This window comes from Triticum urartu, chromosome 2A (genome assembly GCF_056163025.1).
Source record: "Triticum urartu cultivar PI428250 chromosome 2A, HENAU_Tu73, whole genome shotgun sequence".
Lineage (NCBI taxonomy): Eukaryota > Viridiplantae > Streptophyta > Magnoliopsida > Poales > Poaceae > Triticum > Triticum urartu.
This window is the reverse complement of record NC_141874.1, coordinates 38172088-38233035: the sequence shown is the minus strand read 5'-3', so window position 1 is coordinate 38233035 and position 60948 is coordinate 38172088. Positions and strand designations below refer to the sequence as shown.

The window sequence follows — 60948 nt, the reverse complement described above, 5'->3', positions numbered from 1 at the left end:
AATCATATAGTATGGCTATGCTCCATCTTCACCACACAAAGTATTTAAATCATGCACTACCCTGATGACAAGCCAAGAAGTTGTTTCATACTTTTGATGTTCTCAAACTTTTTCAATCTTCACGCAATATATGAGCGTGAGCCATGGATATAACACTATATGTGGAATAGAAGGGTGGTTGTGGAGAAGACAAAAAAGGAGAAGATGGTTTCACATCAACTAGGCGTATCAACGGGCTATGGAGATGCCCATCAATAGATATCAATGTGAGTGAGTAGGGATTGCCATGCAACTGATGCACTAGAGCTATAAGTGCACTAGTAGAAAAAGGGTCAAACGTGAAGCACATTAGTGCCGGTTTGAATTTGAGCCGGCACTAATGTGTACATTAGTGCCGGTTCCAATGGCTAGTCGGGCCGCTGTCCTTAGTACCGGTTTGTGGCGAACCTTTAGCACCGGTTCGTGCCACGAACCGGTACTAAAGTGAGTGGTGGCAGGATGTTGTTAGTCCGGGGCCCCTCCAGCACCTTTAGTACCGGGTCGTATCACAAACCGGTACTAAAGGTCGTCCTACATAGACCCTTCGTCCACCCGAGCTCGCTCTGTTCTTCCCCTTTCCCCTCTCCTCTCTTTGTTCTTTTCCCTCTTCCTCTCAAGCTCATCACACATTTTGCCCAAGATTTGAAGGCCCCCATCCATTCAAATGATCACAAAGGTTAGCAACTCTTTCCTTTCATCTCTCATTGCTAGATTAGCTCGTGCAATGCTTTATATAGTGATTGATTTTTGAGTTTAGTAATTTGGGAGGAATTATATATATGTGCTAGTATTTTATTTATATGCAATTTGAGGTCAAAAATAACACTTAGTTTTGCATATGTAGGTGTGGTTTACTTAGTACCTTCTAAATCTCCGTCGTAACCACCGTCGATCGCTCGCAACGTCCCGTCGTCGGCACCACCCTGTGGTGAGCCTCTTGTTCATGAAGTTTTATATAAAAAAAATGATGTTTGTGTGATTTGGATATATAGTTATTCGTATAATTATCTTACCCATACGTTGTTTGTTATGCATAGTGCCATGGTTTTGATATCCGTCCCCGTCGGCCCTCGTCCGGGTTATGATTCGGATGTGGTATATTCTCTTTTAAAACTATTCATTGCATTTCGTGTTTATGACAAATTATGCCCATCAAGTTGACATAGATATTTGTATGTAGGAGGTAGTTGAACCCGAAATTCCAACCGACCCTATTGTCGAGAGGTTAAATTTAGTTGAAAGAGAAAACGAGGATTTGAAGGAAAAGTTGAAAAGAATTGAGGGGGAGAAGATGGAATTGGAGTTGCATGTTGCCGGTGTCGTCGATGATCACAAGATTAAGATGGAGAAAATGCGCTTGAAGATTAGAAAGATTAGAAAATATGCCATTCATAGTGAGGCTTGCTTTCATTATGCTGTTGGATCAATTGTTACCTTAGTTGCGATCTTGATAGCATTTGTTGTTGCATTTAAATTCTTTAGCTAGAGAGTTATTTGTTTGTTGCATTGAAGTGTTGTATGCTCTTTATGTATGAACTTTATGTATTGTATTAATTTGATGTTTTCGGTGCTGTGTATTGAAGATGAGCCGGCAATGGATGTACGATGAACGATGCTCTCCCGAGTTCATTAATGGCATGCGTACTTTTCTGCTTGCGGCTGAGGCAAACAAGCGAGCGGATGGTTTTATGCATTGTCCATGTGCTGGCTATAAGAATGGTCGCAATTACTCTACGTCAAGAACCATTCACGTCCACCTGTTTGAGTCTGGTTTCATGCCCCACTATAATGTTTGGACCAAGCATGGAGAAAGAGGGGTTATGATGGAAGACAATGAAGAAGAAGAGGACGACGACAGCTATCCTGGCCATGGGTTCCCTGAATACAATGATACAACAATGAGGGAAGAAGCTGAGCCGGTAATGCGGGAAGAAGCTGAGCCGGCAATGCGGGAAGAAGCTGAAGAAGAGGCATCGGATGAACCCGTTGATGATCTAGGTCGGGCCATTGCCGATGCAAAGAGAAACTGCGCAAGTGATTTGGAGAAGAAGAAGTTGCAGCGCATATTAGAGGATCACAAAAAATTGGTGTACCCGAATTGCGAAGGTGACAAGAAAAAGCTGGGCACCACACTAGAATTGCTGCAATGGAAGGCAGAGAATGGTGTATCTGACAAGGGATTTGGAAAGTTGCTGGTAATGATAAAGGATATGCTTCCAAAGGACAACGAATTGCCCGAGAGTACGTACCAAGCAAAGAAGGTTGTCTGCCCTCTAGGGTTAGAGGTGCAGAAGATACATGCATGCCCTAATGATTGCATCCTCTACCGCGGTGAGTACGAGGATTTGAACGCTTGCCCGGTATGCGGTGCATTGCGCTATAAGATCAGCCGCGATGACCCTGGTGATGTCGAGGGCGAGCGCCCCAGGAAGAAGATTCCTACCAAGGTGATGTGGTATGCTCCTATAATACCACGGTTGAAACGTTTGTTCCAAAACAAAGAGCATGCCAAGTTGATGCGATGGCACAGAGAAGACCGTAAGAAAGACGGAAAGTTGAGAGTACCCGCTGACGGGTCGCAGTGGAGAAAAATCGAAATAAAGTACGGGAAAGAGTTTGCAGATGACGCAAGGAACGTATGGTTTGGTCTAAGCGCAGATGGCATTAATCCTTTTGGGGAGCAGAGCAGCAACCATAGCACCTGGCCTGTGACTCTATGTTTGTATAACCTTCCTCCTTGGTTGTGCATGAAGCGGAAGTTCATTATGATGTCAGTGCTCATCCAAGGCCCTAAGCAACCCGGCAACGACATTAATGTGTACCTAAGGCCATTAATTGAAGAACTCTTACAACTGTGGAATGGAACAGGTGTACGTGCGTGGGATGAGCACATGGGGGAAGAATTTGACCTAAAGGCGTTGCTGTTCGTGACCATCAATGATTGGCCTGCTCTCAGTAACCTTTCAGGACAGACAAACAAGGGATACCGCGCATGCACGCACTGTTTGGACGATACCAACAGTATATATTTGGCTAATTGTAAGAAGAATGTGTACCTCGGACATCGTCGATTTTTTCCGAGCAGGCATCCCGTAAGAAAGAAAGGCAAGCATTTCAAAGGTGAGGCGGATCATCGGACGAAGCCTCGCCACCGTACTGGTGCTGATGTATATGATATGGTCAAGGATTTGAAGGTGGTCTTTGGAAAGGGTCCTGGTGGACAACCTATTCCGAATGACGCTGACGGACGTGCACCCATGTGGAAGAAGAAATCTATATTTTGGGACCTGCCCTATTGGAAATACCTAGAGGTCCGCTCTGCAATCGACGTGATGCACGTGACGAAGAATCTTTGTGTGACCCTGCTTGGCTTCTTGGGCGTGTATGGGAAGACAAAAGATACACCTGAGGCACGGGAGGACCAGCAACGTATGCACGGAAAAGACGGCATACATCAGGGTCATGCAAGCTACGCTCTTACCAAAGAAGAGAAGGAAATCTTCTTTGAATGCCTGCTTAGTATTAAGGTACCGTCTGGCTTCTCGTCGAATATAAAGGGAATAATAAACATGGCAGAGAAAAAGTTCGAGAACCTAAAGTCTCATGACTGCCACGTGATTATGACGCAACTGCTTCCAGTTGCATTGAGGGGGCTTCTACCGGAAAACGTTCGATTAGCCATTGTGAAGCTATGTGCATTTCTCAATGCAATCTCTCAGAAGGTAATCGATCCAGAAATCATACCAAGGTTAGAGAATGATTTGGTGCAATGTCTTGTCAGTTTCGAGTTGGTGTTCCCACCATCCTTCTTCAACATCATGACGCACGTCCTAGTTCATCTATGCGAAGAGATTAACGTTTTGGGTCCTATATTTCTACACAATATGTTCCCCTTTGAGAGGTTCATGGGAGTCCTAAAGAAATATGTTCATAACCGTGCTAGGCCAGATGGAAGCATCTCCAAGGGCCATGAAAATGAGGAGGTCATTGAGTTTTGTATTGACTTTATTCCTGACCTTAAGCCGATTGATGTTCCTGAATCGCGGCATAAGGGCAGACTGGATGGAAAAGGCACGCTAGGAGGGGAACAAATAATATGTATGGACGGACATTCTCTCACTGAAGCACACTACACAGTTCTACAGAATTCCGCCTTGGTGGCTCCGTATATGGATGAACACAAGAATTTGCTACGCTCCAAACACCCGGAGCGGTCTGATGACTGGATTACACGTGAACAAACCAGGAGTTTCGCTAGCTGGTTGCAGACACGTACCATGCATGGCACCTCTATTGAAGATGACGTGTACTTGCTGTCCCAGTTACCATCTTCGAATATAATGACTTTCAAAGGGTACGAGATAAATGGTAATACATTTTACACGATCGCCCAAGATAAGAAGAGCACCAACCAAAACAGTGGTGTCCGCTTTGATGCAGAAACCAAGACAGGAAAGGAAACATATTATGGTTATATACAGGACATATGGGAACTTGACTATCGACGTGGTTTGAAGGTCCCTTTGTTTCGGTGCAAATGGGTCAATATGACACGAGGCGGGGTAACGGAAGACCCGCAGTACGGAATGACAACAGTGGATCTCAACAATCTTGCGTATGCAGACGAACCATTCGTCCTAGCCAATGATGTGGCACAGGTTTTCTATGTGAAGGACATGTCTACCAAGCCAAGAAAAAGAAAAGATAAGGAAGCGAATGCATCGTACGATGAGCCAAAGCGGCACATAGTTCTTTCTAGGAAGAGAAACATCGTGGGAGTGGATGACAAGACAGACATGTCAGAAGATTATGAAAAGTTTGATGAAATTGCTCCATTCACAGTGAATATTGACCCGAGCATCCCGTTAAATGATGAAGATTTTCCATGGTTACGGCGCAAAGGGACACACGCGAAGAAAAAGTTTCACACCCAAAGATCTAGGATGTGATCAGCTTCACTATCATCACTTTCTTCTGTGTTTCACACCCAGGAGGGAATCTCTGTAATAGTTAGGGTAGTTATGTGTTTTGGCATTTGAAACGCGAAGAAATTTTATGTGCAAACAAATTCTTTCATGCCTTTACTGATTTTTTTAAGCTAAATGACCCTGAAATTGAAAAGCATTTCAAATGAACTCAGAAAAGGTTGAAAGTTGGCATGGTATCATAATTTCACCCACATAGCATGTGCAAAAAAGTAGAGAGGGTTACCGCAAAAACTGGATGCACTTCGTGTACTAAATGGACAATCTCTTTCGAAGTATCAGGGTTTCGGACGAAAACTCATCCGTTACAAAAGGCATTTCATTTTTTTAAATAAGCTAAGCATTACCAAATTGAATATAATGATAAAACACACTAATATTAAACATAAAAAAAGAATCACTGAAAAATCTATTCTCAAAGTTAAGTTATTCACAAACTAGTGATTCACACAAATTTCAAATAAATCAAAATAAACTATTCAAATTTGTAAACTACCGGTACTAACTGAAAGTTTGTAATTTTTTGTACCTAAAGAAAAAATATTCACAAAGAAACTCTAAATACAGCAAAAAAAACTCAAACAAAAATAAATAAATCAAAAAAAAGCCCACCTACTGCGCCACAGCGGCCTGCATACGACTAGAAACCCAACCTGTTGTTGGGCCAGGATGCAGGCCCACAAAGGCCCAGTAGGCCCACAGGGCAGCACAGAACATTTAGGCCCAGTAGGCCTGCTTTGGAGAGGAGCTCGAGGGAGCTACCGCACTGGGGCTTATAAACCAGTGCGGACGCCCCTCGGCTAGCGAGGTGGGACTAAACATTTCGCACCGCACCTGCGCCAGCGCACCCCCTTTAGTGCCGGGTGGTAGCACCAACCGGTACTAAAGGGGGGCCTTTAGTACCGGTTGGAGCCACCACCCGGCACTAAAGGGGGTGCGGTTCCCGCCGCTTGGCCTGGCCAAAACAGGCTTTTAGTTCCGGTTGGTGGCTCCAACCGGTACTAAAGGTCCATCCTATATAACTAAACACTTCAAAAATTTCAGTTTCTCCTCTGCTTCTTCTCCTCTGCCCCGTCGCCCGCCGCCCCCGTCTCCATAACCCTCGTCGCCGCCCCCGTCCCCGTCGTCGCCGCCCCGTCGTCCCCGTCCCCGTCGTCACCGCCGCGCCGTCCCGGCCCGTCCCACGTCGTCCCCGTCCCCGTCATCGCCGCCCCGTCCCCGTCGTCGCCGCCCCGGACCGTCCCCGTCGTCGCCGCCCCGTCCCTGTCCCCGTCGTCGCCGCGCCCGTCGCCGTCGCCATCGCCGCCCCCCGTCGCCTCTCGCCTCGCCGGTGAGCACACACACACACATATAGCATTGTTAGAAATTTTTCTTTTTTTAGTTATAGAAATAGTTAGTTATATAGCATTGTTAGAAATGTTAGAATTGTTAGAAATTTTTCTGTTTTTTAGTTATAGAAATAGTTATAAAATAGTTAGAATCGTTAGAAATTTTTCTGTTTTTTAGTTATAGAAATAGTTATAAAGAAGTTAGAATTTTTTCTTTTTTTAGTTATAGAAATATTAGAAATGTTATACAAATGTTAGTTATATATATAGAAATGTTATAATTTTTTTTCTGTTTTTTAGTTATAGAAATATTAGAAATGTTATAGAAATGTTAGTTATATAGCATTGTTAGAAATGTTATAGGAATGTTAGTTATATAGAAATGTTAGAAATTTTAGTTATCAAAATCCAATCATTAAAAAAATGTTACTTTTTGCGGGCATATAGCTAGTATTTGTTCTCGACGATGCCCAGCCCGCATCCTCGCCGTCGACCTGTCCGCGACGACGTCCGGCTGACCCATGTCCGGGACTGGGCTCCGCCGGGCTGGCACTGGGAGGTGCTGCCTGGAGGGGCGCGCCACTTGATGAGGAACCCGGCCCCGGGTCCCGTCGTCGACCCTGATCTCGTTTGGTGGCGTTCGCGTGGGCTAGTGTCGGTGCGGAGGGAGCCGGCCCCGCCGGAGGTGGTACGTCGCCGTGTTAGGGAGGAGGACGAGCACGTCCATCGCTACATGGTTGCGTTAGAGGGCGGCAGGTTCTCCAATACCTGGCAGTTTCTTCAGGGATCTCACTCAGCTATGATCCTGTGAGGGTTCCTTCTCTTTGGGTGTCCACCGCCCGCGCCGTAGGAACCGTGAGTGTCCTAGATTCTTCTGCAGTATTCGATCTTTATTAGCTACCTAGCCAGTGATGTACTCGATATATAATATTCGAGACGATGTATTCGAGATTATATATTATTCAAGACGATGTATTCGAGATTATATCTATTATTCGAGACGATGTATTCGAGATTATATCTATTATTCGAGACGATGTATTCGAGATTATATCTATTGTTCGAGACGACGTATTTGAGATTATATTCGATGATGCTTATTATGTACTATGATTGATTCAGTTTTTCCTTATTAATTGATTGCATCCATGCATTGTAATTTGAATATATTCCTTTTGGATTAGTTAAACAAAACCTATGGCGGACAATACCGGCAGAGAGGGAGAAGAGGCCCTGTTCAATATCATACGCAATCCTCACGGGCCAGATGATGATCAGAATGAAGAAGATTATGACGGCTCCGAATATCTAAACAACATCGGGGAGGGTGATATGATATTCGATCGCGACGACCGAATTGATGAAGTCGTGAACTATGAACATGACGAAGAAAATGTTGATCTTGAAACAACAAAGACCGGCGAGGTATATATATTTATATAAGCAGGCATCTGGTGATCATCACATGTTTTAAATGACTTGAAGATATATTAACGAATCGGTCTTTCTTCTTTCAGCCATCCGGATCGAGTAAATCTTCAGGCAACAGGACGAAACGAGGCCCGAACAAAAAGTTGAAGGAGGGCGTAAAGTACAATATCGAGGCAATCAGACCTAATGGCGAACCATTCGTGCCTAAGAAGATTGCAGACAAGTTCGTTCGTCAGTGCGGAGTTCTTGTGAAGGACCAACTCCCGATCTCTCTTCAAGAATGGAGACAGCCATCAAAGCCACGTCCAGGAGTTACTTTTGTCGACGACAGACAAAAACAGTTGCTTTGGGAAACGCTCATGGAACATTTCACCCTACCAGATCATTTCACAAATGCAGATGTGGAGAAAGTCAAGGACGCTGCTCTTAGGAAGATGGCGGTTGCATTCAAGAACCACAAGATTCGTGAATGGTCCAAGTACGTCAACGGAGGAAGGAAGACTCCAGTATTCGAGGGAACACTAGAGAACCAAAGTGCTCATTGGGACGATTTCGTGAAATTCAAGGATTCGGAATTATGTAAGGAACGGTCGAGAATAAACAAGGCCAATGCCGCAAAAAAGGATAAGTTCCATAAGCTGGGGCCAGGTGGCTATGTAGTGGGATTGCCTAAGTGGGATAAGTCTGAGAAAGAGATGCTGGATGCAGGTGTCACTCCAGAAACATTGAGCTGGCCCCCCAGGTGCAGGACTTGGTTTTATGCGCATGGGGAGGAGTTGGACCCGAAGACAGGCAAAGTTTCCAAGAAGGCATGTCTGGACGGAGCCGAAGATAAGCTACTTGTTGCAATAGAAGAGGCTCGATCCGGGTTGTTCGAGCCCAACAGAGAGAATGACGAGCTTACGCGTGCCCTGGGAAATCCTGAACACCCGGGAAGAACACGAGGCATGGGCGCTATTCCGTGGTATGAGGGGTTTTTGGACTGGAACGCCGACTACAGAACCCGTGCGAGAAAGAAGATTGCAGAGGAGAAGAAGAGGAATATGGAGGAGGTGCAGAGGAAGCTAGACTATGAACGCCTTCAAGGCCTAGAATCAGCGCACGCGGACTTGGCAATCAAATTCCAGCGGCAGCAGGAGCAGATCGACTCACTTAGCCAGCAAAGGGGGTCTCAGCAGCTAGCGGATGATCCACCAATGGACAGCACCGTCCCATCCATGCCGAGAAGCAGCGTGGGTTCCGCCCCGGGCGAAGCATTGCTGGATAGCTACCCAGTGGATGACATCATGGAGAACACTAACTGCGAGCTACACTTCAAAATGAAGAACATATCCATGAAGGTGGCGGACGCCCTTGCTTTTACAAATCCCCCCGGGGCAACCTTCTATTGCAACCCGATTCCAGCGGGCTATGCTCGTGTCTTGGTTGATGAGGTGGTGGACCAATATTCGGGGTTAGAGCTTGACATTCCTGGAGGTGACGATGAGCACACACTAGGAGAGGCCAACCATCGTATCATCCTATGGAGAAAGGATTGCATCATTTTTCGAAGGCCACCGACACCGCGTCATCCGACTCCTCGTCGCAGTCCGCCACCGAGTCAGCAGACTCCCGCTCCTCCAAGTCCACCAACGCGTCAGGCCACTCCTCCTCCAAGTCTGGCACAACTTCAGGCCACTCCTCCTCCAAGTCCGGCAAAGCGTCAGGCCAGTCCTCCTCCAAGTCCGGCACAGCTTCAGGCCACTCCTCCTCCTCCAACTCAGCCACGTCAGCCGTCTTCGCCGCCTCAGCAATCACGGAAGAGAGCCGCCTCAGCTATGGTGCGTAGCGGTACAAGTCGAGGTAGTACTGCAGGTACAGGCGGAGGCAAGCGATTTCAATATGGTCCAAGCCTCGCGCCTCTTCCGCAGAGGCCTTACGACAAGTCCGAGGAGGAAAACATAGCCATATCGAAGGTCGAGGTGGAAGCCCATTTTGCACCGAAACCGCCACCGCCGCCAAGGGAGAAAGTGCCTGTGGAAAAGATTGACCACTTCATTCGTATGGCTAGAGCACCAGCTCCCAAGCCTGTTGACACAGACTATGAGCGCCACCTTAGGAAGTTAAATTGAGCACGTCTACAGAAAGAGGCGAGCTCGAGCTCGAGCAAATAAGCTGGCAAAAGGAGCGGTAAAACCGTTCCCCAGCTGGGAGAACAGGCTGCGCAATCAATCCCCCCGCTTGTTGTGCCAACAACACATGAGAGTAGGCGCACCCAATATTATTGTGGGCAAACCGTTAACGTTCCCGGGGCACGTCTACACATGAGAGTCGCAAGTCGGCGGTGAGGTTTTCGATGCGTTCACTCATTGCTTGTTGCTCTTGATGCAAAGCACGTTGTGCGCCAAAGAGGTGGCTCTTGGTGACGTAGGAGTTCATGTCGTCGTCGTGCTCAATGAAGAGCGGGTTGGTATAAGTACTTGGCCTATCCATCATTCCAAGATACACAATGTGAGTGGTAGAAAGAGAAGAACGAATACCAAATGTACCTTGACCGAAGTTGAAAGTGGATCAATGATCACTCCAATGTGGACAAGGAAATAGCACAATTGGTACCAATTCTTGTCGGTTTCTCACACTTACACAAGTAAAAGCTTATGGTGGAGCTTGGTTAGGATGGTGACACAAAATTTAATGCAATTGTAAGTGAGCTTCAATAATGTTGGAAAATATTTGCAAGATGCAATGTAAAAAGTAGACCAAGCATATAAGGTACACGGGAACACACACGCAAAAAGATAAGTAGGGTCGTGCAACCAAGGATGAGCCAAAATGTGGAATCCACAAAATGCTCTTGTTGCACAACACTAGAGAGACGCTAGCACGATTGCACAATAGGAGGATACGAGAACTTGTGCACAACCTATTTAGCAAAAATGCAACGACTTCTATCCCAAGTATGCTCTATGCAAGGTGTTTCTATGATATGATCCAAGATGATCTAGTATGACAATCTTAATGTTGTATGATGCTATGGTTCTTGCTTAAAAGCTCTTTGCTTATCTTTCCTTTTTGCTTAAAAGCTTGTTTGGCTCTTTGATGTTTGAGCTCTTTTCTCATGCAATGCTTGACGAACCAAGATAGCAATTGTGTATGCGATGACAACCTTGTGACACAAGAGATGAATACCAAGATATGCAACAATGATGTATGTATGCTATGGAAAGTATGATCACTAATGTGCACAAGTCTCGTTGCCGGCAATACTCAAAGGCTAGTCTCGATGGGTAAGCAACGCAAAGGAGTAAGGCTATGATGGCTATCAATGTAATGTCAAGAGTGATATGTCCAATACCAAGGCGAGGTTCCCGTTCTTGCTTACGGTATGGTGTCAAAATGGTGGAGCGAATACCAAGATGTAGTCGAGGTGGTCGTTGTTGATGACGCGTCCGTGGCGAATATGAGCGGCGGTGATGTTGATGTCGAACCGTACCTACATAGCCGAAACACAAAAGGATACGGAACCACAACTCAAATTCTCAAAGCTCAAAGTGGCAACACGTGTCGGAGTATGAAACCGGTAGCAATGGTGGTGGTATGCATAAGTAGTGATGGTGTATAGGTGGTAGGAGTGCGTATGCGGAAATGTGGGGAGGTGGTGGTGCAAAACTGAAAAAAATTCAGTTTCATCAGGGTTCGTCGGACGTCCGGGCTGGGCCGGTCGTCCGGTCGTCGGACGTCCGGTAGGGGTCGGACGTCCGGTGCCTGGGCGAACTTTGGGCACGGGATGAACAGCTAGGGTTCGTGGTGCAGATGTGGAAATTCATCGAATCCGTAGGATTTTGTGGATGGAAAAGGTGGAGGCAAGGGGGAAAAGCTAGGTCCACTCAAAACAAAGTAAATCCACGGATCAAATCCAACAAAATTTCAACACACCAACAAATCAAAAAAAAATTGGGGCTATTTTTGTGGGGAATTTCGAATTTGGGACAAAAACAACAAAAACTAGGCTAAGATGATGTAGGGTGGAACCCTAATCGGTCGATCTTTCACGAAAGGAGCGGATCCCGCGATGAACACGAAGAACACGAGGAGGGAAATGAGGGGAAAATCACAAGGGGAACACAAGAGAACACTCAAACCAACAAGAATGATTACACAAGTGCTAGATCCTTGAAACACGATAGGGGATACAAGATCCAAAGTCAACAACGGACGGTACACGGTAGCCGGTTCTTCTCCAAAGGAGGTCTTGAGTTCTTCCCTAAAAGGGGTCTTGAATCCGCTTGGGGGATCTTCTCCGGTGGAGGCTCGAATCTCCGAGGAGAAGGTAACCAAGTGGATGAGCAAAGCTCTCACACAAAATATGAGCTAATCCTTTGCTAACTCTAGCTAGAAGGAATAGGAGGTCTATATATAGTCTTAGTGCAAAAGAGGGGGGCGAAGGGGTACATGGGTTGCGGCCCAACACGAAACAGCACACAGGCGTCGGACGTCCGGGAGTCACCGGTCGTCCGGAGGCTCGCGAGGGTCCGGACGTCCGGTGCCTGTCGGACGTCCGTAGATTCGGCTCGGGTGGTCTACGGTCGGACGTCCGGGCGTTGGTCGTCCGTGGGGCGTCGGAAGTCCGTAGTTTTGGCTCGGGTGTGGAAGCGTCGGACGTCCGGTCTGGGTCGGACGTCCGAAGCCTGGAGATCGTCGGACGTCCGGTCCTGGCCGGTCGTCCGGAGTCTGTAGCTTCTTCTGCATCGTCTCTTCTTCTTCTTCTCCGTCTTCACGTCCATCTTCCTCTTCTTCTTCTCCTTGCTCCTTAGCTTCTCCATGATACCTGAGTATGCACAATGTGTCCATATGAGGTAGTAGCCATGTCTCATGTGCATCAAAGTGGAAAATGTGAGAGGAGAGATGTCACCTCGGTTTCGAGAGCTCTTGCACATGCTCGTGTCATGGGTCCGCTAGGCACTTGGTGAGACGATGGTAGGTCTATGGGGATGACCTTGGAATGCTCCGCATCACTTCCGGGTTGAGTCCTTTGGTGCAGAGGACCGGCGTGAGAATTTGGAGGCTTGGGACACAATGGTTTTGCCATGGGTAGCTGGTGGCAATGTCACGGCAGGTGGGGCTCTACAGGATTCCTTGCGCTGCTCGAATCCGAGAGAAAGGGGGGGGGGGATGAGTTGCGTGAGACGGCAAACGAGGGACAAGGGCGAACGTGGGGGTGGAGGGCAGAGGAGGGAGAAGGTAGAGCGTGGCAGTGGCGGCCACGAGCACATCTGCCACGAGCTTGAGGAAGACGATGGCCAAACGTGTTATGACATGGCCCCACTAGTCAACAAACCACTTTGACCTCGGCCATATCAGCAAAACCACCTGTGCAAACCACCAATGACGATTTTTGAATGAGATTGATAGGATTAGGGGGTTAAGTGAACCAAAAAAAAGTCCAGGCGATTATGTGAACAACCTGTTTTCTTCACGGGAGTAAAATGGATCTTTTTCAAAATGGAATTCGCTAAAATAATAATGTAATTTTCACCAAGTAAATTCAAATGTACTCAACTACGAGCCCGAAGCCCAGCGAGTGAACAACATATCTGGAATGCATCGTTCTTACGCTGTGTTCAGCAGCCAAGAAAAGCCTCATTCGTTCGTAAGCTTTGCTGCCTTGTCATGGGTGGAAACTGGCCGTCGAGGCCGACGTGGGTGCTTTCAGTTTACCTTTACCCATATGTTTGAACTTCGATGGTAGGAAAATTTCGCTGACCCTCGAAATGTATGAAATTTCAGAAATTTTGTAAATTTTGAAATCTGTTTCGGACAAATCAATGAAATTTTTATTCAAATTTGAAAAAAGTAAATTCAAACAATTGAATATATAGCCGCTTTAGCACATCCATAACATCGGAACTCGTTTACCGCACCCTCTGCCACTCTCGTCCGGAAGCGCTGTATGCAAGCAATCCGGTGGACGCTTTTGTAGATCTGAAACCCCACACGTCCGAGAGGAACCCCGTCAGGGCACGTGGCGGCTATGGGTTGCCCTAGGTCGGCCTGACCGCCCCCAGGGCCTTGAGTTTCACCGCCCTGCAACAAGAAAACGAACGAATAACGAGAAAGAAGAAGAACAATGGAGGGGATAAAGGTAAAGGTAAAAAGTGGTACATGATTTTGTCGATTGTGTGTTGTTCAATCGGCTGTCACCCCTTAGGTATATAAGAGGCAGCTGGACTACCCGTGCAAGGAAAAGGCTTGGATCCACATCCAAAACCCTAGTCAAATTCGGATGGTTTTGTCCGAACATTCCAAAACTGTTCGGTTTAAAACTGGCTGTACCTTGCGAGTATTATTTGAGGTGTTAAACCACCTCGGATGGAAACGAGCTCAAAAGCAATTTTGACCATTTCGATGAGACGAACAACTTTCATGTTGAACGTTTTTTGACCAGAGACCATCTTGAGGGGTATGGGCTCTTTTTCCGAAGTTTGAAGCGGAGAAATCTGAAACCCGGATACTTGTCCCCGGAGTGTCCGGCCATCTACTACAACAACGTCTTGTACTGGCTGTAACTTTTTCATACGAACTCCGATTGAGACATCTTTTATATCGAAATTGATCGTTTTGACGAGACGAAGACAATCCCTGTAGAAATGTTTCTCATATGAGGCAGTCTTGGGGGCTTAATTGGCCGAACAATACTCTGAATACAAAATCTTAGTACTTTGAGCATAGTTTCAGCCCTCAAGATGAGATCAGATGACAATGACCCGACAATACGGATCTTTTTCATGTAGGTCACTTTTTCATTTGAAACCATCTTAATTAAGTTATTGGCCTTGCCAAAATCTGATGTCAACAATGTGTTGATCTTACATAGCTACGATGCCTTGACCCTTTTGGTTCATTTATATGATTTTCTTTGTGGTTGTTTTAGATGATGTATGTGCATGAATTATCAGGTGTAAGTTTTAATTATTTCTCCCTGGTCCCTGCCCCCTAGTTGGGGCTTGCTTCTTATATGATGTGTTAGCCTTAATTAATCTTGATTCAATGTTGCATGTTTGAGTCTCGCATGTAGTTTAGATGGTAGTAGAGTGGTGTAGGCCGATGAAGCTTCAGTTATGCACGAAAAAGAGGTGAGATGTCATGCTGCCGTGCGATGCGGCGAGCGCGACGAGATGCCGATGGCGCCATGTGATACGGCAATGCTGTGAGAAGCGGCAAGACGTGACAAGGCTCGAGTATGATGGGCTACACACTTAGATTGTGTCGGGTGATCCGGCGAGTTAGCGCAGCTACATGCACTAGTTGAATGCCCGTACGTTGTCACGGGAATACGAAATATGATGTAAAAAGATAATTCGACGTGAATTAACAATATCCATATCTATTAGTGACAAATTCTGCAAAGTGAAATACATATACAACTATATGAATTAAATATAGTACTACCATTTTTTTTTGGGAATAGTATCATAATTCATATGCAACATGGAAAATAAAAGGTTAAAAGGATAGACATCTAAGAAATTTGATAGCCCTCACAGACCGTCTAAATACCTTGGTTCTACTCCCTCTGTTTCTAAATACCTCGGTTTGAACATGGACTACATACAGAGCAAAATAAGTGGTTCTACACTCTAAAATATGTCTTTATACATTCGTATGTAGTCCTTTATTGAAATCTCTAAAAAGAATTATATTTCGTATTTAGGAACCAAGGAAGTGCAGTTGTGACTCTTAGTCTCACTCCTTCATCATAGGGGCGGCTTAGGCATTGTGGAAGCAAAGGAATGCAAGGGTGTTTAATCGAGCGCATAAAAAAACCCTCCACAGTTAGTTGATCAAGTACTCCAAGAAATTAAGGATTGGAGAACGGCCGGTTTCAGTGTCGAAGGTCTAGATCCCTTTGTGAGAGAGAGTAGCCTATGTGTGTCTGGTTAGTGTGGTGTGGATGGATTGCCATTTGGAATGTTCGCATCCCAAAATGGTCTCTTATAATTAAACTTTGTGCCTTCTATAAAGCTAAGATACCCCATTGACGTACTCTCGAAAAAAAACTCTCTGTCTCACTCTCTTCTCACCATTTAGCCCTTTTCCCTTCATGCTACGAATACTTTTCACTTTTCAGAAATACCCTCCCACCACCGCTCTCACACACTCGAGCTCACTCTCTCGTCCCCCTCTCACCCACCCCTTCTTGCTCCCCTCCAGATCCCCGTCGTCGCCGGCCTCTCCTCGCCACCGTCACCGACCTCTCCTTGCCGCCGTCACCGGCCTCTCCTCGACTCCCTTTCTCTCCACCACCAAGCACCTCGTTTCCTCCCATCGTGCACCCCGTACCATAGGTCAAAAGCTTGACTTTTTAGGCGCCGACGACGAGCTTCTGGGCGGCGGAGGCTGGATCCGTGTGCGTCCATGCCGGCTTCGCAGCGACGCTTGATGTGGAGCGGCACTGGAGCAGCGGAGCGGGGCTTTCTTCTTCACCTCACAGCGCCGTCCCCCTCCACGACCACGCAGCCGCAGCAGTGGAGGGGCTGAATCCCTAGCCAGCGAGCTCAGGGAGCCATGGGTCCATGGGTACGAATCCCTCCTCTTCTCTCTCTCTCTCTCTCTCTCTCTGACCCACCCCCGTCTCTTCTCCCTCCCTCTCTGACCCCCGTCTCCATGACCAGGGCGACGCCATGGAAGGGCCACCAACTACAGCAGCGAGGAGAGGAGAAAGGGAGTAGCCTGACGGCCGTCTTCCACCTCCGCCTACGCCCCCATCCTCCACCTCCACCTCCACCCCCGCCGGAAAATAGTACAATGGCCAAGGAAATAGGCAGGAGGCGCCGCTTCCCGGATGGACATGGACATGCTTCTCCAACTCTGCATCTTCCTGGGTCGCCATGGAAGGTATTCCATGTTATGCTCTGCTATGCACCATGTTATGCTTGCTGCAACTTACTGATGCATAATTCAGTCAAGATAAAATTGTAGAAATCTCAAACTTTAGCATGGACTGAATAATGTTTGTGCATAATTCAGTTAAGGATTTTGTTACGATTGTTACTGGATCATCCATGGACTGAATAATTCAGTCAAATTCAGCTAAGACAATTCAGTCAAATTCAGCTAAGATCATTCATGGAATTGTTCTTGCAGTCAATCACGAGCTTCATTCATTCGTTCATTCAGAGGGATAATTGTTTACAACCTATACAAATTGTCCATTTTTTGATTTGTTAGCATCACTCAGTCATCCACCATTACACTTTCCTTGTCCTGCCTTTTTGTTGTGAATTGTGCAAGCTGTGCTTGCTTTAAATTCCAGTAGGAAGAACTTGCTTTAACAGAATTTGCTTGCAGCAGCAGTAGCTTGCAATTTTGCTTGCTTGCACTTCTTGCAGTGCAGTGCACTGCTTGAGTAGTTCCCCCTACAGACTCTATAGCAAGTGCAGTAGTGTCCTCTCTCCCTCTCTTCTTTGTCAGTACAGTAGGAGCATTCTCTTATCTTCTTTAACTGTAACTTTGACTGAAACATTTTTCTATTAATTAAAATAAATTCAAACATTTTCCTTTAATTAACTTAAACCTTTTAATTTACTCCTCCAGTAGTAATTAACTGAAACCTTTTGCGTTAACTCAAATTAACTAAAACAGTTTTTGTTAATAAACATAAACTGAAGCCTTTTCCTTTAATTAACTTAAATCTTTTTAGTTAAGGAGTACTCCTCCAGTAGTATTGGTCATTCAGGAGTAGTTATATCTGTCATTCAGGAGTACTGTTAATTAGGGAGGAGTAAAATTAACTTGTGCTTGCAGTATAAGGCTAGCTAGATGAGTAGTATCGGTATACGGTTAGGATTAGGTTGTTTATTTAGTGAGATAGGATTAAACCTTTCTTGGGGTTGTTTGGATTGGATACAGAGTTTTTGCCAATTCTATTTCCCATAAACTCGTTTAAAGGGCTAACCACCTGAAATTTGTTAGCGTAACAAAAAGTATATATTTTTTAGGGACAGGATTAGTAAATCGTGGTTTTAGTAGAACATGCAAAGTGTCTTCTAATAGTTATTCTTTGAACCATTTTAGCCGTTCCTATTAAAAATGCATGGCGTGAGCATCAATCGGATCAAGGAAATCACTTACGCCTCAATCAGGCAAAGGCAGCAGCATGGCCTTAACATTGTGTATAGTTACAGTCTACTCTAGAAGTTGGTTAACACCTTAACGTTGTGACTCACGTGTTCTCGGTGAATGTGCCTGAGTGTCTTGAAACTTCCAAGAAGGAAAAGAACTGTGGTCAAGGAGGCTAGCTTCCTCTTCCGGTTCGATCTGCCAATCCTGACCAAATTTTGAATTGTACACACCCACAATGCATTTCAACAAAGCAAAACACAATGGCAGAATCATACAGATTTATGCAAGGTAACCTGACATAAAATTCAGTACTCTACAATGGTGACAGTCATACTGATGTACCATTTGTAAAAATCGAATGCAAAGCTTGGTGTGCATCTTTTGGCAAATAGCTTAAGGTTGATGTTTCTAATCGTGTACATGGTACTTTGGAATCACCTTCTGCATTGAATTTTGAGGCCTGAAATTGATGTTTAAGAATGTGTTAGAAATTAAGGACAGCTGCGTGCTAGATCTTATCACAGAGTACAGAAAAAAAAGCAGATCAACAGATTATGTTCCTTTTCTTCATATCAAAGTATCTGTCGCCTAGAAAAACTCATCCTTTAATAGTTGAGATAGTAGAGATATGAGGAGATCACTGATGGCTTCACTCAGCTTGAGTTCTTCATTAATTATCAGACACATAGTTCCTTATCCATGTATTTCTAACAAGAGATTCTATGCAATTGAAGTTTAAGTCAGTTTTTTATATTGCTATATATGATATTATATGCCACAGGTTTTTACCATATTTAAAAACATATGCATTAGAAAGAAATACGACACCTCAGTATTTTTGTTCTTCTTTAGCAAGTCACTGTCCAAACATCTTCCTCCTGCATCTGTTTGAAATTTCACGCCGTCTCTTGTTATTTCCAGCTTAAACAGGTATAGGACGGGCAGATGTCGCGGGCTGGATTTTGTGTGGGCGTGTGGGACACCGCGTGATGGCTGTCGTACAAGGCGGGGGGATCGAACGAGGTGGTCGAACCACGAGGGGAGGTCGAACCATCACGACGTTCGATCCCCTTTAATAGTAGAGATATGTTCTGAACTAAACCAGTCTTTATATGATTATATTATCAATAATAAGATGTAGATAGTGACAAGAAAAAGCTAACAAAGTATGATGTTTTACTGTAGGTAGTGACAAGGCTATTATTACTGCCAAAAAAACAGAGATATCGTCTTTTAACCTGGGCATCTTGCTCTTGTCTAATAGTGCAGATTAGAGAGTGACAAGAAAAGGCTAATAAAGTATGATGTTCTAGTGTAGGTAGTGACAAGGCTATTATTACTGCCAAAAAAATAGAGATATTGTCTTTTAACCTGGGCATATTGTTGTTGTCTTTTAACCTGGGCATATTGTTGTTGTCTTTTAACCTGGGCATGTTGCGCCAAAAAAACAGAGATATTGTCTTTTAACCTGGGCATCTTGCTCTTGTCTAATAGTGCGGATTAGAGATTTGTTCAATAAATATTATCTTTACCATATCATTTTCTCTTCTATACAGAAAGCAGTAAGAATCTAAGAAAGCCGAAGCCTTCCAGCACACTGCAGCAATAAGAAGAGCGCAAGTCAAACTGGGACACAGCTCACACACTACGGTGGACAGAAAGGTATTTAATTTAACTGTTGGTACAAAGCTGGTTGGAGATACCTCTGTCCTGTGATGCTTTTTCAATGTAGTTGGAGTTCAAGTTAAAGATGCAATCTGAGTAGTACTGTAATATGCAGGTAACTACATTGCTGAAACAGTTTATGATGGCAAACCTAGGGCATGATGGGCACTGTTGAACATAACAAAGGTGGATCTCCATCCTTTGCCGCAACAGCCGTCGCCTCGCAACAGGATCTCCGTTCTTTGCAGCAGCAGCCGTCGCCTCGCAACAGTCGTCGAGCGAAGGTTGTGGTTCGGACACCGAGGTTGCGGTGTAGTTGTGCCGATCGCACAGCTGGGTCGATGAAGCTCGTACGCGAGGAAGAACTGGCGTTTCTGTCCCTGGTGGCGACGTGCGTTGGCGGGTCGATGGAGCTCGTTCGATGGTTTGATTTTTGGTCGATGGACCTCGTTCGTGGGTTGCCGAACTGTATTGTTTGTTGGCTGGGCGTGTGATCGTGGGGTTTGGCTCGTTTGACTGGTGGTCCATGGGCCAAATATCGGATGAGTTGCCCTTGGTTTTGGGGGCTTGTGGGCTGGATTTTGTGCGTGCGTGTGGGACACCGTGCGATGTTTTTGTCGTACGAGGCGGGGGGATCGAACGAGGTGGTCGAACCACGAGGGAGGTCGAACCATCACGACGTTCGATCCTCCTTTAATAGTAGAGATGTTGTACTGGCCAGGTCGCTTTGGCTGTTGAGATAGGGCTGCGCACGCGCTGTGCATAGGGCGTGCACCTAGTTAGTTAGCTTGCCACTTGTTTAGGCCGGGTCGTGTGGCATGGGTGTTGAGAAGTGGTTGCATAAGTGAACATGGGCGTGGTAGTGAGTTAGTGCATGGTGTCATGGGGTTAGTAGCTTGAGTGGTGGGTCTGCTTGTGGCTGAGCTGCGTGTGTATACATTGCGCATTGGATTATTGAAAGGAGCCATGAGGGCCGAAGACAAAGCAATGTAGCCACTCTGCTTACCAAGGAAAGGGTGCCTCATCGCAAAGCAGGTTGGCATCTTCCTTGGTACCTTTGTGTGTTCATGAGAACAAGAGAGTTGTGTGAGGCAACCGGGAGGAAGAAGAAGAGGCGTGTGAGGAGGCAGCGCCAACATGACAAAGTTACAAGCACAAAATCCATCTATGTATATACAATGGTTAGTTTTCGTGTGTAGGAGCGATATGGTACTATTAAATTGACTAACCAACTATTTCACATCGGTAATAGCATGTGGCTGCTGCCTCAAAGATGGGTTGTGAGTTCAGGACTTCGAAACACAGCTGTGTGCGGCCCAGGATGACGTAAGAACGAAACAAACTTTGCACAGAGCTAATGACCAGTTGGGCCGACCCATTTAAACGTGTAGGTGGCTCTGGTTTTGGGAACTTTCTGGAACATTCTAGCCACAACTTACCGGTTTTGGGAACCTTCTAGAAGGTTCATGAACCCAGTTGCATGCAGCCCAGGACAACTAACAAAATCAAAGGCTCACATAAAAAAAAAGAATGGACTAAAGACCGAAATCAATTCCTTGGCATGAAAACGAGATGATCATAGTTTGCAAAAACCATGGTCGGATTTCACTGGAAAGCAATATTTCATGCTCGTAGTTACAACTTCATAGAGCAACGGTCTTACATACAACATGTCTTTCCCTCTAAATACATCACCGGAGGTGTGGTCGCTCGAACCCCGCACGATGTAGGAAGTCACTGCTCAATCATCGAAAGAGTCGGTTGTGCGCTTCAGTTCAGAGAGATTGCAAGGGACAAGAACTCCAAAGTACCGTGTTGAAGATGCATTGTTAGAATTTGACTGGTGCGCCCATTCTTCCCATACATTACCACGGTACCTCAAAAATCCTCTATTCTGTATTCATCTAATATCTCATTTCTCCCATGTATAGCTACACTATATAAACCTTACGACGGTATACTCATCTCGCAAATGCAGTACTAGTTAATAATTTGGACGGGCCTCATAGCCACAATTGATCTATCCTCTCAAAATCAAGCCCTTTTATAAAGGCAGCAACACCCTCTTCACACCATCCTTGTGAAATCTATCACAATCATCTTGCTTTGTAAAGTACCAATGTTATATTGATGAAGGCACATCCGAAACAGGTCACTATGTTGAGCACTCCAAATGTAAATGGTAATTGCATGTCTGAAATCTATTTTTTGAAAAGTTTGCAAATCATGCCAAAGTATGTTTGATGTACTAAATTACTAGTACAGCACAACACCTCTGCCTGCTTAGAGATCTCGAGTTGCAGCTTCAGTACGTAGTATGTATTACAGGGACCTCTACTTTCTAACGGATGTATTACAGCTTCAGTAGTATGTATTACAGTTACTTGAAACTTTGAAGGCCAACATCATACAAGAGGTACTCTGTGCAGACAATGTTTCAGATTTTTTGGTGCAACATAAATTTCTGAAATCATATAATTTACAATCAACATCACTATTATAGATATTCCTGCCGCACCCAAAAAAATCAAAACAGTTTCTCGACATAGTAGTACTTGTGTGATGTTGTCCTGCAAAGCTTCAAGTCTAAATCTTTTATTGTTCGGGATCAAGAAATAAAAAGGTGATTACTTTTACGCATGAACTTCAATGCAAAAATTGGACGGCTACAAGTCTCTCTAACCGTAAATTCGTGTGACATTTATTCTGTACGACGTCACCTCCACCATTGAAACTTTGCCGCCAAAAACACAAAAGAAAAATAGGCGAAAAAACTAGATTCCGAGCATTGATCTATAGTTTCCCTCGTCTCTGGAAGCTGAAAAAGCGACCAGACGCGATGGGAAATTACACTAGCTTGTTTACCTCATGATCTATCCTTAGAAATGTAGTATGTTTGGATTGCATCATGAACAATGTTTGCCTGGCCTGGAGTCGCATGCCTAAACTCTATTTGATAGGTATATTGGGGAGCGGCTAGTAAATGGTTATCTGTCACGGGAGCGCTCCCGGTACGTCACGTGTCGCACGCTGGGCTCACCCCGTGAGAGCATATTTTGTTATGTTTCCGCATGCATTTTGTGTTTTATCTGGGGGTTTCGATTTCTTTTGGCTCTTCAGTATTTGCTAGGTTTTCCCTAGGTTTTGGTGGGATTTTTTCTAGTTTATTTTCGGGAAGCAACATTTTTTCGGGAGAAGCACAACCTTTCTTCCACGAATAAGCACATCCTATGCTTTCATGAGAAAGGGAAAAAGCACAACTGTGCTTGCCCCCGATAGAAGGGAGAAGCACAACCTGTGCTTCCTGAGAAGGGAAAATGACAGTCTGTGCTTCCCAAAAAAATTAGAAAACAAAACTGTGCTTCCGAGTTTCTGATTTTTTTCTTCCGATTTACATTTTACTTTTTTTGCTTTGTCGGTTTTTGTGGTTTTTTTATTGAATTTTTTACATATGTTTTGCTAGGAAGAATAAGGTTCATAAAAAAATAAGGTTTTTAATTGATTTTCTCCCTGGTCGAGGCATATGGCTAACTGACCCATCTAGATTGGCCCGCGCGCGACCAACATTTGGCCCAATCCACCAACACATGCGGAACCCTACCTACCAAACCCACATGGCCGGCCTCCGCTCCTCAGTCTTCACCGCCTGCGCTCCCCCAAAATCCCCGACGATGGCGGCCGCCGGTCCGGGACCATTCATCCATGTCAGCAGGGAGCAGGCCGAGGCCTTCCAGCACAGCCGCGGCTTCCACCCCGGGGTGCTCGGGCTCACCATCTACACCATGACGCAGCACGTCTACGAATCCCTGCCCGACCCGCCCGTCTCCACCGCCGCCCGCTCTCGCTCGCCGGCGCGGCCTGGGTCCCCGGCGGCGCCGACCGCATCAGCCTCCTCCCCGACCAGCTCCTCCGCGAAATCATCTCCCGCCTCCCTGCCGCCGATGCCGCCCGCACCGCGGCGCTCGCCTCGCGCTGGCGCCCGCTCTGGCGCTCCGTGCCCCTTGTCCTCGACGACACCCACTGTTAGCACTAACCTTGATATTTGTATCTGCATATTTGTTTTCAGTCATGCATGTAACTTAGAAGTCTAGGGAGTAGCGAGTCCTGCCATGTTTCAGCGAAGGTGTGCGGAGGAGGCAAGATGCCGCGCTGCCGTGCGATGCGGTGAGTATGGCGAGATGCCGAAGCGGCGTCAAGCCGTGGTGTTGCGTGAAGCGGCAAGACACGCAAAGAGGCTGGAGCGTGACAGGTTGAGCCGGGTGATCCGGTAAGCTCTGGTCCGGCTGTTAGATGCATGAGTTGTTAGATATCATCATGGCCAGGCTCGTGCGTCCGTTGAGGAGATGCTGCATGAGTGGCGGACGTGATGCATGTAGCTAGTACGTGTGTAGTGCATGGATTAGTTAGTGGCTGGTTAATCCGTATGTGACTTAGGGCATGTACAATGGTTTTATCTTAAGAGTGTCACTTAGGATAAATAATGAGATGAAGGAGAGAGAAATCAAAAGAGAAGATTTGTCTTATCTTATTTAAGAGAAGACAAGAGATGATCTCTTAGCACAATTTGTCTCACCATGTTTTTAGGAACAACTAATTACTGAAGATAAGACTAAGGGATGACTTATTGTAGACATGTTTTTCTGTCATCTTTAATTTACATGCAAAACTTAAGATAAGACGATCTTATCAACCATTGTACATGCCCTTAGTGGCCTTGCCGGGTTGTGCATGAAGGCCAATCTCTTGTGAATATAAACTTTGCTTTCAGTAATGAAAATGGCGAGAGGGCTGAGAAACAATGTAGCATTTGTGTAACCAAGGAAGAGAGCCTCCCGACAAAGCTAGCTGGTTCTCTTCCTTGCTACATGGGTGTGTGCGTGTGTGTGTTTGGAGTTTCTTCAATGTGTGTGTTTCTGAGAGAAACAACCATAGAAAGGGAGAGAGAGCTGTGAGAGGCAGTAAGAGGTAGAAGAAGAAGCGGCGCTGCGAGGAGGCGGCGCCAACAATTGGCATTAGAGCCTCGTCGATCCGGCGGCGGCGGTGATGCGGCGGACTCCATGTGAGGTGGAGGACATCGGCGTGAGGTGGAGGCCGTCGGCGGCGAGATGCCGCTGGTGGCCGGTTGCGGTGTGATGCCGCTAGGAGGAGACGTGGTGCCATACCGCTCAGAAGATGTACGGCGGCGCAATGCCGTCACTCTGGTTAGTGCGATGCCGACGGCGATGGTGCGATGCCATCGTCATCATGAGGAGTTGGTGCGAAGCCAACAAATGTTGTGGTGCGATGCCGCAAGATGTTGATGGCGTGGTGCTCGATGTCGTGAAGGAGTCGTCCACGAGGAGATGGTGCGCGATGGTTATCGGCGCTGCGATGGTGTCATCCACGACAAGCGGCTGGGGCGCTGCGATGGCGTCGTCAAGAGTCGGCAGGTGATCCGCATGGAAGATGTGATATCAAGATTAGGAGGTGAATGTTAACACTAATCTTGATATTTGTATCTGCATATTTGTTTTCAGTCATGCATGTAACTTAGATAGTCTACGGAGTAGCGAGTCCTGCCATGTTTCAGCGAAGATGTGCGGAGGAGGCGAGATGCCGCGCTGCCGCGCGATGCAGCGAGTATGGCGAGATGCCGAAGCAGCGTGAAGCCATGGTGCTGCGTGAAGCGGCAAGACGCGCAAGAGGCTGGAGCATGACAGGTTGAGCCGGGTGATCCGGTAAGCTCTGGTCCGGCTGTTAGATGCATGAGTTGTTAGCTATCATCATGGCCAGGCCCGTGCGTCCGTTCAGGAGATGCTGCATGAGTGGCGGACGTGATGCACGTAGCTAGTACGTGTGTAGTGCATAGATTAGTTAGTGGCCGGTTAATCCATATGTGACTTAGTGGCCTTGCCGGGTTGTGCGTGAAGGCCAACCTCCTGTGTATATAATTTTTTTTTTCAGTAATGAAATGACGAGGGCTGAGAAACAATGTAACATTTGTGTAACCAAGGAAGAGAGCCTCCCGGCAAAGCTAGCTGGTTCTCTTCCTTGCTACATGGGTGTGTGCGTGTGTGTGTTTGGAGTTTCTTCAATGTGTGTGTTCTTGAGAGAAACAACCATAGAAAGGGAGAGAGAGCTGTGAGAGGCGGTAAGAGATAGAAGAAGAAGCGGCGTTGCGAGGAGGCGGCGCCAACACCCACTTCCTCCCAGGAGGGTGGCCCGCCTTCGGCGAGGACTCGCCCGGCGTCGCCGAGATGGTCACCCGCGCGCTCGTGGCGCACCCAGGGCCCTTCCGCTGCGTCCACCTCACCTGCAGCACCATGGACGTGCACCGGGGCGAGATCACCAGCTGGCTCGACGTCCTCACCGCCAAGGGCGTCCGGGAGCTCGCCTTCATCAACGGCCCGTGGCCACTCGACCTCCGCCTCCCCGCCACGCTCTTCCACTGCCCACCCTCACCCGCCTCTTCCTTGGCGCCTGGAGGTTCCCGGACTCGGCCATCGTCCCGCGCTCCGCCGCTTTCCCCAACCTTCGGGAGCTCCCCAACCTCCGGGAGCTCGGCCTCTCCATCGATGCTATGGAGGACAGTGACCTCGCCTTCCTGCTTGACAAAAGCCCCGCCCTAGAGACCCTCACCATCATTGGGCCGGACGCAGATTTTTTGAGCACCTGCATCCAGACCCATCTATCTTAGCTCTCCAATATTGCTTTGAGATCTGTGCAACACAACTAACATTTTACATGTAAATTTCTTTTTTTTGTTTCTCTCATATATAACATATCTTGAATCCCAAACTGTGCAGCACAATAAAGCTTCCTAAAAAGAACGTGAGATAAAACTTTCATATTTTTGGTCCGACATAAATTTTAAAAATAAGATTTTTTTAACCAAAAATATCTTAATTCGTATATTTATATTGGACAAAAAAATCTGACAGTTTTATCCCAAATTCTAGATAGAAAGCTTTGATGTGCTGTGGAAGTTTGAAATTCAAAACATGTCCTATGTGAGAGAAACAAAAAAAGAAATGTGCTAGCACGAGTCGCGATGTGAAAAATGGATGGCTAGGATAGACGGGCCTCACTAGTAGAAAACAGGGATTTGGTTGGGGCCTGGCCAGCCCATTAGTCCTGGTTTAGTCACGAACCGGGACCCATGGGGGCATACGTCCCGGTTCATGAGCCCAGGGGGCCAGCCGAGGCCTCGTGGGCATTGGTCCCGGTTCGTCTGGACCCATTTATCCCGGTTCCTGGCACGAACCGGGATCAATGGGCCTTGCTCCTGGCCCACATACATTGTTCCCGGTTCGTGGCTTGAACCGGGACAGAAGGGGGAGCTTTAGTCCCGGTTCCGGCCACGAACCGGGACAAATGAGTTGCCTATGTATACCCCCTCGCCGCAGCAGAGCACTCCACAGTGCTCTATTTTTCTGGCCTGCGAGGGGAGGGCATTTGGGTGGTCTAGCTCACCTCCTATGCACATGAGGTGTTCGCTGAAATGCCCGAGCCACGCTAGTTAAGTTTTCTCCTCTCGAAGGTCGACCTCCAAGCTCCATTTCCCCCAAGATTTGCATAGGTTTACCGGTCCGTCACGTCCCGTCCCCGTCTTCACCGCCGCCGATCGCCCGCGCTGATCTCGTCGCCGGCACCACCGTGGTGAGCCTCTTGTTCTTATCTTCTTTCTGAAAGAAAAACAATTCTTACTTTAGATAGATACTTGTCTAATTTTCTTACTTTTGACATACACAATTATATATAATGCACGCAGATGAACCGGCAATGGATGTACGGTGACAGACACACCTCCGAGTACATTAAGGGCCTGCATAATTTTCTCGAAGTGGCCGAGGTAAACAAGCAGAATGGTTTTATGTGTTGTCCATGCCCTATATGTGGGAATACGAAGTCTTACTCTGACCGGAAAATCCTTCACACCCACCTGCTTTATAAGGGTTTCATGCCACACTATAATGTTTGGACGAAGCACGGAGAAATAGGGGTTATGATGGAAGATAGCGAAGAAGAAGAGGACGATGACAACTATGTGCCCCCTGAATACCGTGATGCTGCAACGGGGGAAGCTGCTGAAGATCAAGAGGAACCAGACGATGTGCTCGATGATGATGATCTCCGTCGGGTCATGGTTGATGCAAGGACACAGTGCGAAAGTCAAAAGGAGAAGCTGAAGTTCGACCACATGTTAGAGGATCACACAAAAGGGTTGTAACCTAATTGCGAAGATGGCAACACAAAGCTCGGTACCGTACTGGAATTGCTGCAGTGGAAGGCAGAGAATGCTGTGTCTGACAAAGGATTTGAGAAGCTACTGAAAATATTGAAGAAGAAGCTTCCAAACGATAACGAATTGCCCGACAGTACCTACGCAGCAAAGAAGGTCGTATGCCCTCTAGGATTGGAGGTGCTGAAGATACATGCATGCCCTAATGACTGCATCCTCTACCGTGGTGCGTACGCGGATTTGAACGCATGCCCGGTATGCGGTGCATTGCGGTATAAGATCAGACAAGATGTGTTGGGGATCGTAGCAGAAATTTAAAATTTTCTACGCATCACCAAGATCAATCTATGGAGTAATCTAGCAAGGAGGGGAAGGAGAGTGCATCTACGTACCCTTGTAGATCGCTAAGCGGAAGCGTTACTAGAACGCGGATGAGGTAGTCGTACTTGTAGCGATCCAGATCGCGGTCGATTCTGATCTAGGCGTCGAACAACGGCGCCTCCGCGTTCAACACACGTACATCCCGGTGACGTCTCCCGCGCCTTGATCCAGCAAGGAGAGAGGGAGAGGTTGGGGAAGACTCCGTCCAGCAGCAGCACGACGCCGTGGTGGTGGTGGAGGAGCGCGGTACTCCTGCAGGGCTTCGCCAAGCACTACGAGAGACGAGGAGGGAGAGAGGTAGGGCTGCGCCTTGGGAGAAAGAGACTCGTGTGTTCTGCAGCCCCAAAACCTCCACTATATATAGGGGCAAGGGCAAGGGGAGGCGCCCTACGGTTTCCCCTAGGGGGGCGGCGGCCAGGGCAGATGGGATCTCCCCCTTGGGTGACTTGGCCCCCAAGCTAGGAGGTGGGAACCCTAGATGGGGCGCCCCAAACCCCTGATCACGTGGGAATAGGTGAGGGGGGCGCACAACCCCTTAGTGGTCTGGTTTGCCCCCTTCCCTTGGCCCATGAAGCCCCCAACACTTGTCGGGGCTCCCGAAACACCTTTCGATCATGCTGGTCATCACCCGGTACCTCCGGAACACTTCCGGACTCCAAAACCCTTCGTCCAATATATCAATCTTCACCTCCGGACCATTCCAGAACTCCTCGTGACGTCCGGGATCTCATCCGGGACTCCGAACAACATTCGGTAACCGCGTACATACTTTCCCTATAACCCTAGCGTCATCGAACCTTAAGTGTGTAGACCCTACGGGCTCGGGAATCATGCAGACATGACCGAGACATCTCTCTGGTCAATAACCAACAGCAGGATCTGGATACCTATGTTGGCTCCCACATGTTCCACGATGATCTCATCGGATGAACCACGATGTCAAGGATTCAGTCAATCCCATATACAATTCCCTTTGTCTACCGGTATAGTACTTGCCCGAGATTCGATCGTCGGTATCCCGATACCTAGTTCAATGTCGTTACCGGCAAGTCTCTTTACTCGTCCCGTAACACATCATCCCGTGATCAACTCCTTGGTCACATTGTGCACATTGTGATGATGTCCTACCGAGTGGGCCCAGAGATACCTCTCCATTACACGGAGTGACAAATCCTAGTCTTGATTCGTGCCAACCCAACAGACACTTTTGGAGATGCCCGTAGTGCACCTTTATAGCCACCCAGTTATGTTGTGACGTTTGGTACACCCAAAGCATTCCTACGGTATCCGGGAGTTGCACAATCTCATGGTCTAAGGAAATGATACTTGACATTAGAAAAGCTTTAGCATACGAACTACACGATGTTGTGCTAGGCTTAGGATTGGGTCTTGTCCATCACATCATTCTCCTAATGATGTGATCCCATTATCAATGACATCCAATGTCCATGGTCAGGAAACCATGACCATCTATTGATCAACGAGCTAGTCAACTAGAGGCTTACTAGGGACATGTTGTGGTCTATGTATTCACACATGTATTACGGTTTCTGGTTAATACAATTATAGCATGAACAATAGACAATTATCGTGAACAAGAAAGTACAATAATAACCATTTTATTATTGCCTCTAGGGCATATTTCCAACAGTCTCCCACTTGCACTAGAGTCAATAATCTAGTTCACATCACTATGTGATTGCAATGAATCCGACACCCATGGGGTTTGTTCATATCTTGCTTGTGAGAGAGGTTTATTAGTCAATGAGTCTGAACCTTTTAGATCCATGTGTGCTTTACAAACTCTCTATGTCATCTTGTAGATGCAGCTACCACGCGCTACTTGGAGCTATTCCAAATAACTATTCTACTATACGAATCCGGTTTACTACTCAGAGTCATCCAGATTAGTGTCAAAGTTTGCATCGACGTAACCCTTTACGACGAACTCTTTTACCACCTCCATAATCGAGAAAATTCCTTAGTCCACTAGTTACTAAGGATAAGTTCGACCGCTGTCATGTGATCCATTCCTGGATCACTCTTGTACCCCTTGACTGACTCATGGCAAGGCACACTTCAGGTGCGGTACACAGCATAGCATACTGTAGAGCCTATGTCTAAAGCATAGGGGACGACCTTCGTCCTTTCTCTCTCTTCTGCCGTGGTCAGGTCTTGAGTCTTACTCAATGCTCATACCTTGTAGCACAGCCAAGAACTTTGCGGATCTATTTTGAACTCCTTCAAAATATTGTCACGGTATGTATTCATTTGAAAGTACCATTAAGAATTTTTGATCTATCCTTATAGATCTTGATGCTCAATGTTTAAGTAGCTTAATCTAGGTTTACCATTGAAAAACACTTTTCAGATAACACTGTATGCTTTCCAGAAATTCTACATCATTTCTGATCAACAATATGTTAACAACATATACTCATAAAAAATTCTATAGTGCTCCCACTCACTTCTTTGGAAATACAAGTTTCTCATGAACTTTGTATAAACCCAAAATCTTTGATCATATCATCAAAGCGTATATTTCAATTTCGAGATGCTTACTCCAGTCCTTAGAAGGATTGCTGTGTTGGGGAACGTTGCAGAAAACAAAATTTTTCCTACTCGTTTCACCAAGATCATCTAGGAGTTCATCTAGCAACGAGTCATCATATGCATCTACATACCTTTGTAGATCGCGTGCGGAAGCGTTCAAAGAACGGTGATGATGTAGTCGTACACGACGTGATCCAAATCACCGATGACCAAGCGTCGAACGGACGGCACCTCCGCGTTCAACACACGTACGGGACGGGAGACATCTCCTCCTTCTTGATCCAGCAAGGGGGAAGGAGAGGTTGATGAAGATCCAGCAGCACGACGGCGTGGTGGTGGATGCAGGGCGTCACAGTAGCAGGGCTTCGCCTATACTACGAGAGAGAGACGTAACGGGGAGAGAGGGAGGCGCCAAGGCTGAGGTATGAAGTCCTCCCCTCTCCTCAACTATATATAGGGGTGCCAAGGGGGGGGGGGCGCCGGCCCTAGTAGATGGCATCTACTAGGGGGGGCGGCGGCCTAGGGTGGGGGGCTTGCCCCCCAAGCAAGGGGGCGCCCCCTCCAGGGTTTCCCCTGAACCCTAGCCGCATGGGCCCTTGGGGGGTGGCGCCCCAGCCCACTATGGGCTGGGTTCCCTCCCACTTCAGCCCATGGGGCCCCCCGGGATAGGTGGCCCCACCCGGTAGACCCCCGGGACCCTTCCGGTGGTCCCGGTACAATACCAGTGATCCCGAAACTTGTCCCGATGGCCGAAACAGCACTTCCTATATATAATTCTTTACCTCCGGACCATTCCGGAACTCCTCGTGACGTCCGGGATCTCATCCGGGACTCCGAACAACATTCGGGTTACTGCATATACATATTTTCACAGCCCTAGCGTCACCGAACCTTAAGTGTGTAGACCCTACGGGTTCGGGAGACAAGCAGACATGACCGAGACGACTCTCCAGTCAATAACCAACAGCGGGATCTGGATACCCATGTTGGCTCCCACATGCTCCACGATGATCTCATCGGATGAACCACGATGTCGAGGATTCAATTAACCCCGTATGCAATTCCCTTTGTCAATCGATATGTTACTTGCCCGAGATTCGATCGTCGGTATCCCAATACCTCGTTCAATCTCGTTACCGGCAAGTCACTTTACTCGTACCGTAATGCATGATCCCATGACCAGACACTTGGTCACTTTGAGCTCATTATGATGATGCATTACCGAGTGGGCCCAGTGATACCTCTCCGTCATACGGAGTGACAAATCCCAGTCTTGATCCATGTCAACCCAACAGACACTTTCGGAGATACAAGTAGTAGACCTTTATAGTCACCCAGTTACGTTGTGACGTTTGGTATACCCAAAGCACTCCTACGGTATCCGGGAGTTACATGATCTCATGGTCTAAGGAAAAGATACTTGACATTGGAAAACTCTAGCAAACGAACTATACGATCTTGTGCTATGTTTAGGATTGGGTCTTGTCCATCACATCATTCTCCTAATGATGTGATCTCGTTATCAATGACATCCAATGTCCATAGTCAGGAAACCATGACTATCTATTGATCAACGAGCTAGTCAACTAGAGGCTTACTAGGGACATGTTGGTGTCTGTTATTCACACATGTATTACGATTTCCGGATAACACAATTATAGCATGAATAAAGACAATTATCATGAACAAGGAAATATAATAATAATGCTTTTATTATTGCCTCTAGGGCATATTTCCAACATGCTGGAGCTTTGCATACTTGTTAGCATCTTTCAGGATTGACAAAACCTTCTGGTTGTATCACATACAACCTTTCCTCAAGAAAAACATCGAGGAAACAATGTTTTGACATCCTATCTGCAAGATTTCATAAATAATGCAGTAACTGCTAACATAATTCCAACAGACTCTTAGCATCGCTACGAGTGAGAAAGTCTCATCGTAGTCAAATCCTTGAACTTGTCGGAAAACATCTTAACGACAAGTCGAGCTTTCTTAATGGTGACACTTACCATCATTGTCCGTCTTCCTTTTAAAATCCATCTGCACCCAATAGCCTTACGACCATCAAGTAGTTCTTCCAAAGTCTATACTTTGTTTTTATACATGGATCTTCTCTCGGATTTTATGGGCTCGAGCCATTCGTCGGAATTCGGGCCCACCATCGCTTCTCCATAGCTCGTAGGTTCATTGTTGTCTAGCAACATGACTTCCAAGACAGGATTACGTACCACTCTGAAGTAGTACGCATCCTTGTCGACCTATGAGGTTTGGTAGTGACTTGATCCGAAGTTTCATGATCTCTATCATAAGCTTCCACTTCAATTGGTGTAGGTGACACAAGAACAACTTCCTGTGCCCTGCTACATAGTAGATGAAGTGACGGTTCAATAACCTCATCAAGTCTCCATCATCCTCCCATTCATTTCTTTCGAGAGAAACTTTTCCTCGAGAAAGGACCTGTTTCTAGAAACAATCACTTTTGCTTCCGCATCTGAAATAGGAGGTATACCCAACTGTTTTGGGTATTCTATGAAGATGCATTTATCCTCTTTGGGTTCGAGCTTATCAGCCTGAAACTTTTTCACATAAGCATCGCAGCGCCAAACTTTTAAGAAATGACAGCATAGGTTTCTCTAAACCATAGTTCATACGGTGTCATCTCAACGGAATTGTGTGGTGCCCTATTTAAAGTGAGTGCGGTTGTCTCTAATGCCTAACCCGTAAACGATAGTGGTAACTCGATAAGAGACATCATGGTATGCACCATATCCAATAGGGTGCAGTTGTGATGTTCGGACACACCATCACACTATGGTGGTCCAGGCGGTATTAGTTGTGAAACAATTTCCACAATGTCTTAATTGTGTGCCAAACTCGTAACTCAGATATTCATCTCTATGATCATATCATAGACATTTTATCATCTTGTCACGATGATCTTCAACTTCACTCTGAAATTACTTAAAACTTTCAATAATTCAGACTTGTGTTTCATCAAGTAAATATACTCAGCATCTACTCAAATCATCTGTGAAGTAAGAAAATAACGATATCCACTGCGTGCCTCAGCACTCATTGGACTGCACACATCAAAATGTATTACTTCCAACAAGTTGCTTTCTTGTTCCATCTTACTGAAAACGAGGCCTTTCAGTCATCTTGCCCATGTGGTATGATTTGCATGTCTCAAGTGATTCAAAATCAAGTGAGTCCAAACGATCCATCTGCATGGAGTTTCTTCATGCATATCTACCAATAGACATGGTTCGCATGTCTCAATATTTTCAAAAAACGAGTGAGTCCAAAGATCCATCAACATGGAGCTTCTTCATGCGTTTTATACCAACATGACTCAAATGGCAGTGCCACAAGTACGTGGTACTATCATTAATATCTTATATCTTTTGGCATGAACATGTGTATCACTACGATCGAGATTCAATAAACCATTCATTTTAGGTGCAAGACCATTGAAGGTATTATTCAAATAAACAGAGTAACCATTATTCTCCTTAAATGAATAACCGTGTGGCGATAAACATAATCCAATCATGTCTATGCTCAACGCAAACACTAAATAACAATTATTTCAGTTTAACACCAATCCCGATGGTAGAGGGAGCGTGCAATGTTTGATCACATCAACCTTGGAAACACTTCCAACACATATCGTCATCTCACCTTTAGCTAGTCTCCACAGCCTTTTATTTCGAGTTACTAACGCTTAGCAACCGAACCGGTATTTATTACCCTGGTGCTACTAGGAGTACTAGTAAAGTACACAATAATATGACGTATATCCAAAATACTTCTGTCGACCTTGCCAGCCTTCTCATCTACCAAGTATCTAGGGTAGTTCTGCTTCAGTGACCGTTCCCCTCATTATAGAAGCACATAGTCTCAGGTTTGGTTCAAGCTTGGGTTTCTTCACTAGAGCAGCAACTGATTTGCCGTCTCATGAAGTATCCCTTCTTTCCCTTGCCCTTCTTGAAACTAGTGGTTTAACCATCAATAATTGATGCTCCTACTTGATTTCTACTTTCGCAGTGTCAAACATCGCGAGTTGCTCAAGGATCATCATGTCTATCCCTGATATGTTATAGTTCATCACGAAGCTCCAATAGCTTGGTGGCAGTGACTATGAAGAACCATCACTATCTCATATGGAAGATTAACTCCCACTCGATTCAAGCGATTGCAATACTCAGACAATCGTAGCAGAAATTTAAAATTTTCTATGCATCACCAAGATCAATCTATGGAGTAATCTAGCAAGGAGGGGAAGGGGAGTGCATCTACGTACCCTTGTAGATCGCTAAGCGGAAGCGTTACTAGAACGCGGATGAGGTAGTCGTACTTGTAGAGATCCAGATCGCGGTCGATTCTGATCTAAGCGTCGAACAACGGCGCCTCCGCGTTCAACACACATACATCCCGGTGACGTCTCCCGCGCCTTGATCCAGCAAGGAGAGAGGGAGAGGTTGGGGAAGACTCCGTCCAGCAGCAGCACGACGCCGTGGTGGTGGTGGAGGAGCGCGGTACTCCTGCAGGGCTTCGCCAAGCATTACGAGAGACGAGGAGGGAGAGAGGTAGGGCTGCGCCTTGGGAGAAAGAGACTCGTGTGTTCTGCAGCCCCAAAACCTCCACTATATATAGGGGCAAGGGCAAGGGGAGGCGCCCTACGGTTTCCCTAGGGGGGCGGCGGCCAGGGCAGATGGGATCTCCCCCTTGGGTGACTTGGCCCCCAAGCCAGGAGGTGGGAACCCTAGATGGGGCGCCCCAAACCCCCTGGTCACGTGGGAATAGGTGAGGGGGGCGCACAACCCCTTAGTGGTCTGGTTTGCCCCCTTCCCTTGGCCCATGAAGCCCCCAACACTTGTCGGGGCTCCCGAAACACCTTTCGGTCATGCTGGTCATCACCCGGTACATCCGGAACACTTCCGGACTCCAAAACCCTTCGTCCAATATATCAATCTTCACCTCCGGACAATTCCAGAACTCCTCGTGATGTCCGGCATCTCATCCGGGACTCCGAACAACATTCGGTAACCGCGTACATACTTTCCCTATAACCCTAGCGTCATCGAACCTTAAGTGTGTAGACCCTACGGGCTCGGGAATCATGCAGACATGACCGAGACATCTCTCTGGTCAATAACCAACAGCAGGATCTGGATACCTATGTTGGCTCCCACATGTTCCACGATGATCTCATCGGATGAACCACGATGTCAAGGATTCAGTCAATCCCGTATACAATTCCCTTTGTCTACCGGTATAGTACTTGCCCGAGATTCGATCGTCGGTATCCCGATACCTAGTTCAATGTCGTTACCGGCAAGTCTCTTTACTCGTTCCGTAACACATCATCCCGTGATCAACTCCTTGGTCACATTGTGCACATTATGATGATGTCCTACCGAGTGGGCCCAGAGATACCTCTTCGTTACACGGAGTGACAAATCCAAGTCTTGATCCGTGCCAACCCAACAGACACTTTCGGAGATGCCCGTAGTGCACCTTTATAGCCATCCAGTTACGTTGTGACGTTTGGTACACCCAAAGCATTCCTACGGTATCCGGGAGTTGCACAATCTCATGGTCTAAGGAAATGATACTTGACATTAGAAAAGCTTTAGCATACGAACTACACGATGTTGTGCTAGGCTTAGGATTGGGTCTTGTCCATCACATCATTCTCCTAATGATGTGATCCCGTTATCAATGACATCCAATGTCCATGGTCAGGAAACCATGACCATCTATTGATCAACGAGCTAGTCAACTAGAGGCTTACTAGGGACATGTTGTGGTCTATGTATTCACACATGTATTACAGTTTCCGGTTAATACAATTATAGCATGAACAATAGAAAATTATCATGAACAAGGAAATACAATAATAACCATTTATTATTGCCTCTAGGGCATATTTCCAACAAGATGACCCTGGTGATGTTGACGGCGAGCCCCCTAGGAAGAGGATTCCTGCGAAGGTGATGTGGTATGCTCCTATAATACCATGGTTGAAACGTCTGTTCAGAAACTAAGAGCATGCCAAGTTGATGCGATGGCACAGAGAGGACCGTAAGAAAGACGGAAAGTTGAGAGCACCCGCTAACGGGTCGCAATGGAGAAAAATCAAGAGAAAGTATTGGGCTAAGTTTGCAGGTGACCCAAGGAACGTATGGTTTGGTTTAAGCGTGGATGGCATTAATCCTTTCGTGGAGCAGAGCAGCAATCACATCACCTGGCCCGTGACTCTATGTATGTATAACCTTCCTCCTTGGATGTGCATGAAGCGGAAGTTCATTATGATGCCAGTTCTCATCCAAGGCCCTAAGCAACCCGGCAACGACATTGATGTGTACCTAAGGCCATTAGTTGAAGAACTTTTACAGCTGTGGAATGGAAACGGTGTACGTGTGTGGGATGAGCACAAACAGGAGGAATTTAACCTACACGCGTTGCTGTTTGTAACCATCAACGATCGGCCCGCTCTCAGTAACCTTTCAGGACAGACAAACAAGGGATACCACGCATGCACGCACTATTTAGCTGACACCGAAAGTATATACCTGGACAAATGCAGGAAGAATGTGTACCTAGGCCATCGTCGATTTCTTCTGACCAACCATCAATGTCGAAAGAAAGGCAAGCATTTCAAAGGCGGCAGATCACCGGAAGAAGCCCGCCATGCGTACCGGTGATCACGTACTTGCTATGGTCAATGATTTACACGTAATCTTTGGAAAGGGTCCCGGCGGACTAGCTGTTCCGAATGACGCTGAGGGACGCGCACCCATGTGGAAGAAGAAATCTATATTTTGGGACCTACCCTACTGGAAAGACCTAGAGATCCGCTCTTCAATCGATGTGATTCACGTGACGAAGAACCTTTGTGTGAACCTGCTAGGCTTCTCGGGCGTGTATGGGAAGAAAAAAGATACACCGGAGGCACGGGAAGACCTACAACATTTGCATGAAAAAGACGGCATGCCTCCAAAGCAGTATGAAGGTCCTGCCAGCTACGCTCTTACCAAAGAAGAGAAGGAAATCTTCTTTGAATGCCTGCTCAGTATGAAGGTCCCGTCTGGCTTCTCGTCGAATATAAAGGGAATAATAAATATGCCAGAGAAAAAGTTCCAGAACCTAAAGTCTCATGACTGCCACGTGATTATGACGCAACTGCTTCCGGTTGCATTGAGGGGGCTTCTACCGAAAAATGTCAGATTAGCCATTGTGAAGCCATGTGCATTCCTAAATGCAATCTCTCATAAGGTTATCGATCCAAAAGTCATACCAAGGCTAAGGAGTGATGTGGCGCAATGTGTTGTCAGTTTCGAGCTGGTGTTCCCGCCATCCTAGTTCATCTAGTCGACGAGATTATCATTCTGGGCCTCGTATTTCTACACAATATGTTCCCCTTTGATAGGTTCATGGGAGTCCTAAATAAATATGTCCGTAACCGCGCTAGGCCAGAAGGAAGCATCTCCATGGGCCATCAAACAGAGGATGTCATTGGGTTTTGTGTTGACTTCATTCCTGGCCTTAAGAAGATAGCTCTCCCTATATCGCGGTATGAGGGGAGACTGACTGGAAAAGGCATGCTTGGAGGGGACTCAATAATATCCATGGATGGACATTCTTGGTCTCAAGCACACTACATAGTTCTACAGAACTCTACCTTGGTGACCCCGTATGTCGATGAATACAAGAACAGTCTGCGCACCAAACACCCGGAGCAGTGTGACGACTGGATTACATGTGAACACATCAGGACTTTCGGCAGTTGGTTGGAAACACGTCTCAGAGGTGACAACACTATTTGTGATGAGCTGTACTCGTTGTCTGATACGTCTCCAACGTATCTATCACTACAAGAAACTTGTTAATACATGACAGACTCAGACCGTCACAGATGTGCTCAAAACCATCATGGAAGGGCGTCCATGGCGGATTTGAAATCCGTCATGTATATCGCGTCATAATTTGTCCACCACGCAGTCCATGACGGATATTGGCCGTCATGGATCCATGACGGATTTTGACTGTCACAGGTGAGTATTTAACGGACGCACTCATAACAACGTTCAGATGCATTCCACGTCATCATCTAACGTGGCGGCCTCCGTGAATCTGAGGTGGCAGCCCATTTGATCACCGGCCCAGTTAAAATTTTGGCCCACTACATTTGACTATAATTAAGATTTCAACCCAATAATTCCAATACGGCCCAAATAGCACGGCCCATTCAATTCGGCCAGCTAGCACAACCCAATACATATAATACAAGTAAGTTTTCATAGCCAAAAATTTCTCCATCACCAAAACACATAATTTTTGCCGAGCCCACAAATTTCCATTAAATTATTTCATTCAATTACAATAACCATCAGAGGTACATCACTGAAGCCACATTGCCATCATTTACAAAAAAATGTGCAAAACATCAGACATTACACACAATAATCACTAACAAATTACAAATACCCGTGTCAAATGCAACACCATGGGTTGCATGAGATTTGTCCTTGAGATGGAGCAGGTAGAAGTCGATGATGTCATTCTTGCTCTGGTACAGGCAGCTCCTGAGCAGCTGTTAAAATACTACACCAATGGGTTTCTAGCTGATATGGAATAAGGAAATAGGAAATAATCATTATATGCATAGTACAATACATATTATGGAGGAAAGGAAACAATTGTGCCTCAAAGAGAATGTGCATCACACGTCTCACTTGTATTACTATTTGGTAGACACACCCAGTTTACAATTGTCAGAAGGCCTATTTTCTATTCAAAAATATATAATTCTAATGCAATATGTATTTTTTCTATTTGATGTTAAGTACATAAATGCAAGATCACACTGCAGAATAAAAGTAGTTTTTTTTGCAAATTCGCAAACCTCACAGAAGGCACATTCGCAAATATGACTACACTTGACTCACCAAAATCAATTCATTAGTATTTACCACTCCTACCAAACATTCACTATTCCAGCATTTAGAGGCAATGTAAGTGAAGTAGATCACTACGAACAGAGGCAATACAGATACACTCAATATACATGTCTACGTAAAACTACAATAAAGAACTAGCAGTATAAATACTTTACTGTGGCAAATCACAGCTCCAGTACTCAACCGTGGCAAGCCTTCAAAACAAAGCTAAGAGATGTTAGTGAAAATACTGGACATATTAATATATTTGAACAAAAAAAGCAAGTTTCACACTAGAAATTGTAACAGATACAACATAAAGTTGGTACAAAAGAGTGGCACTGTCATAGGATTTTCTATTAATGAAATAGACCAGTTAACTGTTGTGAATGAGATTGAAAGGGACATCATAAAAAATGGAACTGGTGGAACATATATCACAGCTTAAATTATTGTTGTGGGGGCGGGCAGAAAAGCAAGGCACACGACAGAAAAATGAAACAACTAAATTCTACTAGCTTCAGACCATCTTTTAGCACACCGATAAATCCACGAGCATCACTCTACTGAACAGAAGTTACCATCATGTCCACTGCAGGAATTACCCTATTTTGAACAAATGGAGTTTGAACTGATAAACCGCTTTACATGTTATCTGCTAGTATTTGCAAAAAAGACCAGCTAGATAATTCAATTGGACTTAATACAGAAGCATGTCATCCTTAAGCAGATAGCTACAGACCAACAAACAGGCTTCTCTGGTCTTCATGTGGAACAATTTTACTAGTTATTTGTGCACTGATTAATGAATACAGAAATTTCCTAAAGATGCACATGTTTAAGAAACGAGATTCCTCCTAATCACACAATTTTGCAACTTTGATGATTGATTTTTGTACACTTAAATAATTTGTAGTTGGTGCCTTCAGGATTCAAAAGGAAGCTAATGTTGTGTTTGGTTCATGCACAGGACAGCAGATTTGACTATGGCTACAAAATTTCTTTTTTTGAAAGACTGAATTTAGTGTTCAAGGCAAACGCAATACTATTGTCACATGTTGATATATATGGCTACAATACGTATGCATACAAAGCACATCAAGCAAACAAACTTTACATGTGCATGTCACTTAGTTTCAGAAACCAATTACTGAATTTCCCCTCAAATGTAATTTTGCACTTGATTTTTTAGGAGCGTGTAAAGTATGTTGGAATGTAATACTACAGTAAAGCTATGTTCAATCTATTTTTTCCTGTGAATAAATCGATGTTCAATCTGAAACAGCAAAATCTAATAGTACACATTATTTCAATCCTCAGGTAGCATGCCAACTTAATTCAGGCCATCGATTCTGAAGTATGTAATTTGAGAACCTAACATATAGCAAAACAAATCTAAGAAGAGACAATAGAGATGCAGATATGAACTAATAATAAATCTCATAAATAGGGGACTACATGGCAGATTCGACAGCAGCTACACCTAATTATTCAAATAACCATGGATCCAACTCCAATTAATCATATCGTGTGCATAGGAACAGAACAACGACTATGCGCACTAGAAGAAATTGCAGATGGATGCACGTACAAAAAATGGTGTTGGTGGGGTTCATTGCGACCTGGTTCTTGGCGGCCTCGCCGATGAGGGGCTCGGTGTCAATGAAGGCGTCGTACGAGGGAAGCGCTCTCTCCGGCACGCGCTCTCCTGATGAACGCAGAACCGTACTCCCGCCGGAGCTCGCGCCTAGGTTCGATGGATCAGAGTTGGGCGCCGGTGTTGGCTGTCGGAGTCGCGCCCCGGTGAGGTGGTGCCCGCCCGTGTAATGCCCAGCTGGACCATGCCGCGTCGTGTCGCACCTCGCGCCCTCCTCTGGCTGGAGCAGTGGCACGTACCTTGCACGTTTCTGTTGCCTGCCGTCCACAGAGAAGGCGGGGAGGACCAGAAGCTCGGGATCCCAGCACAACCTTGGCGGATCCGGCTGATCCATGGAGGAGAAGGCGGGGAGGACCAGAAGCTCGGGATCCCAGCGCGACCTTGGCGGATCCGATTGCTGAATCGGCGGATCCGGCTGCTGGATCAGCGAATCCGGCAGGGGCGGTGGGGCGCCGGCCTTTTCTCGACCGGACCAGCGGAGCACGAGTTAGCCCGGGGAGGGAGCAGAGTTGGGCCTGCCGTTGCTTGTCTCGATGCAGCCTCCGGAAGCCTCGACCTGCAGATGAATCAGGGCAGGTGGGACGGCGGAGATCACGGGAGATGGGGGGAAGACGGAGCACAGGGGAGAGACTGAGAGAATTCGATCCTCTCTGTGGAAGAGCAGCCGGCGGCTCGGGTGGAGGGGCAAGTGTGCCTACCGTTGGATCGAGGGGGATGGACGGTGCTTATGCGCGATCCGTGGGAGGGTTGTATCAACCAATCAGAAAGCATCTTTCGCACCACGCAGGATTGATGAAAGTAGGGCAAATCAGCAGGAGCCGTTTGTGACGGTCTGGGTGATTTTATATATAAAAAAATAGCCCTTTCTAGGCCCAGCTGGTAGATCCGTGACGGATTCTGAGATCGTCATCAGAAATCTGTCATGAATTAACAGGTTTCTTGTAGTGTATAATTTTTGATTGATCCATGCTATATTATCTACTGTTTTGGACATTATTGGGCTTTATTATCCACTTTTATATTATTTTTGGGACTAACCTATTAACCGGAGGCCCAGCCCAGAATTGCTGTTTTTGCCTATTTTAGGGTTTCGAAGAAAAGGAATATCAAACGGAGTCCAAACGGAATGAAACCTTTGGGAACGTGATTTTCTCACCGAATACAACTCAAGAGACTTGGACCCTACGTCAAGCCAATTAACAGGAGGCCACGAGGTAGGGGGGGCGCGCCCTCCACCCTCGTGGGCCCCCTATTGCTCCACCGACGTACTTCTTCCTCCTATATATACCCACGTACCCCTAAACGATCAAGGACGGAGCCAAAAACCTAATTCCACCGCCGCAACTTTCTGTATCCACGAGATCGCATCTTGGGGCCTGTTCCGGAGCTCCGCTGGAGGGGGCATCTATCACGGAGGGTTTCTACATCATCATCCAAGCCCCTCCGATGAAGTGTTAGTAGTTTACTTCTGACCTACGGGTCCATAGTTAGTAGCTAGATGGCTTCTTCTCTCTTTTTGGATCTCAATACAATGTTCTCCCCCTCTCTCATGGAGATCTATTCGATGTAATCTTCTTTTTGCGGTGTGTTTGTTGAGACCAATGAATTGTGGGTTTATGATCCAGTCTATCAATGAATAACATTTGAATCTTCTCTGAATTCTTTTATGTATGATTGGTTATGTTTGCAAGTCTCTTCGAATTATCAGTTTGGTTTGGCCTACTAGATTGGTTTTTCTTGCCATGGGAGAAGTGCTTAGCTTTGGGTTCGATCTTGCGGTGTCCTTTCCCAGTGATAGAAGGGGCAGCAAGGCACGTATTGTATTGTTGCCATCGAGGATAACAAGATGGTTTTTTTATCATATTGCATGAAACTATCCCTCTATATCATGTCATCTTGCTTAAGGCGTTACTCTGTTTTTAACTTAATACTCTAGATGCATGCTGGATAGCGGTCGATGAGTGGAGTAATAGTAGTAGATGCAGGCAGGAGTCGGTCTACTTGTCTCGGACGTGATGCCTATATACATGATCATACCTAGATATTCTCATAACTATGCTCAGTTCTGTCAATTGCTCAACAGTAATTTGTTCACCCACCATAGAATACTTATGCTCTTGAGAGAAGCCACTAGTGAAACCTATGGCCCCCGGGTCTCTTTCTCATCATATCAATCTCCATCACTTTATTATTGCTTTGCTTTTACTTTGCCTTTTACTTTTTACTTTGCATCTCTATACCAAAAATACCAAAAATATTATTTATCTCTATCAGATCTCACTTTCGTAAGTGATCGTGACGGAATTGACAACCCCTAAGCGCGTTGGTTGCGTTGAGCTATTGTTTTTGTGTAGGTATGAGGGACTCGCGCGTAGCCTCCTATTGGATTGATACCTGGGTTCTCAAAAACTGAGGGAAATACTTACGCTACTTTGCTGCATCATCCTCTCCTCTTCGGGGAAATCCAACGCAGTGCTTAAGAGGTAGCAAGAAGAATTTCTGGCGCCGTTGCCGGGGAGTCTGCGCAAAAGTCAACATACCAAGTACCCATCACAATCCCTATCTCCCGCATTACATTATTTGCCATTTTCCTCTCCCCCACTTCACCCTTGCCGTTTTATTCGCCCTCTCTCTATCCTCCCGCTCTTTCTCTGTTTGCCTCTTTTACCCTTTTGCTTTTTGTTTGCTCGTGTGTTGAATTGCTTGTTTGTCGCGATGGCTCAAGATAATACCAAATTGTGTGACTTCTCCAATACCAACAATAATGATTTCCTTAGCACTCCCATTGCTCCTCTTACCGATGCTGAATCTTGTGAAATTAATGCTGCTTTGCTGAATCTTGTCATGAAAGATCCTTTCTCTGGCCTTCCTAGTGAAGATGCCGCTACCCATCTTAATAGCTTCGTTGATTTGTGTGACATGCAAAAGAAGAAAGATGTCGATAATGATATTGTTAAATTAAAGCTATTTCCTTTTTCGCTTAGAGATCGTGCTAAAGTGTGGTTTTCATCTTTGCCTAAAAATAGTATTGATTCATGGAACAAGTGCAAAGATGCTTTTATCTCTAAGTATTTTCCTCCCACTAAGATCATCTCTCTTAGAAACAATATTATGAATTTTAAGCAACTTGATCATGAACATGTTGCACAAGCTTGGGAGAGAATGAAATTAATGATACGTAATTGCCCTACTCATGGTTTAAATTTGTGGATGATTATACAAAATTTTTATGCCGGATTGAATTTTGCTTCTAGAAATCTTTTGGATTCGGCCGCGGGAGGCACTTTTATGGAAATCACTTTAGGAGATGCTACTAAACTCCTAGATAATATTATGGTTAATTATTCTCAATGGCACACTGAAAGATCCACTAATAAAAAAGTGCATGCGATAGAAGAAATTAATGTTTTGAGTGGAAAGATGGATAAACTTATGACATTATTTGCTAATAAGAGTGTTTCTTCTGATCCTAATGATATGCCCTTGTCTACTTTTATTTAGAATAATAATGAATCTATGGATGTGAATTTTGTTGGTAGGAACAATTTTGGTAACAACGCATATAGAGGAAATTTCAATCCTAGGCCTTATCCTAGTAATCCCTCTAATAATTATAGTAATTCCTACAACAATTCTTATGGAAATTATAATAAGATGCCCTCTGATTTTGAATCTAATATTAAAGAATTTATTTCTTCGCAAAAGAATTTTAATGCTATGATTGAAGTAAAATTGCTTAAGATTGATAATTTGGCTAGGAGCGTTGATAGAATTTCTCTTGATGTTGATTCTTTAAAGCTTAGATCTATTCCTCCTAAGCATTATATCAATGATTCTCTCAAAGCCATGAGAATTTCCATTGATGATTGCAAGGAAAGAACCGCTAGGACGCGTGCTATGAAAGATGCCTTTATTAAAGCGTGTTCTTCTAGTTCCTATGAAAATAATGATGAAGATCTAAAAGTTATTGATGTGTCCCCTATTAAATATTTGTTTTGCAATATTAATCTTGATAATGATGGGACTGAATATGACCCACCTTTACCTAGAAGGCATTCTAAAAATTTGGAGTATTTAGATCTTGATGATGAAATCGATAAAAGTGGGATTAAAAGAAATAAAACCCTAGATAATGCTAAACCCACTATATTGGATTTCAAGGAATTTAATTATGAAAAGTTCTTTTTGATTGATTGTATTTCCTTGTTGCAATCCGTGCTAAATTCTCCTCATGCTTATAGTCAAAATAAAGCCTTTACCGAACATATCATTGATGCCTTGATGCAATCTTATGAAGAAAAACTTGACTTGAAAGTTTCTATCCCTAGAAAACTTTGTGATGAGTGGGAACCTACTATTAAAATTAAAATTAAAGATTATGAGTTTTATGCTTTGTGTGATTTGGGTGCTAGTGTCTCTACTATTCCCAAAACTTTGTGTGATTTGCTAGATTTCCGTGATTTTGATGATTGCTCTCTAAACTTGCATCTTGTGGATTCCACTATTAAGAAACCTATGGGAAGAATTAATGATTTTCTTCTTGTTTAAAATAGGAATTATGTGCCCGTAGATTTTATCATTCTTGATATAGATTGCAATCTTTCTTGCCCTATTATTCTCGGTAGACCTTTCCTTAGAACGGTTGGTGCAATTATTGATATGAAGGAAGGGAATATTAGATTCCAATTTCCATTAAAAAAGGGCATGGAACACTTCCCTAGAAAGAAAATAAGATTACCATATGAATCTATCATGAGAGCCACTTATGGATTGCCTACCAAAGATGGCAATACCTAGATCTATTCTTGCTTGTTATGCCTAGCTAGGGGCGTTAAATGATAGCGCTTGTTGGGAGGCAACCCAATTTTATTTTTATTCCTTGATTTTTTTCTCCTGTTTAGTAATAAATAAATTATTTAGCCTCTGTTTTGGTTGTGTTTTTTGTGTTTATTAGTGTTTGTGCCAAGTAGAACCGTTGGGAAGACTTGGGGAAAGTCTTGTTGAACTTGCTGTAAAAAACAGAAACTTTAGCGCTCACGAGAACTGCTGTCATTTTCATTTGGAAAGTGCTATTGAAGGAAATATGCCCTAGAGGCAATAATAAAGTTATTATTTATTTCCTTATATCATGATAAATGTTTATTATTCATGCTAGAATTGTATTAACTGGAAACATAATACTTGTGTGAATACATAAACAAACTAAACGTCACTAGTATGCCTCTACTTGACTAGCTCGTTAATCAAAGATGGTTATGTTTCCTAACCATAGACATGTGTTGTCATTTGATTAAAGGGATCACATCATTAGAGAATGATGTGATTGACATGACCCATTCCATTAGTTTAGCACCCGATCGTTTAGTATGTTGCTATTGCTTTCTTCATGACTTATACATGTTCCTATGACTATGAGATTATGCAACTCCCGTTTGCCGGAGGAACACTATGTGTGCTACCAAACGTCACAATGTAACTGGGTGATTATAAAGGAGCTCTACAGGTGTCTCCAAAGGTACATGTTGGGTTGGCGTATTTCGAGATTAGGATTTGTCACTCCGATTGTCGGAGAGGTATCTCTGGGCCCTCTCGGTAATGCACATCACATAAGCCTTGCAAGCATTGCAACTAATGAGTTAGTTGTGAGATGATGTATTACGAAACGAGTAAAGAGACTTGCCGGTAACGAGATTGAACTAGGTATTGAGATACCGACGATCGAATCTCGGGCAAGTAACATACCGATGACTAAGGGAACAACGTATGTTGTTATGCGGTCTGACCGATAAAGATCTTCGTAGAATATGTAGGAGCCGATATGAGCATCTAGGTTACGCTATTGGTTATTGACCGAAGACATGTCTCGGTCATGTCGACATTGTTCTCGAACCCGTAGGGTCCGCATGCTTAACGTTACGATGACAGTTTCATTATGAGTTTATATATTTTGATGTACCGAAGTTCGTTCGGAGTCCCGGATGTGATCACGGACATGACAAGGAGTCTAGAAATGGTCGAGACATAAAGATTGATATATTGGAAGCCTATGTTTGGACATTGGAAGTGTTCCGAGTGAAAACGGCATTTTACCGGAGTACTGGGAGGTTACCGGAACCCCCCGGTAACCTAATGGGCCTTAATGGGCCTAGTGGAGAAAAAGGAGAGGAGGCCTAGGGGCTGCCGCGCACCCCTCCCCCCAAGTCCGAATAGGACAATGAGGGGGGCGCCCCCCCCTTTCCTTTCCCCCCTCTCTTCCTTCCCCCCCAAGTCCTAATCCAACTAGGGAAAGGGGGGAGTCCTACTCCCGGTAGGACTAGGACTCCTCCTGCGCGCCTCCTCCTAGGGCCGACCGCACCCCCCCTTGCTCCTTTATATACGGGGGCAGGGGGCACCTCTAGACACACAAGTTGATCTTCGTGATCGTTCTCTTAGCCGTGTGCGGTGCCCCCCTCCACCATACTCCTCGATAATATTGTAGCAGTGCTTAGGCGAAGCCCTGCGACGGTAGAACATCAAGATCATCACCACGCCGTCGTTCTGACGGAACTCTTCCCCGACACTTTCCTGGATCGCAGTCCGGGGATCGTCATCGAGCTGAACATGTGCAGAACTCGGAGGTGCCGTACGTTCGGTACGTGGATCGGTCGGATCGGGAAGACGTACGACTACTTCCTCTACGTTGTGTCAACACTTCCGTTGCCGGTCTACGAGGGTATGTAGACAACACTCTCCCCTCTATTTGCTATGCATCACCATGATCTTGCATGTGCGTAGGAATTTTTTTGAAATTACTACGTTCCCCAACAGTGGCGTCCGAGCCTAGGTTTTATGTGTTGATGTTATATGCACGAGTAGAACACAAGTGAGTTGTGGGCGATATAAGTCATACTGCTTACCAGCATGTCATACTTTGGTTCGGCGGTATTGTTGGATGAATCGGCCCGGACCGACATTACGTGTATGCTTACGCGAGACCAGTTCTACCGACGTGCTTTGCACAAAGGTGGCTGGCGGGTGTCAGTTTCTCCAACTTTAGTTGAACCAAGTGTGGCTACGCCCGGTCCTTGCGAAGGTTAAAACAGCACCAATTTGACAAACTATCGTTGTGGTTTTGATGCGTAGGTAAGATTGGTTCTTGCTTAAGCCCGTAGAAGCCACTTAAAACTTGCAACAACAAAGTAGAGGACGTCTAACTGGTTTTTTGCAGGGCATGTTGTGATGTGATATGGTCAAGACATGATGCTAGTTTTATGAGATGATCACGTTTTGTAACCGAGTTATCGGCAACTGGCAGGAGCCATATGGTTGTTGCTTTATTGTATGCAATGCAATCGCGCTATAATGCTTTACTTTATCACTAAGGGGTAGCGATAGTCGTGGAAGCATAAGATCGGCGAGACAATAACGATGCTACGATGGAGATCAAGGTGTCGCGCCGGTGACGATGGTGATCATGACGGTACTTCGGAGATGGAGATCACAAGTACAAGATGATGATGGCCATATCATATCACTTATATTGATTGCATGTGATGTTTATCTTTTATGCATCTTATCTTGCTTTGTTTGACGGTAGAATTTTAAGATGATCTCTCACTAATTATCAAGAAGTGTTCTCCCTGAGTATGCACCGTTGCGAAAGTTCTTCATGGTGAGACACCACGTGATGATCGGGTGTGATAGGCTCTACGTTCAAATACAACGGGTGCAAAACAGTTGCACACGCGGAATACTCAGGTTATACTTATACAGATATGGCCTCGGAACACGGAGACTGAAAAGTCGAGCGTGAAGCATATAGTAGATATGATCAACATAGTGATGTTCACCAATGAAACTACTCCATCTCACATGATGATCGGACATGGTTTAGTTGATTTGGATCACGTGATCACTTAGAGGATTAGAGGGATGTCTATCTAAGTGGGAGTTCTTTAGTAATATGATTAATTGAACTTAAATTTATCATGAACTTAGTACCTGATAGTATTTTGCTTGTTTATGTTTGATTGTAGATAGATGGCCCGTGCTGTTGTTCCATTGAATTTTAATGCGTTCCTTGAGAAAGCAAAGTTGAAAGATGATGGTAGCAATTACACGGACTGGGTCCGTAACTTGAGGATTATCCTCATTGCTGCACAGAAGAATTACGTCCTGGAAGCACCGCTGGGTGCCAGGCCTGCTGCTGGAGCAACACCAGATGATATGAACGTCTGGCAGAGCAAAGCTGATGACTACTTGATAGTTCAGTGTGCCATGCTTTACGGCTTAGAATCGGGACTTCAACGACGTTTTGAACGTCATGGAGCATATGAGATGTTCCAGGAGTTGAAGTTAATATTTCAAGCAAATGCCCGGATCGAGAGATATGAAGTCTCCAATAAGTTCTATAGCTGCAAGATGGAGGAGAACAGTTCTGTCAGTGAGCATATACTCAAAATGTCTGGGCATAATAATCACTTGATTCAATTGGGAGTAAATCTTCCAGATGATTGCGTCATTGACAGAATTCTCCAATCACTTCCACCTAGCTACAAGAGCTTCGTGATGAACTATAATATGCAAGGGATGAATAAGACAATTCCCAAGCTCTTCGCAATGCTGAAAGCTGCGGAGGTAGCAATCAAAAAGGAGCATCAAGTGTTGATGGTCAACAAGACCACTAGTTTCAAGAAAAAGGGCAAAGGGAAGAAGAAGGGGAACTTCAAAAAGAACAGCAAGCAAGTTGCTGCTCAGGAGAAGAAACCCAAATCTGGACCTAAGCCTGAAACTGAGTGCTTCTACTGCAAGCAGACTGGTCACTGGAAGCAGAACTGCCCCAAGTATTTGGCGGATAAGAAGGATGGCAAGGTGAACAAAGGTATATGTGATATACATGTTATTGATGTGTACCTTACTAATGCTCGCAGTAGCACCTGGGTATTTGATACTGGTTCTGTTGCTAATATTTGCAACTCGAAACAGGGACTACGGATTAAGCGAAGATTGGCTAAGGACGAGGTGACGATGCGCGTAGGAAATGGTTCCAAAGTCGATGTGATCGCGGTCGGCACGCTACCTCTACATCTACCTTCGGGATTAGTATTAGACCTAAATAATTGTTATTTGGTGCCAGCGTTAAGCATGAACATTATATCTGGATCTTGTTTGATGCGAGACGGTTATTCATTTAAATCAGAGAATAATGGTTGTTCTATTTATATGAGTAATATCTTTTATGGTCATGCACCCTTGAAGAGTGGTCTATTCTTATTAAATCTCGATAGTAGTGACACACATATTCATAATGTTGAAGCCAAAAGATGCAGAGTTGATAATGATAGTGCAACTTATATGTGGCACTGCCGTTTAGGTCATATCGGTGTAAAGCGCATGAAGAAACTCCATACTGATGGACTTTTGGAACCACTTGATTATGAATCACTTGGTACTTGCGAACCGTGCCTCATGGGAAAGATGACTAAAATGCCGTTCTCCGGTACTATGGAGAGAGCAACAGATTTGTTGGAAATCATACATACAGATGTATGTGGTCCAATGAATATTGAGGCTCGTGGCGGATATCGTTATTTTCTCACCTTCACAGATGACTTAAGCAGATATGGGTATATCTACTTAATGAAACATAAGTCTGAAACATTTGAGAAGTTCAAAGAATTTCAGAGTGAAGTTGAAAATCATCGTAACAAGAAAATAAAATTCCTACGATCTGATCGTGGAGGAGAATATTTGAGTTACGAGTTTGGTGTACATTTGAAACAATGCGGAATAGTTCCGCAACTCACGCCACCCGGAACACCACAGCGTAATGGTGTGTCCGAACGTCGTAATCGTACTTTACTAGATATGGTGCGATCTATGATGTCTCTTACTGATTTACCGCTATCATTTTGGGGTTATGCTTTAGAGACGGCCGCATTCACGTTAAATAGGGCACCATCAAAATCCGTTGAGACGACGCCTTATGAACTGTGGTTTGGCAAGAAGCCAAAGTTGTCGTTTCTGAAAGTTTGGGGCTGCGATGCTTATGTGAAAAAGTTTCAACCTAATAAGCTCGAACCCAAATTGGAGAAATGTGTCTTCATAGGATATCCAAAGGAAACTATTGGATACACCTTCTATCACAGATCCGAAGGCAACACTTCTGTTGCTAAATTTGGAAACTTTCTAGAGAAGGAGTTTCTCTCGAAAGAAGTGAATGGGAGGAAAGTAGAACTTGATGAGGTAACTGTACCTGCTCCCTTATTAGAAAGTAGTACATCACAGAAACCGGTTTCTGTGACACCTACACCAATTAGTGAGGAAGCTAATGATGATGATCATGAAACTTCAGAACAAGATACTACTGAACCTCGTAGATCAACCAGAGTAAGATCCGCACCAGAGTGGTACGGTAATCCTGTTCTAGAAGTCATGCTACTAGATCATGATGAACCTACGAACTATGGAGAAGCGATGGTGAGCCCAGATTCCGCAAAATGGCTTGAAGCCATGAAATCTGAGATGGGATCCGTGTATGAGAACAAAGTATGGACTTTGGTTGACTTGCCCAAAGATCGGCAAGCAATTGAGAATAAATGGATCTTCAAGAAGAAGACTGACGCTGACGGTAATGTTACTGTCTACAAAGCACGACTTGTCGCAAAAGGTTTTCAACAAGTTCAAGGGATTGACTACGATGAGACCTTCTCACCCATAGCGATGCTTAAGTCTGTCCGAATCATGTTAGCAATTGCCGCATTTTATGATTATTAAATTTGGCAGATGGATGTCAAAACTGCATTCCTGAATGGATTTCTGGAAGAAGAGTTGTATATGATGCAGCCAGAAGGTTTTTTCGATCCAAAGGGAGCTAACAAAATGTGCAAGCTCCAACGATCCATTTATGGACTGGTGCAAGCCTCTCGGAGTTGGAATAAACGCTTTGATAGTGTGATCAAAGCATTTGGTTTTGTATAGACTTTTGGAGAAGCCTATATTTACAAGAAAGTGAGTGGGAGCTCTGTAGCATTTCCGATATTATATGTAGATGACATATTACTAATCGGAAATGATATAGAATTTCTGGATAGCATAAAGCGATACTTGAAGAACAGTTTTTCAATGAAAGACCTCGGTGAAGCTGCTTACATATTGGGCATTAAGATCTATAGAGATAGATCAAGACGCTTAATTGGACTTTCATAAAGCACATACCTTGACAAAATTTTGAAGAAGTTCAAAATGGATCAAGCAAAGAAAGGATTCTTGCCTGTGTTACAAGGTGTGAAATTGAGTAAGACTCAATGCCCGACCACTGCAGAAGATAGAGACAAAATGAAAGATGTTCCCTATGCTTCAGCCATAGGCTCTATCATGTATGCAATGCTGTGTACCAGACCTGATGTATGTCTTGCTATAAGTCTAGCAGGGAGGTACCAAAGTAATCCAGGAGTGGATCACTGGACAGCGGTCAAGAACATCCAGAAATACCTGAAAAGGACTAAGGATATGTTTCTCGTATATGGAGGTGACAAAGAGCTCATCGTAAATGGTTACGTTGATGCAAGCTTTGACACTGATCCAGACGATTCTAAATCGCAAACCGGATACATGTTTACATTAAACGGTGTAGCTGTCAGTTGGTGCAGTTCTAAACAAAGCGTTGTGGCGGGATCTACATGTGAAGCAGAATACATAGCTGCTTCGGAAGCAGCAAACGAAGGAGTCTGGATGAAGGAGTTCATATACGATCTAGCTGTCATACCTAGTGCATCGGGTCCAATGAAAATCTTTTGTGACAATACTGGTGCAATTGCCTTGGAAAAGGAATCCAGATTTCACAAGAGAACCAAGCACATCAAAAGACGCTTCAATTCCATCCGGGATCTAGTCCAGGTGGGAGACATAGAGATTTGCAAGATACATACGGATCTAAATGTAGCAGACCCGTTGACTAAGCCTCTTCCACGAGCAAAACATGATCAGCACCAAAGCTCCATGGGTGTTAGAATCATTACTGTGTAATCTAGATTATTGACTCTAGTTCAAGTGGGAGACTGAAGGAAATATGCCCTAGAGGCAATAATAAAGTTATTATTTATTTTCTTATATCATGATAAATGTTTATTATTCATGCTAGAATTGTATTAACCGGAAACATAATACTTGTGTGAATACATAAACAAACTAAACGTCACTAGTATGCCTCTACTTGACTAGCTCGTTAATCAAAGATGGTTATGTTTCCTAACCATAGACATGTGTTGTCATTTGATTAACGGGATCACATCATTAGAGAATGATGTGATTGACATGACCCATTCCATTAGTTTAGCACCCAATCGTTTAGTATGTTGCTATTGCTTTCTTCATGACTTATACATGTTCCTATGACTATGAGATTATGCAACTCCCGTTTGCCGGAGGAACACTTTGTGTGCTACCAAACGTCACAATGTAACTGGGTGATTATAAAGGAGCTCTACAGGTGTCTCCAAAGGTACATGTTGGGTTGGCGTATTTCGAGATTAGGATTTGTCACTCCGATTGTCGGAGAGGTATCTCTGGGCCCTCTCGGTAATGCACATAACATAAGCCTTGCAAGCATTGCAACTAATGAGTTAGTTGCGAGATGATGTTTACGGAACGAGTAAAGAGACTTGCCGGTAATGAGATTGAACTAGGTATTGAGATACCGACGATCGAATCTCGGGCAAGTAACATACCGATGACAAAGGGAACAACGTATGTTGTTATGCGGCCTGACCTATAAAGATCTTCGTAGAACATGTAGGAGCCAATATGAGCATCCAGGTTCCGCTATTGGTTATTGACCGAAGACATGTCTCGGTCATGTCTACATTGTTCTCGAACCCGTAGGGTCCGCACGCTTAACGTTACGATGACAGTTTCATTATGAGTTTATATATTTTGATATACCAAAGTTCGTTCGGAGTCCCGGATGTGATCACGGACATGACAAGGAGTCTCGAAATGGTCGAGACATAAAGATTGATATATTGGAAGCCTATGTTTGGACATCGGAAGTGTTCCGAGTGAAAACGGCATTTTACCGGAGTACCGGGAGGTTACCGGAACCCCCCGGTAACCTAATGGGCCTAGTGGAGAAAGAGGAGAGGAGGCCTAGGGGCTGCCGCGCGCCCCTCCCACCCCAAGTCCGAATTGGACAAGGAGGGCGGGCGGCGCCCCCCCTTTCCTTTTCCCCCTCTCTTCCTTCCCCCCCAAGTCCTAATCCAACTAGGGAAAGGGGGGAGTCCTACTCCCAGTAGGAGTAGGACTCCTCCTGCGCGCCTCCTCCTAGGGCCGGCCGCACCCCCCCCTTGCTCCTTTATATACGGGGGCAGGGGGGCACCTCTAGACACACAAGTTGATCTTCGTGATCGTTCTCTTAGCCGTGTGCAGTGCCCCCCTCCACCATACTCCTCGATAATATTGTAGCGGTGCTTAGGCGAAGCCCTACGACAGTAGAACATCAAGATCATCACCACGCCGTCGTGCTGACGGAACTCTTCCCCGACACTTTGCTGGATCGGAGTCCGGGGATCGTCATCGAGCTGAACGTGTGCAGAACTCGGAGGTGCCGTACGTTCGGTACTTGGATCGGTCAGATCGAGAAGACGTACGACTACTTCCTCTATGTTGTGTCAACACTTCCGTTGCCAGTCTACGAGGGTACGTAGACAACACTCTCCCCTCTCGTTGCTATGCATCACCATGATCTTGCGTGTGCGTAGGAATTTTTTTGAAATTACTACGTTCCCCAACAGCTATTTAGTTAATTATTTTTGCAGATGATTAATATATAAATTCCTCACGTCCAGCAATTTATTTTAGAATTTTTGGGGTTCCAGATCTTGCGCTAGCTACAGATTACTACAGACTGATCTGTTTTTGACAGATTCTGTTTTTCGTGTGTTGTTTGCTTATTTTGATGAATCTATGGCTAGTAAAATAGTTTATAATCCATAGAGAAGTTGGAATACAGTAGGTATAACACCAATATAAATAAAGAATGAGTTCATTACAGTACCTTGAAGTGGTCTTTTGTTTTCTTTCGCTAACGGAGCTCACAAGATTTTCTACTTTAAGTTTTGTGTTGTGAAGTTTTCAAGTTTCGGGTAAAGATTTGATGGATTATGGAACAAGGAGTGGCAAGAGCCTAAGCTTGGGGATGCCCATGGAACCCCCAAGATAATCTAAGGACACCTAAAATCCAAAGCTTGGGGATGTCCCGGAAGGCATCCCCTCTTTCGTCTACTTCTATCGGTAACTTTACTTGGAGCTATATTTTTATTCACCACATGATATGTGTTTTGCTTGGAGCGTCTTTTATGATTTGAGTCTTTGCTTGTTAGTCTACCACAATCATCCTTGCTGTACACACCTTTTGAGAGATCCATACATGATTTGGAATTTGATAGAATACTCTATGTGCTTCACTTATATCTTTTGAGCTCTATAGTTTTACTCTAGTGCTTCACTTATATCTTTTGAGTTTTATAATTTTGCTCTAGTGCTTCACTTATATCTTTTAGAGCATGGTGGTGGATTCGTTTTATAGAAACTATTGATCTCTCATGCTTCACTTAGATTGTTTTGAGAGTCTTAATAGCATGGTAATTTGCTTAAAATCCTATTATGATTGGTATGCAAGATTAATAATAAAACTTTCTTATGAGTGTGTTGAATACTAAGAAAAGTTTGATGCTTGATGATTGTTTTGAGATATGGAGGTAATAATATCAAAGTCATGCTAGTTGAGTAGTTGTGAAATTGAGAAATACTTGTGTTGAAGTTTGCAAGTCCCGTAGCATGCACGTATGGTAAACGTTATGCAACAAATTTGAAACCTGAGGTGTTATTTGATTGTCTTCCTTATGAGTGGCGGACAGGGACGAGCGATGGTCTTTTCCTACCAATCTATCCCCCTAGGAGCATGCGCGTAGTGCCTAGGTTTTTGATGACTTGTAGATTTTTGCAATAAGTATGTGAGTTCTTTATGACTAATGTTGAGTCCATGGATTATACGCACTCTCACCCTTCCATCCTTGCTAGCCTCTTTGGTACCGTGCATTGCCCTTTCTCACATTGAGAGTTGGCGCAAACTTCGCCGGTGCATCCAAACCCCGTGATATGATACGATCTTTCACACATAAACCTCCTTATATCTTCCTCAAAACAGCCACCATACCTACCTATTATGGCATTTCCATAGCCATCCCGAGATATATCGCCATGCAACTTTCCATCATTCCGTTCATCATGACACATTCATCATTGTCATATTGCTTAGCATGATCATGTAGTTGACATAGTATTTGTGGCAAAGCCACCGTTCATAATTCTTTCATGCATGTCACTCTTGGTTCATTGCATATCCCGGTACACCGCTGGAGGCATTCATATAGAGTCATCTTTGTTCTAGTATCGAGCTGTAATCATTGAGTTGTAAATAAATAGAAGTGTGATGATCATCATTATTAGAGCATTGTCCCAAGTGAGGAATAAATAAAAAAGAGAAAGGCCATAAAAAGAGAAGGCCCAAAAAAAGAGAAAGTCCATAAAAAAAGAGAAGGCCCCAAAAAATGAGAGAAAAAGAGAGAAGGGACAATGTTACTATCCTTTTACCACACTTGTGCTTCAAAGTAGCACCATGATCTTCATAGTAGAGAGTCTCTCATGTTATCACTTTCATATACTAGTGGGAATTTTTCATTATAGAACTTGGCTTGTATATTCCAACAATGGGCCTCCTCAAGTGCCATAGGTCTTCATGAGCAAGCAAGTTGGATGCACACCCACTAGTTTCTTTTGTTGAGCTTTCATTCATTTATAGCTCTAGTGCATCCGTTGCATGGCAATCCCTACTCCTTGCATTAACATCAATCGGTGGGCATCTCCATAGCCCATTGATTAACCTCGTTGATGTGAGACTTTCTCCTTTTTTGTCTTCTCCACATAACCCCTCATTATATTCTATTCCACCTATAGTGCTATGTCCATGGCTCGCGCTCATATATTGCGTGAAAGTTTATAGGTTTGAGATTACTAAAGTTGAAACAATTGCTTGGCTTGTCATCGGGGTTGTGCATGATGATAGCATTCTTGTGTGACGAAAATGAAACATGACTAAACTATATGATTTTGTAGGGATGAACTTTCTTTGGCCATGTTATTTTGAGATGACATAATTGCTTAGTTAGTATGCTTGAAGTATTATAATTTTTATGTCAATATGAACTTTTGTCTTGAATCTTTCGGATCTGAATATTTATACCACAATTAAGAAGAATTACATTAAAAATATGCCAAGTAGCACTCCGCATCAAAAATTCTGTTTTTATCATTTACCTACTCGAGGACGAGCAGAAATTAAGCTTGGGGATGCTTCATACGTCTCCAACGTATCTATAATTTTTGATTGCTCCATGCTATATTATCTACTGTTTTGGACATTATTGGGCTTTATTATCCACTTTTATATTATTTTTGGGACTAACCTATTAACCGGCGGCCCAGCCCAGAATTGCTGTTTTTTGCCTGTTTTAGGGTTTCGAAGAAAAGGAATATCAAACGGAGTCCAAACGGAATGAAACCATCGGGAACGTGATTTTCTCACCGAATACAACTCAGGAGACTTGGACCCTACGTCAAGCCAATTAACAGGAGGCCACGAGGTAGGGGGGCGCGCCTGCCCCCCAGGCGCGCCCTCCACCCTCGTGGGCCCCCTGTTGCTCCACCGACGTACTTCTTCCTCCTATATATACCCACGTACACCCAAACGATCAAGGACGGAGCCAAAACCTAATTCCACTGCCGCAACTTTCTGTATCCACGAGATCCCATCTTGGGGCCGATTCCGGAGCTCCGCCGGAGGGGGCATCGATCACGGAGGGCTTCTACATCATCATCCAAGCCCCTCCGATGAAGTGTGAGTAGTTTACTTCAGACCTACGGGTCCATAGTTAGTAGCTAGATGGCTTCTTCTCTCTTTTTGGATCTCAATACAATGTTCTCCCCCTCTCTCGTGGAGATCTATTTGATGTAATCTTCTTTTTGCGGTGTGTTTGTTGATACCGATGAATTATGGGTTTATGATCCAGTCTATCTATGAATAATATTTGAATCTTCTCTGAATTCTTTTATGTATGATTGGTTATCTTTGCAAGTCTCTTCGAATTATCAGTTTGGTTTGGCCTACTAGATTGATTTTTCTTGCCATGGGAGAAGTGCTTAGCTTTGGGTTCGATCTTGCGGTGTCCTTTCCCAGTGACAGAAGGGGCAGCAAGGCACATATTGTATTGTTGCCATCAAGGATAACGAGATGGGTTTTTTATCATATTGCATGAAACTATCCCTCTACATCATGTCATCTTGCTTAAGGCGTTACTCTGTTTTGAACTTAATACTAGAGATGCATGCTGGATAGCAGTCGATGAGTGGAGTAATAGTAGAAGATGCAGGCAGGAGTCGGTCTACTTGTCTCGGACGTGATGCCTATATACATGATCATACCTAGATATTCTCATAACTATGCTCAATTCTATCAATTGCTCAACAGTAATTTGTTCACCCACCGTAGAATACTTATGCTCTTGAGAGAAGCCACCGGTGAAACCTATGGCCCCCAGGTCTCTTTCTCATCATATCAATCTCCATCACTTTATTATTGCTTTGCTTTTACTTTTTACTTTGCATCTCTATACCAAAAATACCAAAAATATTATTTATCTCTATCATATCTCACTTTCGTAAGTGACCGTGAAGGGATTGACAACCCTAAGTGCGTTGGTTGCGTTGAGCTATTGTTTTTGTGTAGGTACGAGGGACTCGCGTGTAGCCTCCTACTGGATTGATACCTGGGTTCTCAAAAACGGAGGGAAATACTTACGCTACTTTGCTACATCATCCTCTCCTCTTCGGAGAAATCCAACGCAGTGTTCAAGAGGTAGCATTGTCCAGGGGACCATCTTCGACTGTATTGACTTACAAAGGATACGAGATAAATGGGAATACATTTTACACGATCGCCCAAGATCAAAAGAGCACCAACCAAAACAGCGGTGTCCGCTTTGGATGCAGCAACCAATAGGGGAAAGGATACATATTATGGTTACACAGTGGTCATATGGGAACTTGACTATGGACATGATTTTAAGGTCCCTTTGTTTAAGTGCAAATGGGTCAATCTGTCAGGAGGCGGGGTACAGGTAGACTCACAGTACGGAATGACAACAGTGGATCTAAAAATCATGTGAAGGACATGTCTACCAAACCGAGAAAAAGAAAAGATAAGAAAGCGAACACATCATAAGATGAGCCAAAGCGCCACATATTTCTTTCAGGAAAAAGAGACATCGTGGGAGTGGAGGGCAAGACAGACATGTCCGAAGATTATGAAAAGTTTCATGAAATTCCTCCCTTCAAAGTCAAGGCTGACCCAAGCACCCTGATAAACGATGAAGATTATCCATGGTTACGACGCAATAAGCAAAGGACACAAGCGAAGAAAAAGTGAAGACTTTTCTCTCCACAACTATTATGATGATGCCTTTGATCTAGAATATCCATGTAACAGACGAGTTTCCATATGAAATCCTGATACTTCGAAAGAGATTGTCCGTTTTGTACATGAAGTGCATCCAGTTTTTGCCGAAACCCTCTCTACTTTTTTACACATGCTATGTTGATGAAATGATGATGCCATGCCAACTTTCAACCTTTTTAGAGTTCATTTGAAACGCTTTCAATTTCAGGGTCATTTAGCTCAACCAAATCAGTAAATGCATGAAAAATAACAAATGAAGTCAGAAAGGGTTGAAAATTGATGAGGTCCCGGTTGAATGGTCCATTTTGAACACAGAAAAATTCTGAAGTTCAAATAAGTTCAAAAAAGGTTGAAAGTTTCTGTTTCTGTTCAAAACATTAAAAGCAAAAAGAATTTTCTAAGAATTTATGCAACTAAAAGAAAAATGAATCAATTAAAAATCTTTTATAAACCTCTAGTAATTTTGAAACTAAAATTATATAAAATTTATGCAACTAAAATTATCTAAGAATTTTCTGTTCGAAACATTAAAAGCAAAAAGAATTTTCGTAAAGAAATGTTTTGTTAGAAACTTTAATAGCAAATTAAAATAACACAGTAATATTAAATAGTAGAAAAAATCACTCAAAAAGCAAATTTGAAGACTAATGGCACTAACAGAAAGTTTATAATTTTTATGACCTAAAAGAAAATAGAATTAAAAAGTAAAGAAAAAAAGAAAATAAATAATGCAAAAAACAAAACTAAAAAACTAAAAAAAAATGCCGCCTACTGGGCCACCACGACCTGAATACGACTAGGAACCCAACCAACCAGGTGGGCCAGGATTCAGGCTCGCAGAAGGCCCAGTAGGCCCATAGGTATGTACAGAAAGGTTAGGCCCGTAAGCCTGCTTTAGAGAGGAGTTCGACAGCTCGGGCGCAGCGCACCTTATAAACAGGTGCGACTCTCTCTCTCTCTCTCCCTCCCTCTCTCAGCTAGCGAGGTGGGACTAAACTCCCACCACCACGCTGCTGTGCAAGGCCTTTGTTCCCGGTTGGTAGCGCCAACCGGGACTAAAGGGGTGCATTGGTACCGGTTCGTGGCATC

At 44.7% G+C, this 60948-nt stretch overlaps 1 pseudogene; it reads left to right on the top strand.

The window, feature by feature from the left end:
- Positions 1-24891: 24891 nt before the first annotated feature.
- Positions 24892-26225, top strand: LOC147983384 (uncharacterized; annotated as a pseudogene).
- Positions 26226-60948: the final 34723 nt, after the last annotated feature.